This window comes from Crocodylus siamensis, chromosome 2 (assembly GCF_052110815.1).
Source record: "Crocodylus siamensis isolate JL-2025a chromosome 2, ASM5211081v1, whole genome shotgun sequence".
Classification (NCBI taxonomy): Eukaryota; Metazoa; Chordata; order Crocodylia; family Crocodylidae; genus Crocodylus; species Crocodylus siamensis.
The window spans coordinates 169,005,872-169,066,819 of NC_143396.1; the positions used below are offsets into that span (position 1 = coordinate 169,005,872).

General features: G+C 54.0%; 4 protein-coding genes across 7 annotated transcripts in view; 3 read left to right on the top strand and 1 right to left on the bottom strand.

Annotated features, from left to right (window-relative positions):
* The window catches only part of SSH3 (slingshot protein phosphatase 3), a 12,638-nt gene extending 5,122 nt beyond the window's left edge, over nucleotides 1–7,516 (top strand). For both annotated transcript variants that reach the window (XM_090032177.1, XM_090032176.1), the window contains 10 exons: nucleotides 259–330; nucleotides 1,363–1,428; nucleotides 1,777–1,965; nucleotides 2,339–2,432; nucleotides 2,587–2,715; nucleotides 3,157–3,203; nucleotides 3,706–3,852; nucleotides 4,887–5,087; nucleotides 5,365–5,818; nucleotides 6,237–7,516. In XM_090032177.1, coding sequence (XP_089888303.1) covers nucleotides 259–330; nucleotides 1,363–1,428; nucleotides 1,777–1,965; nucleotides 2,339–2,432; nucleotides 2,587–2,715; nucleotides 3,157–3,203; nucleotides 3,706–3,852; nucleotides 4,887–5,087; nucleotides 5,365–5,818; nucleotides 6,237–6,998 — 2,161 coding nt within the window. In that variant the 3' untranslated portion in view covers nucleotides 6,999–7,516. The remainder of the gene's footprint in view (nucleotides 1–258; nucleotides 331–1,362; nucleotides 1,429–1,776; nucleotides 1,966–2,338; nucleotides 2,433–2,586; nucleotides 2,716–3,156; nucleotides 3,204–3,705; nucleotides 3,853–4,886; nucleotides 5,088–5,364; nucleotides 5,819–6,236) is intronic.
* A 7,786-nt stretch (nucleotides 7,517–15,302) lies between these two features.
* Nucleotides 15,303–43,844, top strand: LOC149871222 (MLX-interacting protein-like). Its single transcript, XM_090032178.1, has 18 exons — nucleotides 15,303–15,810; nucleotides 30,129–30,235; nucleotides 31,612–31,694; nucleotides 34,510–34,599; nucleotides 36,118–36,159; nucleotides 36,309–36,492; nucleotides 36,792–36,887; nucleotides 38,060–38,197; nucleotides 39,001–39,038; nucleotides 39,312–39,777; nucleotides 40,310–40,353; nucleotides 40,674–40,761; nucleotides 41,371–41,447; nucleotides 41,703–41,819; nucleotides 41,977–42,104; nucleotides 42,233–42,359; nucleotides 42,687–42,816; nucleotides 43,333–43,844. Exons 1-18 carry the CDS (start codon nucleotides 15,479–15,481, stop codon nucleotides 43,452–43,454), a joined length of 2,409 nt encoding a protein of 802 aa, XP_089888304.1. The 5' UTR covers nucleotides 15,303–15,478; the 3' UTR covers nucleotides 43,455–43,844.
* Nucleotides 43,845–45,515: 1,671 nt separating this feature from the next.
* POLD4 (DNA polymerase delta 4, accessory subunit) lies at nucleotides 45,516–48,185 on the bottom strand. 2 transcript variants are annotated; one of them, XM_090032179.1, is made up of 4 exons: nucleotides 47,753–48,185; nucleotides 47,379–47,576; nucleotides 47,164–47,275; nucleotides 45,516–45,862 (listed from the first exon to the last, which is right to left on the bottom strand). In XM_090032179.1, exons 2-4 carry the CDS (start codon nucleotides 47,572–47,574, stop codon nucleotides 45,838–45,840), a joined length of 333 nt encoding a protein of 110 aa, XP_089888305.1. In that variant the 5' UTR covers nucleotides 47,575–47,576; nucleotides 47,753–48,185; the 3' UTR covers nucleotides 45,516–45,837. The 2 variants fall into 2 exon arrangements, with proteins under 2 accessions (XP_089888305.1, XP_089888306.1); XM_090032180.1 differs by lacking the exon at nucleotides 47,753–48,185 and having other exon boundaries at nucleotides 47,379–47,690.
* Nucleotides 48,186–53,233: 5,048 nt separating this feature from the next.
* On the top strand, nucleotides 53,234–56,893 carry LOC149871224 (glycine N-acyltransferase-like protein 3). 2 transcript variants are annotated; one of them, XM_090032182.1, is made up of 6 exons: nucleotides 53,234–53,372; nucleotides 53,549–53,676; nucleotides 54,772–54,879; nucleotides 55,062–55,188; nucleotides 55,393–55,513; nucleotides 55,880–56,893. In XM_090032182.1, the coding sequence occupies exons 2-6, from the start codon at nucleotides 53,599–53,601 to the stop codon at nucleotides 56,322–56,324; spliced, it is 879 nt and encodes a 292-aa protein (XP_089888308.1). In that variant the 5' UTR covers nucleotides 53,234–53,372; nucleotides 53,549–53,598; the 3' UTR covers nucleotides 56,325–56,893. The 2 variants fall into 2 exon arrangements, with proteins under 2 accessions (XP_089888308.1, XP_089888307.1); XM_090032181.1 differs by lacking the exon at nucleotides 53,549–53,676 and having other exon boundaries at nucleotides 53,260–53,372.
* Nucleotides 56,894–60,948: the final 4,055 nt, after the last annotated feature.

Here is a 60,948-nt window from a genome sequence, read left to right on the forward strand (position 1 = left end):
AATGACACATGGGGGTGGGTGGCAAAAGCTGGGTGGGAGCAAGGCAGCAGGTGTAGGAGGGGTACTGTATGGGTTGCGGAGCAGAAGGGAGGGCATGGAGGGTCTGTGGGCTCTCAGCCCTGGTGACCTGGCTGGGAGTGAGATCAGGAGGTGGGGCAGGGAGCAGAACTCTGGAGGACCCTTGTTTGGGGGCACAGGAACCTCTTCTCCTCCTCTTTCCCCATACCCTATGGTCTGACTCTCTTCTCTCTGTCCCAGCTCCTCCAGCTGCACCCTGGGGATGGTGCTGCCCCTCTGGAGTGACGCCCAGGTCTTTCTTGATGGGGATGGGTAAGGAGACTGTAATTCCCTGCCCTGCCTTCCCTGACCCTGCTCTTGCACATAGCACCCTGCTCATCTAGTGAGACCCTGGCCACAGAGAAGGAGATGCAAGTTCTGGATTTGTTGCTTGCATCCTTTCCCAGATGGTTCTTGCTATAGTGGAAGGGCTCCCTGCAACTCCCTAGGGTCACCAGACAGCCCATCTAACTCCTTTAACTGCAGCCCCTCCAGTCCCCATGGATGGGGGCACTGCATCCCAGCAAAATCCAGTGGCTGAATACTGTATTGCAGGGCTCTCTAACTTCTGACTGGTTTGGGGCTGCAGGCCTTTTGGCCACACTGCACTGGACACATGCCTCCCAGGCCGTATGCCATGCTTCATGGGCACCCCCAGTGGCAATGTATCAGTGTCTGGCCACCATTTCATGATCCACCACCCCATGCTCCACTATGCTGTGCCATGTGGGACTCCTCTACCCCACAGTGCCACACAGGGCCCCGGGTCCCTCCACCGGGCCTGGCTGCATCACTTTGTCCCACCATCAGGGGTGGGGCAGGCAGAAGAATCTGGAGGATGGAGTGAGGAACCCTGAGATGCTGGTGGCAGCAGCAGGAATAATGGGGAGAGTGACACTTGGAGCCCAGGGGTCACCAGTTGGATAGCCCTGCTGTATTGCAAGTGGTCATGTGACCGTGGGTCATTCTTTGTGGGGACCTGAGCCCCAAGTGCAAGTGGAGGGGGAGGGGTTTCTGAAACAGGAGGAACTTGAGAGAATGCCACTTCTCTTTTTCTCCCCCTATAGCATGGCTTATCTACATGGAGTGAGAGAGCCCAGCTTGGCTCTCTGATCCCAAATGCTGCACACTCTGTGTTCAGGAGTATGATAGGGCTCACAGAGAGCCCCGGGGACTAGCACTGCCTGTTCTCTAGAGCCCATCCATGGAGGGTGATTGCCCTTCCTCCCCCTGTCTGGCACCCCAATCCTGGCTAACAGCCCTGTAAAAAAAAATCCCGCTTATCTGATTTCCCTGTGTCTCCAGGGGCTTCAGTGTGACATCCGGGGGGAAGACACGCATCTTCAAACCCATCTCCGTCCAAACCATGTGGTGAGTGACCTCCCGCTGCCCATTGAACACAGCTAGTGGAAGCAGTAGGATGTGGGGGAGGTGGGGTACAGGGCTGAAAGGCAGCAGCAGGCTGGGGGAGGGGTGGAATGTCATTGTAGCTAGGATCCCTGCTAGGACAAAGGATTTGGGACCGTAGAACCCAGTACTAGAGTCCTGTGGTGTGTGGTCAGTGTAATGGGTAGGTTTAAGGCCCATTCCTCCCCAGACACAGCAGAGGGCAGGGTTGGGCCCTATCTGGGGTCTCCTTTACCCATCTCTCAGGCAGGACTGAGGTCCTGGCTCAAGGATTTTAGATGTGATTTAGTCTTTCTATTTGTCCTTCCCCAGGTCAGTGCTACAGGTGCTGCACAAGGCATGCAGTGATGCTATCCAGAACAACCACTTCCCCGGGGGCAGCGCACTAGGCTGGGCCGAGCGGTACCAGGGCACTGTGGCCTCAGAGCAGAGCTGCATCAATGAGTGGCTGGCCATGTCTGACCTGGAGTCCGTGAGGCCGGACTCCTTCTGCTCTGACAAGTCAGTGCCAGACCCTCGGGGCCACGTAAGGGGTGGGACCTCCATACTGTGTACCCCACCCCACAATGGATCCCCACTTGTCCCCTTCCATCTGGGGGGCAGGCAACCCCTCCACCTCAGCATACAATGGGGTTCCTTGATGAGGCGGGGCTCCAGCTGAGGTTAGCCAGTGCCACATGCTGATTGGCAGATACTGAGCTCCTTCCCCATTGCAAGAGCATTGGGATTTAATGCCCCCAACCCCTCCTGGGCAGTGAACTGGGTGGGCTGCTGAGGGGGAAGAGCTTGAAGGTAAGAGAGGAGGGTTACAGACAAGAAGATGAAGCCTGGGGCGAGCAGCACACCGACATCCCTCATGTTTATATGCCCCCAGGCCAACAGAGCGCGTAGTAACAGAGAAGATGATCCGAGCCAAGCTACGTGAGGTGATGGCCACTGCTGATCTGGAGAGTATCACTGCCAAAGAGGTGAGAGCAGGGGGACAGAGAGGCAAGGGGCTCCAATGAAAGATGGGTCTTGAAATTAAGTAGGTAAAAGGAGGAAGAGTGCTCCAGCTCCCTATCATCACCACCATGGGGCTGGAGCAAGCTATCCTAACTCATTGGCTCCTCCCCATGGCAGATCCGCACCGAACTCGAGTGCCGCACTAACTGCAGCCTGACCGAGTACAAGGAGTTCATTGACAATGAGATGTTGCTCATCATGGCCCAGATGGACCGGCCCTCCAAGATCTTCGACCACCTCTACCTGGTGAGCAGGGTTGCCAACCCCAGATTTTTATTTTTTTTACTGACAATCTGCAAACTTTTTACTGACAACCAACATTTTTACTGACATATGTTTTATGTAATATAACTATAAGCTTTCTGCCAGGCCCTGGATGGTAGTAACAAGGGCTGGGCTCAAATTTAGAAGTTTTTAACACCAACTTTCCTGGGAAAGAGAGAAACATGGGAAACCAGAAACCTACCTCACCCCCACACCCTGATATCCTTGATTGCACCCTGCATCCCGCTGCCCCCACCCAAGGCCACCACTCAAACTTTACTCCTGCTGGCCCAAACAAGGAAGCACAAGCAGCGCAGTTGTGCCTATCTGTGTGTGCCCATGACAATGTGGGCATAAGGAACAGCCCTGAACCCAGCTGAGGGGTCTCCATCCCTCTGTATTCACCTTGATGCCTCTCTCTAGGGCTCTGAGTGGAATGCTGCCAACCTGGAGGAGCTGCAACGCAACAGGTGTGTGCAGGCAAGGGTGGGCACAGAGTTGTGGAGTCTGCATGGGGCTTGCACTTGAAACAGGGTATATCTGTTTCCCTCTACTGGCTGGAGTGGGTATTTCAGTTTGGTCCTAGGGGCTGGATCCTTTCGTTCTGCTGATAGCAATCTCTCCCTTCAGAGTCAAACGTCAGAAGCCGCCTTGTCTAGGCAGGGGCACCCATGTAGAGAGTTCAGGGCTGGTCCCCACCTCCTCCCTGAACAGGGCACACAGAAAACACCAGCCACAGCATTGGGTAGATTCTGTCCCCAGCCTGAACGGGGCTGATTGACCTGGGTTCTGTCCTTGCCCCTTACACTTTGAACTACCCTTCCCTTTGTCCAGCTTTAGCAAGGGGAGCAGTTCTGGGGTGCCCTAACAGCAGAGGAAAGCACATCCTTAGGATGCCTGCCACCCTGGGTGCCTGATGTGGGGGTCTTCAGGTGGGGGTGGAGTCTTCCTAATGCCCCGCATATATTTCAGAGTCACTCACATCTTGAATGTGACCCGTGAGATTGACAACTTCTTCCCTGCCCTATTCACCTATATGAATGTACGGCTGTATGATGAGGAGGCCTCCCAGCTCCTGCCCCACTGGAAGGAGACATTTCGCTTCATCTCTGACGTCCGGTGAGCCTCCAGGGCCATGCACACCCTCACCTCCACAGCTCCCAGTTGTGAGTAAGCTGGTCTCCCTTCCTGTGTCTGGCTGCACCGAGAGCTGGAAAATGGCAAGATGCCTTGTCTGCTACACAGGACATTGCAAAAGGGCAAGCACAGGAAAGATGTGTTCTAGGGCACATGTGGGAAGAATCAGACATACCCTGGAGTATGTGTGGGCACCAGCATTGGAGCATTGCTGGGGTGACTGATAACAGCACACTGCAGTCCTGCTGTCTATATGCTAGTGTAGTTACACATAGGACAACTTTAGAGGCTTTTGTTTTATCTGATGGAGTACAAGACAAACCAGAGCAAGTTCTTTCATACCATACACTGGTTTATTGGGATGTTAGCAATTAGGTAAAACTATCACTAGCAGCTACATACAGTAGAAGATACATAGACATGCTCACTACGGGGTGGTGAGGTCTCATATCCCTCAGAGTCTGTCCTCAGAGGTAAGGCAAATTTCAGGCTCCCATATCTGTGCTTTTGTGGGAGCAGTTTTATACAGCTGAGCAGTTTTATACCATTCAGATTAAATTGCGTGTTTTCCCACTCATTTCTCTGGAATAACTATCTCTTGGCCAATCCAACAGGGAGCAGGGAAGTTCTTGAGTCGTGATGTATTGTCCCTTACCTAGGGTTGCCTTACTGGCATGTGATGCAGTGATCCCCAGCCTATGCTTCTTCGCTCACTTGACACAGATCTGCCCTCTCTCACACACTGATCATTATGATGCAGGCTGAATCGCTTCTGGAATCAGTTTGTCTGCGAGGAGGAATGTAGTGACACACACACAGCACAGAGGGATTTGGGATATCTGAATCCCCAACAGTGTAATCTGTAATTACAGCATCTGAAATCTGGCTTGGCACATGCTCCCAGGCTGGTAGAGATGCCAGACCCAGTTCCCACCAGCATGTGTGTGTGATGGAGGGAGGGATTCCAGCAGCCAGACCCTAGCCCCTGCCTCACCAGCCCATGTCCTTCTCCGCAGGAAGCAGAATGCACGGGTGCTGGTGCACTGTAAGATGGGTGTGAGCCGTTCGGCTTCCACAGTGATTGCCTACGCCATGAAGGAGTACCAATGGACGCTGGAGCAGGCCTACCGGCATGTGCAGGAAAGACGTCCCATTGTGCACCCCAACCCTGGCTTCATGAAGCAGCTGGAGTTCTACCAGGGCATCTTGGATGCCAGGTAGCCAAACTGAAGTTGCCCAGCCCTGCAGGGGGCACTGTGACAGGAGGGAGGGGGTGGAGCCAGTGCTGCCCACCCTTGCTCTTCCCCAGCAGGGTGCCCTGTAATATCATGGGAGGGGGTGGAGCCAAGGCTTCCCAGCCCCGCCTCCTGGAAGGGGGCACTGTGACATCATGGGTTAGGGCAGAGTCAGCACTGCCCAGCCCTGCCATCTTCCCTAGTGTGGATGCTATGAGCCCTTAATGCCTGGCACTCACCCAGACCCCTCTCTGCACAGCCGGCACAGCAGCCTCTGGGAGCAGAAGGCTGGGGATGCCCAGTGGGAGGACACAGGGGATTCAAGTGATGCCAGCAGTGACCTCTCAGCCAGCGATGGGAACCCATTCCCTGAATCCCCCACCTCAGAGGAGGAGCCAGCCAAAACACCCACTTACTGCTTTCGACCCCTCCGGGAGCCCCCCGATGAGCCTACCGAGTCCCCACAGGAGGCTGCAGCAGAAGGCCATGCTGGCTTGGGGGCCCAGACCTCCACACATGAGGCAGAGGAGCTTGGTGGCTCGGATGACTCAGGAGCTGAGGAGGTGCGTAAGCACCTGGCTGCGTTGCAGTCACCTCAGTCCCCTGGCAGCCCACGCCGGCAGCGCATCAATCTGTACGCCGTCATGAGGAGCATCAGTGAGATGGAGAGCCATGACACCCCATCCCCGTTGGAGGGCCCTGTCGAGGGGGAGGTATGGTGAAGGGCTGGGAGCATCAGGAGGGAAGGCAGGGTGCAAAGCACTGTTGCGGGGCAGCATGGTAGTAGAAGATGCCATGGGCAAGAGCCAGAGCCCTACCAGGGGGTCACCGTGGAAGTGTGACAAAAGCACCCTGGAATAGAGGGTGGGGGAAAGCACTACTATGGAGTGCTGGGGAGAGGAGCAAGGCACAATCAAGGGGCACCACAGGGGTGTGGAAGGGGGTGCCAAGAAATAAGGGCAAGATCAGGGCACCACCGGAGGGAGTCACAGGGGTGTGGAAGGGGGCACCATGGGGGAGGAAGGGCACAGCCAGGAGCTGCTTGAGGGGAAGTGAGTTAGGGAGGAGATATGAGGCCTGGCTCCCAAGTATGCCCTGACTGCGCTGCTTCTCTCTCTTCTGCTCATACAGGTGTTTGCTGTCTCAGGGATCCAGTCCCCCAGAGGCAGCCCCCCATTGCAGCCTGATGCCTCCCTGCCCCCAGTGCCTCAGAGCCAGGAGGATCCTGGGGCTGGGGCTGGGGCAGGATCCAAGGTCCAGCGTCGCCAACAACGAGCCACAATGGACAAGGTGGGGGGCCGGCGGGGCCAGCACCGTGGCTGCAGGGCCTCCCGGAGCCACGGCCAACTATGCAAGCAGATGTCCTACCGCCCAGCACCTGGCAAGGTGCACACAGCCGTGCGGCACATGGAGGGCCCTGCCCCCACAGCCCTGGACCCACCCCGGCGCCGTGTGCCCCGTGTGCAACACCGTCTCTCAGTGGCCCATCTCATAGACGCTGCCCTGGTAGTGAGCCGCACCAAAGAGTTCGAGAAGCAGCTCGGAGCCCCAGGGGAGGCGCCCATAAGCCCCGCACCTTCCACCTGGGAGTCCCCACCTAGATCCTATGGATTCATCTCTTCACGGCCACGGAGGATGGTACGACAGGCCAGTGTGGATGTGGACCCTGCTGCAAACAGTAGCCCTGCCTCCTGCCTCACCCCTGGAAGGGGCTCTTCCCCTGACCCTGGCCCTGCCCCTGACAGTAGCCCTACCTCTTCTCTCACTTCTGCAGGTGTGCCGGACAGTGCCCCAACCTGTTGCCTTGCCTCTGGCAATATCTCCGTCCCTTGCCCTGCCCCTGACAGTGGCCCAGCCCCTTGCCCCAACTCTGATGGCTTCTCCACCCCATAACCATGTGGCCATGGCTACAGATGGTGCTTGGCCTGGGTATTACCAGGCAGGGGTAACTTTCGGTACCAGAGGGCATCAGCGCCAGTCATCCAAGGGGCAGGGACAAGAGTGGAGCTGGTGTTTGTAGCCCCACCCCCAAAGCCTGGCTCCTTCATGGTCAATTGGGTGTGGCCCTGTGGGGGGACCCTCCTTCCGCCCCTCACAAAGCCCCTCACCAAGCACAGCACTGCCCTGAACCCTGCACCACAGCCCAGCAGGTGTTACCTGAGAGTTGGGGGGCACCACCTTTTCCACTGCCACCCTCCCCTTCACGCAACTCTTCTCTTGAATACAGCTGAGCACTGCTTGGGCAGGCAAGTCGGAGGTGCTCCCTCCCAACTCCCTGTGACCTGCTGAGAAAGGTTGGAGCTGGGAGGGGGTGACAGCCCTTGCCCCGCCTTGCCTTATGCACAGACACCGAGCCATTTCTCTCTGTGCCAACTTCACTCAGCCTGAGAATAAAGAATTTATTCACTTTGCAGTTGGCTCTAGCCTCTCCCTCCCACCTCCCAGCGGGAGGCTTCTCTTCCCCTGATGTCCCAGGATGAGACACCAGGCTGGGAGGCCCCTGCTGAAGCCCTGGGAGCCTGGGATCTGCCTTATTGTGGGAGGCTGGGGCTTGTGGGTAGTCACACTGTCCCATCTGCCCCTGCAGATCAATGGGAGTGGATGCTGAGGGATGTCCATGCCAAATGGTGGAAAAGATGATGGCACCCTGCAGCTGCCCCAGGAGAGAAGCATAAAGTGGGGGTTACTCCTGTACAGGGAAAGGAAGGTGCTATTCCTCTGAAGGCATCTTCATATGGTTGTTAACTTCTGATACAAGAGAGCTTAATGGTACCATAAACCCTAAGGCATAGTGCAAGTACAGCACTAATCCCTAAGTCTCCTCGCTCATCACCTGTGGATCTGAACACAGGAGGGGTGCACTGCACATGTGTGTTTGTGTATATAGGCATCATCATTATGGAGGCTTGTGGCAGAACTAGGAATAGGACCCAGGTGGCCTGAGTTCCAGACCAGTTGTAATTATTTGTTTGGACCAGTGGTGATGTGTAGGGAGTGCACGTGCACCCCCTAAGAGCACCGGTGTACCCTGAGCACCGCTTAGGCAATGGGCAGGGTGGGCAGATGGGAGCATCGGTGCCCCCTCTGCAAGCACCAGCTGATCACTGCAGCCACTCCCAGAAGCAGGATCAGCTGTGGGAGTTCCCCTGTGCAGGGAGATCAGCTGGGGGGAATTTCCCCCCCAGTTGGCAGGACTGGTCATGGGGGGGCGGGCATGTGCCCCCCCCCCCCAACTAAGGCAGCACCAGTTGCTCATGTTTGGACTATAGTAGCATGTCCCCAGTCACAGCTTCTGACCCCCCCCACACCACTCCCCATCTTCTTGTGTCTCACAAAAGTGAGACCCCTGCCCCCAGTGATAGCAACCTGCAATAAGAGAGGTACAGGCAGAAGTAGCCAGCAGCAAGCCCGTGTGATGGGAACCAGTCTCTGCCCACTCTCATCTAGGCCCTTGCTAAACTGCGGCGAGGCATTGCAGAAACAGGGAAGAGCTTGTAGGGGACCATAAGGGGACTGGACACGTATGGGTAGGGGACTTCTCCTTTGTGAGGGGCCACAGTGGGGAAGGTGTCTTCTTGGTGGTCTAATGTTAGTAACAGAGGTTTGAACTGGTAGGAGGTGGCCCCTCAAGGCTAAAGAGAGGCAGAGACAGTCCTTGACAGTGACCCCCAGCAAGGAAAAGGAAAGGAGAGGCTGGAATGGGCACAAAGCAATGCAACTCCTGGCCTGCCCATAGCTGTGCAGATGCAACCAAAAACAGTCATACTGGGGTATAGTGCCCCACCCCCTGCCCACCTGCCTTGCCCATCCATGCCCACCGTGGACCTCAGGGAAGGTGTGCAGTATGTGGTACATGGCAGCAGGTACTGGAGGCTCTGATTTCAATCAAACCCCATTGTGCAAGTACTGTACATTCACCTAGGGAGAGACAGGGCCTGCTCCATGGAGCAAACAGTCAAAAGATGAGAAAGACTGATTCTTACCCCTATTTTGCAGATGCTCCTAAGTCAGCCCATTAACCTGCCCACTGAGCAAAGCTCTTTGCAAGCAACTGTCCCTGCTCCACTCAGGGAAGGAAAGAAAGCACACAGGTGCTAATAATTACCCACAGCCTCTAATGATCTTTTTGGGAGGTAATTAGGTCCTTGGTCCTACAGTGGTGGGTGGCTTTCTGCGCTCTCAGCAGTTCAGTCACCCTTTTACTATTCACTAGTGACTCAAGTGAATGGATGTTGGGGGATCCAGGGTTACCAGGCCCTGCCTGATCCCAGAAAGGAGTGACGAGCAGGGAGTAACAATGATGCCCTGCCATGGGACCCCAGATCAAAAGAGCATGCAATGCACGCAGACCCTTCCAAGAGCCAGGGGCTGGGACAAAAGCCTGCTGTGAAGACCCAGACCTAGGGTTGTCACCATGGGTAGAGCTGGGATTTTGAAAAGGGAGGGTGCAGATGGCATGGTACCTCTTCACATATTACACAAAACACTTTTCTCTAGCTCAAAAGAAACAAGAAGCTTTAATGATAAGGTAGGGGCCCAGGGCTGTATTACTCAGAGTGAATCAAAAACAATATAACTTTATTGGAATGTGTATTAATTTGTGGTATCATATATTAGAAATAAAAACACAATAAACCAGGCCCAAATAATCAAAAGACATTGTTTCCTTAGTCCTGTAGTCATTAGAATGAAATCGACATCTCATAAAGATTCATAAAACACAGCCTACCCTTCTTGAGCACCATGCAATGCTTCACTGAAAGTTATTTCCACCCCTGAGTTAATGTTCACTCCAGTTAAGGTTTCCATACCTAAGTTAATGCTTTGAGCTAGAGTTAAAAACAACCTGCAGGGCTGTGAAACTGGAGTTACAGTATCAGGAGCAGCTAACAGAGGGCAGGACTGCAAAAGAAAGGCTAGTGTGATATGGGGAACATCAAGACTTAAAGAGAGGGTGGTTAACACCTATGAAAGAAGACTCTGGGGGGGTGCAAATGGTGTGGTGAGTTATAATGAGCCATGAAGTCAAGTGATTCTGTTGCTGCTGCCAGAATAAAGATGCTGCTGCCACTCCCAGACAGTTGGTTTTAAACTTTGTATGGACTAGGAATCAGAGGGGTACAACTGCGCCTGCCCTGGATCTGCCCCTGTCTGCCACCATCTCAGTAGAAGGTAACTTGTCAATTAGGAACCCTTTGTTAAGTATCCTTTGTTAGGAACCATTTGTTAGGCACCACACCTACATGCAGGGGAAAGGATGGTCCTTCCTCCACTGAGCTGAATGGGATAAGTCACTCAGGAAAGGACAAAGTTAAAGATGGAGAGACAGAGAGCATGGGGCAGTTAAGTGACTTGACTCAAGCACAAGACATCTGTGGTGGGGCTGGAGCCATCTTGCCTCAGCAAGAGGCTAACATTTTTCGCCAGTGGCCGGGAACCCTAATTCATCCTGGCACCGCTTTGTGGGGCAGGAGGTTCACAGTGCCAGTCTGCTGGTAGCAGCAAGGTTCTGCCAAAGGTCACCCAAGAAGTGTACTACAGAGGCCTCCCCCTGAACTGCATCTGGCACTTGTAGTGTCTACCTTGAGTGACAACAGCTGCAAAACTGAGCTGGGCTTGCCAACTGGCCTTTCCAAGTATTTAAGTTAGAGAAAGACAGCAGGGCTGCAATTCAGTTTAGGGTTTTAGGCTGCTGCTGTTCACCATTGTGTCTGGGTGTAGGGGACAGGCCACCAGACCAGAGATCCAGAGATGGGCACTCTAAGCCTGACTCTGCAACAACCTGCTGTGTGGCCATGGCCAAGTCACCTTCCTTCTCTGCTTCCCCTTCACCATTTGGTTAACTTGTCAGCTCTCTGGACCAGGGACTGTCTTTGTATGTCCATGAAGCACCCAGCATTTATAGGGCCCCAATCTGCCTTCCGGGCCTCTGTTTGCTACCGCAGTACCAGTAGTAACAATGAGGTGTGTGCTAATTAGAGCCCCTATTTCCAGCCATGAAGCCAGCACTACCTTTGCTAGGACTCATTTGCAGTGAAAGCAGGCTGGGCCCTCCTGGTGTTTTGTTGGTGGCTAAGCTGCCAGCTTAGTGTGTTCAATATTTGCACAGCTCCTGTCACCATGGACCCGTGCTGCCTGCCCAGCGCGCCTACTTTATATGGAAATAAACAATTAGGAACAGGAATGTGATTGCCAAGTGTGCACTGACAAAGCAGGGCTTCGTAGGAGGCACTGTCGAAGTGGTGAGCACTTTGGCTTTAATAACCGAATGTTCCTTCCATCCCGTTATTTCATGCTTTTTTTCAGCAGGACTTGCATTGGCAAAAGACAGCAAGAGAGAGAGAAAGGAAAATATCATGTTTTTAAAACAAGAAATCTATCTGGAAATGCCACAAGCAAAGCAGTTTGTTTCAAAAGCTGGCTGAGCAGGTTGCTAAGTGCTGCCAATGCGCTTCTCCTTCACCTAACACCACTTGAAAGCCAGGAAGCTAATCATGAAAGAAGCCCTCAACTCCATGCTGCCCACGCAATACCCTCACTCGCCTCCGGAAACTCAGAGGAATGTGTTTGCCATCTTGGCTGACCCCAGCTAGATGGTATTTCCATTAGGAACCTCAAGCAATAAACCACAGACCTCAAAAGACCTTTGAAAATGAAATACAACAATCCTAGGCTGATACATATTGACCACTTTCAAATGTGGGCCCATTTATGTACAATCTTTTGCCACACATTGATAAAATCCTACCTTTTTTCATAAAATTGCATGAACCACATAGTTCTCAGGAAACTATTGTTGCAAAGGACTGTCAGAATCCCGCTGTTTAATAAGCAAATTCATGGATCTTATTTCCCCTTTGAATGCTAAAGATAAAAACAATTTAGATATGGAAAGCAAGGCCAGATCAACATGGACTCTGGCAGTTTTTGCTCTCCTTTGTAGAGAGGAGCGTGGTCTTCTTGCTTGGATTTCTTGAGTGTATTTTAACAAACTACTTTTTGTCCTTGTAGTGGCAGGACACTGACAGCACCCTTGTGCCCCTGCTTTAGCTGTTGCAAGTTAGGGTGTCCTTGATGTTTGCAGGCATTGGGCCTGGTAGTTGCATGAGAAGGTTGTTTGTACTTTTTCTTTTTCTTTTTTTCTGGTATAGACTGGACAGACACTTGATGTAAATAGGAACGGGGCAAATCCGGGAGGGCAGGGGGGAGGGAGGGTGCAGTGGTGCAGTTGCATCCCCTCCCCCGCCCCCACTTTTATTTCTGGTTTATCCAAAGTTTTAAAACCAACTACCTGGCATAATTTCTATTTAGGTAGCAGCAAGGGAGTCATTTAACTTCCTAGATCATTTTAAGCTACCTGATAACTTCTAAACTCCTGGTTCCACAGGTATTAACGACCGTCTCTCCTTTTTAATGGTCTTGTTGTTCCACTAGTCAAGCTAGCTTTTCTTCTGCAATTCTGCCCTCTGTTAGCTGCTCCTGGTATTTCACAACCCTGAAGATTGTTTTTAACTCTGGCTAAAAAAATTAACTCAGGTGTGAAAAATTTAACTCAGGTAAACATCAGCTCCGGGGTGGAAATAACTTGCACTGTCAAGATGTTCAAGAAGGCTAGACTGTTCTGTGAATCTGACACAAATGTGCATTTAGTTCAGGTGAAAACAGAACTAAAGAAACAAGACCTCGCCTAGTTTGTTGTGCCTTTTTATGCCTAATGTATGCTATAGCACATTACTTCACATTCCAATAAAGCTATATTTATTTTTGCTTCAATTCTGACCTGAATAATATAGAGCTAGGCCCCTAGCATATTACTAAAGCTTCTAGGTTTTTTGTTTTTTTACTTGGGGAATTGTGTATATTGTGTTATGTATGATGAATGATGCACCACACTATCTGCACCCCCCTTTTCAAAACCCTAGATCCACCCATGAACGGGGATGATTGTTTGTTGTTCAGGCATTTGGACTATGTGATCTCTGAAGTCACTTCTAGCCCTATTATTCCATATTTCGGCAGCACATGGAACGAGAGAATCTGACAGAATATAAATAATAAGTAATAATGTATAACAAACATCAGTGTTTTGTGGGTCAGAGTTAAGGTGGCTGGGACAAAACATGCATTTCTTTGTCCTTAGGAAAAAAAGGCTGTTCAGCTCCAGTACAGCATGTCAGATTTAAAAAGTCCTTGATTATTTCCTAGCTATAAAATGTTTGTCCTTTATAAATGAAGGGGTTGTTTGTGTTGTTGTCACTTAGCAACCTTCACTGTTGCGGAGATGAAGTATTTGGTGTATGGAAGTGAGACAGGAGGGAACCACAGGCCTAGTGTACATGGCTGTGATACACCCTAGCGGCCTGAAAGCGTGCTGCAATGGGACAGCTGCCAGTAGTAGCATTCCTCTTTACCTCATGGGGCAGAAGCTGGGACATTTATTGCTAACCCCCACCCCCACTCAATTCTCTGGATGGAATTTTTCACCCAAACCGCCTTTCTGGGGGAAAGCTGGGTCTACGGCCAAACATTTCCCCCATCCTGAAAAGCACTGATTTTCTGTAGGAAACAGTGATTTCTTGTAAAAACAAAATCTCAACAGCCAAACACCAAAATACGTTGGTTGAGAAAAGCCACAGCAGTACCCCCTGGGAGTTGCACCGGATATGCCTCATACCCCCATTCTTGCAGACTGGCTGGGTTCCCCAGCCAGACTACATCTCCCATGCACCACAATCACACGCCTGTTTGCATGTACTATCTTGCCTCCCTGAGAAGTGGATGGGGCCTGGGCACCATGAGAGATGGAGTTGGACAAGGGACCCTAGGGGAAAGTTGGCAGGAGTCACCTGGACCACAGCCACCATGGGGCCCTGTAGGAGCTTTCTCCAGTGTTTCAGATGTAACCTTACTTACGTCATTGCAGCATGCTGTGATAAGCATGTTGTTATGCTCACTTTGTGTATTCCTTTTCTGCATACCCTCAGTAGCATGCATGTTCAGAGGGATGAAGGTGACTTGGGCTTGGTTTTACCATTTGAGAATAAAGTGCACAAATATCAAAGGCAGGTGGATCAGATCTCTGTGTGCACTGGGCCACTCTTCCAAAATGATGAACTTTGTAGGAGGACAAATAATGTAAATGGAAAAGTCACTGAAGCACTCACTGAGAGCTCTACAGAGGTCTGCAGCAGGATGTTCACTGGGACCAGCACAGAGTTTGCCAGTAGTATCACAAAGCATGGGGTGGTGATTGGGTTCTGACTGTGGGGTGGGCATAAAAATAGCACCAGGGGGGCTGCTGGCCTGACACTGCCCCCTTTGCCACTGTGTCCAGGGCAGGCTGGCATACACACCCTTTGGCATTGAAGGACATCAGATCCTCAAAGCGAAAGTGTGTGGGCCAAGATAACATTGGTGTAAAACTTCTACACTGAAGTGTGAGGGGGTGAGTGCCTAGGAGAGGTGAGGAGGAGCAGCCCTCCACGGGCTTGGTCCTGAGCAGCTGCAATCCTGAGCCAAGGGGCAGGAAGTGAGTGAGGACGCGGGTATGTGAGCACCCTCCCCAATCCCCATATAATGCCCTCTGCCTACCCCGACCCTGGGCAGCGTGGCCAGGTCTTAAATATGAAATTCTCCTATTGAAAGCTCACAATTAGTGTATTTTGCTGAAAGACTACCGCACACTGAAAAATATGCAAATAAGTAATCCAATACACATGCAAATAATTCTTATTATTATTTACTTTTTATTGCTCACTGTAACTCACCAATGAGTGAGTGAGAACTGAGTTATCAACATTGAAGGCTATTTCCTTATTCCAAGGGGAGCAGTCATAAGGAAGTGCTAGCAGCAAACCCAGAAATCGGTTAAGACTCTGAGAGTGACTTGGGTTTTGTAAATGCTGCATCAGTTAGCTTCCTCCAGAGTTACTGTATACTCTGAAAACTTCTATTCGCACTAATTCTACACTCACTGTACAAGGCCAGCGGACAACACTGACCTCTGCCTCCAGCACCATTAAAAAAAACTACGCTACCCAGCAGGCCCTACGCGGCCCCTGGTGCCGGCGCATGCGGCCCGCCCGCCGCGGGGCAGCTTGGGAAATGAAGTTCCGTGCGAACACGGCCCGGCTCGGGCGCCGTCTTGCGTCTTTCCAGGGAGCGAGGGGAGGACTACAACCCCCGTCATGCTCATACGCCGTGCGCCTCTTCCTTGTTGCTATGGGAGCCGGGAGCAGGAGCAGGCCTGGCTCTGCCGCTCCTGGGCTGCAGTGCGGGCTGGGCCCGGCTCGGTTGCCCTGGCAACAGGGGGAGCGCGTTGCCATGGGTACGGGGCGGTTGCTAGGGGGGCGCTAGGCCTGCCCCGTGGCGGGATGTCGCGGCCGCAGATCATCCACAGCGGCCACTTCATGGTGTCGGAGCCGCACGCCGACGCCGAAGTCGAGTCGGGCCCGGGCCCGGGCCCTGACGGGGGCGGCCAGCTGGGCCCCGGAGGCGGCCCGCGGGGCCCCGGAAGCGGCCCGCGGGCCGCAGTCTTGCCCGGGCCTGGGGGGCCGCGGGGCCCTGCCCGTGCTGCCACCTACGACTTCCTGACGGTGACTGAGGGCACGTGCCAGACCTACCGCTATGGGCCGCGCAGCACCGGCGCCCTCAGCATCGACGCCTCCCTCACACGGCTCTTCGAGTGCATGACGCTGGCCTACAGGTGATGGCGCGGGCACGAGTGGTGTGGCCCAGCCGGCCGGTGAGGAGCCGGCCTGGCCTGGGCCACCGAAGAAACTACCCACCGCCCCTGGGCAGGGAGGCTGCTGCACCTCTGTGGGACAAATACAAAAAAAAGCAGGGAAGGGAGTGAGGTGGCGGGTGAGTAACAAGGCAGCCGGGGGGGAGATGTCATGCAGAGCATGCAGCCAGCGCCTGCACCTCTGAAGGACTCTGGGGAGCCTGCAGGCGCCAACCCGTGAAGCTGCCCGAGGATGTGAGTGAAGGAGCAAGAGGAAGGCAGCTCCTCTGGGTCCCCTTGGCCAGAGCCTCTGTCCTGGTCTCGTGCTTGGCCAGAGCCAGGCCTGTTTGTCACCTTGAGGGACGTGGGCCTGGGCCCACAAGGTCATCTGGTAGCCTCCCTCAGGTGTGGAGGCTACAGAAAAGGAGACAAGAGATTATTGGGGAGAAAAAATAATGAACACAGGAATGGGGGTGCTGGTCAAAGGCTCGTAGCTAGAGAGCCAAGGGGGGTCACTGTGCAGGGTATGCTGGACAGCACCCGCTGGCCCTCGAAACAAATCCAAGGGGACAGCAGATCCTGCCCAGTGATACTCTGCCTAGAGATGGCAACAAACGGGAAAGAGAAATGGCCTTGTAGTCCCTGGGGACCCTCCCAGCCAGAGCCTCCTTCCTGGTCTGATATATAGCTAGGCCCAGGAGGAGGTTGACCAGTAGGTCCCAGGGCTTGGTGGGGCTACAGGCATATGCATAAATAAAAAGCTGCTGCTCAGGACATATGCATAAATAAAAGCAGAACAGCCAGAGCCTCAGCAGGAGGGTGGAAAGGAGGCTGAGGAGGGGCTGCAGCCTGGCACATTTGGGGTAGGTGTGTGCCAGGGACTTCTCCTCTTCTCTTGGAGGACAGGACAGGGACAGGGACAGGTTGCTGAGGTAAAGCACTCCATATACGCACCCTGGTGATGACCCCAAAGGAGGAGCCACCAGCTGAGGTCTCTGGTGGGTCGTGGGATCTGGGAAAGAGTGGGAGCTGTTGTCCTTAATTGGTGACCTTAGCTCCTATCATAGAATCTTAGAATCATAGAAGTCGGGTCGGAAGGGACCTTGTAGATCTTCAAGTCTGACCCCCTGCCTGGGCAGGAGAAAAACTGGGCTCAAATGACTCCAGCCAGGTACGCATCAAGCCTCTTCTTAAAGACCCCCAGGGTAGGAGCCAACACAACTTCCCTTGGAAGTTGGTTCCAGATCTTAGTCGCCCTGACTGTGAAGTAATTCTTACAGATGTCTAATTTAAACCTACTCTCCAACAACTTGTGGCCATTATTCCTTGTTATGCCAGGGGCGCTCGGGGAAACAAGGTCTCTGCCAAACCCTTCTGGTCCCCCCTAGTGAGTTTATAGACTGTCACCAGGTCCCCCCTCAGCCTTCTCTTGTGAAGGCTGAACAGGTTCAGGTCCCGCAGTCTCTCATTATAGGGTCTGCCCTGTTGTCCCCGGATCATGCGGGTGGCCCTCCTTTGGACCCTCTCAATGTTGTCCTCATCCCTCCTGAAGTGGGGCGCACAGAACTGGACACAGTACTCCAGCTGTGGCCTGACCAGTATTGCACAGAGGGGGAGGATCACCTCCTTGGCCCTGCTAGAGATGCACCTGTGGATGCACGACAAGGTCCGTCCGGTTAGCCCTGCCAACCGTGACCTCGCATTGTCGGCCCATGTTCATCTTGGATTCAGTAATGACTCCAAGAACCCTTTCTGCCTCCGTGCTCTCAAGAAGGGAGTTCCCCATCTTATAAGTGTGCTGCTGGTTACTACTGCCCAAGTGCAGCACCCTGCACTTGTCAGTATTGAAACATATCCTGTTTTTGTTAGCCCACCCCTGCAACTTATCCAGGTCTTGCTGTAGTCTTTCCCGCCCTACTAGCATGCTCACCTAACCCTAAATTTTAAACAGGTTGCTTTTCACCCCGTCGTCCAAATCGCTGATAAAGAGATTGAACAGTGCAGGCCCAAGGACCAAGCCCTGGGGGACTCCGCTGCCCACTTCTCCCCAGGTCGAATATGACCCGTCCACTACCACCCTCTGAGTGCAACCCTTCAGCCAATCTGCAATCCATCTGACTGTGTAGGCATCAATGCCACAGTCGCTTAGTTTTTTAATGAGGATGGGGTGGGAGACAGTGTCAAAGACCTTGCTGAAGTCCAGAAAGACTACATCCACAGCGACACCTGCATCCAATGCTTTTGTGACCTGATCATAAGAGGCAATCAGGTGGGTCTGACATGACCTGCCCCTAATGAAACTGTGCTGGTTGCCCTTGAGCATCATCCCTGGAGCCGGCCCATTGCAGATGTGCTCCTTGATGATCTTCTCAAAGAGTTTCCCTAGGTTGGAGGTAAGACTGATGGGCCTATAGTTGCCCGGGTCCTCCCTCCTCCCTTTTTTAAAGATAGGGACCACGTTGGCTGTCTTCCAATCAGCTTGCACCTGGCCCAAGCACCATGAGCGCTCATAAAGCTGTGCCAAAGGCCCTGCAATAACCCCTGCTAGCTCCCTCAACACCCTGGGGTGGAGAGCATCTGGACCTGCTGATTTGAACTCATCCAGCCCCTCCAGAAGCTCTCTAACCCGGTCCTCCCCAACCTGAGGTTTGGAGGCGTTCCCCTCGAGTCCGTCTTGCATCACGGTAAGGAAATCCTGGTCCCTGCCCAAGAAAATGGAGGTGAAGAATTGGTTAAAGAGGTCTGTGTTCTCCTCTGGCGCAACCACCAGATTGCCCAGAGAATCTTGCAGGGGCCCCACATTTCCTGGTGCTTTCTTCATTCTCCCTATATATTAGAAAAAGGATTTTTTATTATCTTTGATTTTGGACGCTAGTCCTAGCTCTATGTCCGCCTTAGCTTTCCTGACAGCCCCCCTACAGGCCCAACCAGAGGAGGTATACTTCTCTTTGGAGATAGCACCCCCTTCCACCGGGTGTATGCTGCCTTTTTGGCAATCAGGCATTCCCAGACTCCCTTGGTGAGCCAGGGGGGCTTTCGGGCACTCCTGCCCCCTTGCTTCTTGTTGGGATGGTCACCCCTTGAACCCTGAGTATCGTCTCCTTAAGGAATGAGTACTCATCTTGGGCACTGTGTTACCCTGCCCTTGAGAACCCCAGCGCCTCTCCCACTAATCTCCTCAACTCGTTGAAGTTGGCCCTCTTGAAGTCTAGGGCTACTGCCTTGCTGCAGGCCCTTGACACCCTGCGCTGGATTGTGAATTCCAGCAAGCGATGATCACTATCATCCAGGTGGTCAAGAACCTGGAGACCCCTTACCAGGTTGTCGCCTGTGGCCAGGACCAGGTCCAACAGGGCATTTCCTCTGGTGGGACTGCGCCTCCTGAATTAAGTGGAGGTCCTGTATCTCAGCCAGGAACATCCTGGAACGGTCTGACCTGGCTGACTGTTCCTTCCAGCAGATGTCCGGGTAATTTAAATCACCCATGACAACTACATCCCTTGCCTTAAATGCCTCTGCAAGCTGGCCTGAAAATTCCCAGTCCAGCTGCTCCCCTTGGTTGGGGGGTCTGTAGTAGATCCCCACCATTAAATCCCTCTCCCCACAGCCCCCTTGTATCTTGACCCAGAGCACTTCAGCTTGCCCCTCCTCTGACCCCATTCTGCTGGCAGAGGATGTGTATTGCTCCTTGACGTAGAGCGCTACGCCCCTACCTTTCCTTCCTTCTCTATCCTGCCTGTAAAGCCTATAGCCCCTAATGCTAACTGCCCAGTCATGGGATGAATCCCACCACATTTCTGTAAGCCCTATTATCCCTGGGTCGGAACTGGCTATTCTGAGGGCGAGTTCCTCCTGTTTATTCCCCATGCTACAAGCATTGGTATATAAGCATTTAAGGCCTTGCCTAGCTGCGTGTGCTGCCCCCCAATTTGGGAGACTGTCTGGACCCCTGTTTCTTACCTGGGCACTCCTTGCATTTGTCACCCATCTTGCTCGGGTGGTGTCTCCTCATCTTCCTGCGGCTCCCTCCCCCGGTGAGGCTAGTTTAAAGCTTGCCGTACGAGATCAGCCAACCTGGAAGAGAAGACATGCTTGCCTTTAGGAGAGTGGTGAAGCCCATCCCACCCCTGCCTCTGCTGTCTTGTTCCTATTGTCCCAGGAAGTCTGTGGCTGCATGTACAGTGACAGCAGAGGCATATAATTCCCTAGTGGGCTTAGGTCCCTACTTAAGGGAGGCTGAAAGCTCTCTTGGTGGGGCTAAGCCCATTGAACTATGGCATAACATGCAGGCCTGGCAGGCCTCAGCTCCCATCCATTTTCGGGATCCTGCAAACCACTGGGTACCTTAGAGGGTGGCTCCTCCTCCCCTTTATCCTTCAGCACTCCCTCATTGTCCAGTAGTCTCCTCAACCTTGTTATTTACCCAGTGCAGTTTCCTTCCCCAAGATATCCTTAGTCTTGAACCCTGTCCCCCTTTCCTAAAGTGTGGAGAATCACCTTAACCCTCAGGTGGAAGGGAATATTTCACCCCTCCACATCTGAGTAGCGAATTCCTTCCTGGGAGGTTCCTGACTCCCACCATAGCACTGCTACCAGGGAACTTAGCTGGCAGCTCCTCCTCCATGGAATTGTTGCCGTGGACATGTATCTGGTATGTTTTACAGACACCCCTGATACCTGCCCCTTTTTCCAACAGAGGGAGATCCTGGCACATGCCTACCTTGAGTGCAGTGGGTTGCAGCTCTTCTTCCAACTCCTCCAGAACCTCCTGCTGAGGTTTTGGCTGCACTTCTCCCTGCACTATTTTTGTTATGCGCTCCCTGTCCTTGGCCCCACCAAGCCCTGGGACCTCCTGGTCAACCTCTGGCCAAGCTGCCCAACTACCAAACCAGGAAGGAAGTTCTGGCTGGGGAGAATGGGGCAAGTGGAGGTCTGTCTTCCTGTCACTCTTCCGCTCTTGTCTCCGGGTGGAATTTCACTGGTCATGGTTCACAGGTTCCCTCCACTCATTCAGGGGGCAGTGGGCGCTGGCCAGTGTGCTCTGCCTGGTGTCCCCTTCCGGATCTCTTATTTTGAACCTGTGACCTCACTCCATTCCCTTTTTTTCTTTTTTATTTGTTCCAAGAAATTAGTTGTTACTTTCTCAGTGGGCTCCCTTTTAAAGGGAGACTTCCAGTTTTTCTTTGTGGGTCTAGAATCACGATTCATTGAAAGTAGCAAATAGGCCTGTATGCAACAAATAGGCCTGGTGGCCTTAGGCCCACCTAGCCAACATGTAACAAACAAATGGGCCTGCTGGAAAGTGGGGGTGGGCTGAGCATATGAGGCCTGGCACTGGATCCTCAGGACATAGATCTTGTTGGGTGGGGGATGGGACAAGGGGTGTGAATCCTGTCCATGGGGCATGCACAGTGTGTGGTGGGAGGAGGAGACCAAGAGCAAGAACTCAGTGGTCCTAGCGCTGTGGGGTCTGGCTTGCAGGTGGCCCCTTTCAAAATGCCCCCCAGAGAAAACGTGAGGCACAGATAGAGGAAGCAAATTGTAAGTGTTACACTTCCTCACTGCTCTGACCTTTGCTCTCCTCATGTAAGTGCTGTAATTTTGTGCTCTGGGCCTATGTGGTTTATATATCCCAGATACATTAGTTCTCCATTTCTGGAGACTAGTATAATTGGTAGCAGATGGCACAGTATTGAAGAATGGCAGCCTTTGCTCTGTGATTAGCAGCCATTGGTGAAGCGTGTCCTCTTTGGAGGCCTGGGTAGGAAATTGCAGAACTGCAGTACAACTCAAGTCAGCGTTCACAGGCACAGCTGAGAGAAGGGTGGACATAGTTGCGTCTGGGATCCTGGCTCCAGGCATCATCACCTTACAATTAATTTCCAGTCTCTCCAAGGTTTTTCTTTCTTTAAAATCAAATTTACTAGATTTATGAACCCTGGTTTTGTATATCTTTTATGGATTTTTAACTGCTGTGTCCATTATAATATGGTTCTTATCCATCAGTTACTACTATGGATTCTTGTTCTTAATAGCAATTTTGTCTGGACATTTCCTTTGTTTTATAAATCTGTTTCATGGCCTCTAGACAAGTCTTCTGCCTACTAATGCACTCCCAGTTACACATGGCTCCAAGGTCAAAGAAGGTCAAATATTCTCTGTTTGTGCCTAGGTGACCCATCAGGTTAGCATAGTTAAGGCATTCCAGTTTCTATAGCCAATGATATGCAAGAGCGATCCTTGTGGTAGGATCCTGTCTGGCCACCTTTGATTCCTCAGGCTGAAGGACCATGTCTCCATCTACTGCTGAGTTGATGGTGGGTAACCCCTAGCATGAGTCCTGACCAGACTCTTGATCTGTGATGATACATTAACCTCTCTGCCACCCCTCATTGCATATCACCCTGCATGAATGTGCAAGACTCTGCAGTACAGGAATCAGCAAGGTGTGAAGCTGGCCTAGGGAAGGCATCCCTTTCCTGGGTAGCAGCTGGAGCTGGTCTGGGGAAAGAGTGGTGGGGGGTTCTTAGGGCCCCAGATTACAGCTGCAAGAGCGTATCTTTATATATCCAGGACTCCCCCATAAAGGTCAACCAGCAGCTTCCTAGGACCACTTGTCCCAGGTCCACCACTCGAAGACCTGGAGAAGAACAGCAGAGCAGTCAGAATATGCAACACTATAGCATGCAATTTTTCTAAGGTTAATTGGAGTCTAAGCACCCTATTTGTGTGCATCAGTTTCTCCCTCAAGACTCAGCAGAGTACACCATACCTATTTGTAGGTGTCTGACTTTGCGTGGTTGACCATGGAGTTCAAAAACTTGGTATTTCTTACCTCTTCTCTACACAGGCTGTGTTATGACTAAGACTGCTATCATCTCCTGCTTCCTGAACAGTGTATAGCTCAAAGCAAATGCAGTGAAAGTTCATTAGGAACAATTAGATCATTCTAATAAACTTCTTGTTTCCAAAGGCATGGCTTTCTTAACTGCTGCTTTAATCAACTTGAATTGTGGTGAGAGCAGCCACAAAAAAACCACCCAGTAGACTTAAGGCTAAAATTCCATCTCTTCTGGATCTCACACCAGGGAAGCGAACATGATACAAATATCAGCTAGCAGAATAAAATGCATTTCAGCCTGAAGTAAAGAGCTGCTAGTTGATGGAGGGGGAAAAAAACCCAGAATGTTATGGTTAATAATACCCATGATCAGTTATAGTATGGCTAGGATTTTGCTATGGCCATCATGGAAGTCACCTAACCTATGAATGTGAAGAACCTCTGTGACTTTTCATGAGGCATTCTACCATTTGGTCAACAAGTAGACTACCTAAGGTCATGGGAGATGTAGGTTATCTAGAAATACTGACCAAGAGGAAAGAAGGGAGGCACAATCTCTTCATATTGTAGATCCCACAAGCCAGTACTCCTAGTAGGATAATACAATCAGAAGTTCACTGTGCAGGTGTTTCTTTGAATATTGCTCCCTCTCCGTATGCCTGCCTGTGACTTCTACTAAACATTATTGTGACAGCATCATAGCCTTAATTATGTAGTTGTCATAGTTCTAGGAGTTAGCTTTATTCCCGTTCCCATTTGGTCTCTCTGTGTGTACCTGGTTGAGAGATTCTGCCCCTCTCAGTTTTCCTGTTTTTCAGGCCACTGTCAGGCAGCATGAAGGGTACACTTCAAAGCCTCTTGATCTGGACCATCATTTATACCAATAGATGTTCTGCTCCCAGTGTGTTGGCAGTCATGGCTGAGGGTGGCTTTGGATTAGCTGGCTGTGCTCTCAGACAGATGTTTGTGCTACCGCTGTGATGTCAGGCAGATACTGAGACAGGAGAAGGAAATTGGCTAGATCCCACTGCAGGGTATTTTTCTAGAGAGGGTTCCCCCAAGGGACTCCATTTCCAGACTCAGCTAACCAGCACAGTAGTTACACAGAGACAGGCTGCTCAACTGGGATGACCAAGAGGAGCCACAGAACTTCAGGATATGGACTGGAGGGCTGCTTTCCATGAGATCTGCATGGAGCTCACCCAGCTGCGACAGCCAAACATCAACTCCAGCATAGGGTTTAGTCATTGTCAGCCCCATTGCCCCTGGTTAGTAGCTGACTGTTTTGGTGTTCAAAGATCAGGAATCAGGGCTATTGTCACAGAGCCATGTGCTACCCTTAATAGGATGTGTCTTCTCAGTTATAAAAATTGGCGCTGCATAGGAGTTAGTTGATGATCTTGGCTGGTTAGGGTACCCAGATTGTTTAGGAGCCAGTGGTGGGACCCTGTGACTCCACCTGGTTTCAGCATTCAGCAGGAGAAAGTGGATTTCCAAAACCTCAGCCCTGTTTTGGCAATGAAACAAAAAAATTTGGTCTACTGAAACCACAGCAGGTATTAACATTATGGTGTTCCCTCTGATTGTTTGCAGAAACCCAGATTTTACCCTCTGCTCCTTGTTCTGCATGATATTTGTGAGAATGAGAGAGCGAGCCTGCCCAGCGGGTAGAGGTGGAGAGAGTTTGGGAACATTATTAGCAGCAGAGAGGGGACCTCTTCAGAGTGCCCCAGCTCCTTGAGCTGGGCCGGCAAGCTTTGTTTAGCTGGTTTACAAGCAGAACATAGTCAAGAGAAACGAACATCATAGGACTGTTGAGATGAGTGTCGTGACTATGCTGTCTGTAATGATCTTACTCAGGAGAGCTGGACTTCAGTGAAATGTTTCAAGTGCCATTGTCAGTGATACGAAAAGCTTTGTGAAAATGGCACAGGACAAACGAGTGCCAAAGATAAAACAAGTGGAAACAAGGCAGATTGCATGTATATTTGTGCAGGTTGGCTCACACTTGTGTAGGGGAGAAGGATCATGTGATCTTGTTTCAGAGGATGGAATTGTGCAAGAAGAGTGTTCTTGCTGGTGGGACTTCCACTATACTGTGTTCTCTCCAAGGCTGCAGGTCATGGCTAAGCTGGGGAGTTGGACCTTAGCATATCAGAGAAAACTCCTCCTGCCCGCATCCCACATCCTTTCTCTGGCCAAGTGCTCTGTGTATTCTCCCAATGGCCTCTCATTCTTGCCCCACAGCACAGATCCTTTCCCCCCCCACCACGCCCCCCACTCTTCTGCCTCTCTCTATTCTCTGTTGAAATCTAGTCACAAGGTCAGCACAAGATTTTCCAGGTGTTCAGTGAGCAATTATCCCTCTCTCCTTGAGGTCACCATTGGGTCTAGTGCTTGGAGCACAGAGAATCAATACAAGGTCAAGGCCCCAAGCAGCTTTGGAGCCAAAGTACAGGACCTGTGGTAATCTCTCTCCATTACTGCTCCAGTAAAATCACCTGCCCTTCAGCACATGGCTTTTTATTTTTACCCTGCTGAAACAAATGTTTTAAGAGCAGTTGCTAGGAAGTTGAGGAGAGATTGAGTGAGGAAGGACTCTCTGAGATGCATGTTAAATCAGGGGAGTTGGGAGTTGAAGGCTGACGTGGTTTAAACATGATGAGAACGCAGGAGGCCAGGAGACTGCAGGAAAGGCCAAAGGTGTGCACAGAGGGCAAGGAGCAGGCCTTAAGAAGATGGGAGGAGGAGGTGCAGAAGGACTTTTGCTGGTTGCCAGTTGGGGCTAAAAGAGGATTTTTCCCCCCCTCCTCATGAATGTCATTAGCTCCTGGGTGGGGAGGGAGGGTAGAGGTTGCTTTCCTCTGAAGCATCAGGGCATTGGCTGCAGTTCTGGCTGATGGGTGTTTGACTGGGGTGTGGTATATTGAAACTTCTGATGGTACTTTAGACAACTGAGAGGTTTTGAGGTTAGGAAGGAATTTTTTGCCTGCCCAAACTGACATGGACTGCGGGGTTGTTGTGAGAAGGAGGGGTTGTGTATCTTCTAGCAGGGGGCATGGTCCTTTTCCAAGGAAGTTCTGAGCATCTATTAACCAACTACTTCTCCTTTGTCATAGTGACAGAACATTGGCACATTACAGGGTGATGTTGGTGTTTTGGGTGCTGTGCCTTGTACTTACATGGGAGGGTTTACAGTGGTGATTTTAGAGATTCCTGGGGTAAGTGGTGTACTTGCAGGGGATTGGAGTCAATGGTTAGGAGTTCCCTTCTAGTTCTGTTTTCCCAAGTAATAGGAGATCCTGCTTTGGTATTCTCCTGGAGCAGCTTGGTTTTGGTGCAGCCTTGAGCTGTCCCCTGCATTCAAAGCCATACCCACTCATAGATCTTTGCATTCCGCTCAGTGCTTTGGAAAGAGGGGACTGGATACGTTTGTCTCTCCAGAAGGCAAGGAAGTTCAGGACTTGTTGAGAGAATGACGTGGAAGGACGTGTCATGGCTGCAATAGTGGACTCAGGAGATGTGGACTTACCCTGAGCTGGGAACACAAAGGGGTATGTGTAGGCATGTACCAGCATTTTACATATAGTCCGGTTGACACCCAGGCAAGATGACCTTGGAGTTGTGGAGAGTACATAAGAAACCAGGCAGGCGAATCCAGAGGAAGCTGTGTAGTGTGGGATAGCAGTAGGAGGTTGCCTGCAGGGAGGATACCACCATACTGGGGTTACTCATTGCAAGGCAGAGTTTTGTCACTTCCAGAGTGGGGTGAGATGCCAGATAAATCAGAAGAGAAGCAAGAACTTTGGTTTGTGTAAACAAGACAGTTGATGTTAAAAATGTTCATGATTGTGAGCTCTCAAGTGCTTCTGTAGCATCCCTGCAGTGGAAACTGAACCCAGACCCCTGAAACTTGAAGTATAAATTTTGCTTCCCATGTAGACCAACTCTGTGCATTTCTTCAGCCCCTGAACCCACTAGGGAGGGGGACATATAAGCTCTGCCTTCTTTCTTCCACCTGAGACTCATTCAAGTGTGCATAGACTTTGACCCCATTTTGTGGGAGGGGATCAGTCCAAGGACTTCAGAGCTACAAGTTTCCACATGCTCCTTAACAGATCTTAAGTAGGAGCTGAGAGGGGACCATCCTGAGCCATCTCTTCCTCCCTGTTTAGCTGATCACAGATGTTACTTGAAAATAAATGCCTTGCCCAGATTATTCAGAACAAAAATACCACCCCTGATGGCAGGCTCATGTATGAATATGAAGGAGCCCTTGCTTTTTCACCACATCTGTCAAGTTTACAACAGTCCCCATCACTTCAAAGCCAGGATGTTCATCCAAAAGGCCTTGGCTCTGCCTCAATCAACCAGGATTTACCCATCCTGAACACCAGCATTTGGATTTCTTTAAGGTGTCTCTCCATTCCAGTTAATTTGCTGAGCTTTTCAGCACCATAGAGAACCTTTGAGCTGGATTTGGATTGCTAAATTTCAAATCCCAACATGAATTACATGGGAGATTTCTCAGATTTGAGCCTCAGACCTTCCTCCTGCCTCTTCCCCCAACTGTCTAGAATGTGCTATTTTGGAGCTAAAATAAAATCCAAAAGCAGCTAGTTTTTCACCTTGACTGAAGGAATTCAGGTATCTGAAAAAAAAAGGCGGGGATGTTGAGGGTAAACTGCATGACCCTGGTGATATTTGGGCTGCAAAGAGGTGTCACATTTTTCCTGGGATAAACCATTTTATCTGGAAACAAAGTGAAATTCTTCAGATATCCACATCTGTTGTCTCAGGATAAATTTAAAAAAGATTTACAGGATAAGATGTGCTAACAGTTTATCTGGGGACATCACAAAGTGCATCTGAACACTTATCCCAGGATTCAATCACTGAATCAATGGCAGAAAAGCAGCAATGCATTCAGCCACTCACTAAACCCAAAAGGCAATGTGTGTACATGCCAATCCTAGGGAGGACACAGGCACAACTTGCCTGGGGCAAATGCAGCGTCCATTTCTAGCCCCAGAAGCCTAACCCAGAGGCAGAAGATGCAGGGACAGCAGCTGAAGGTTCATGGATGGTGGGAGGGCATGTCAGCTTCTCCTTTGCTGTTAACATGTTTGTTGAGTGGCCAGAAAAACTACCAGTTTTCACTGGCAAATCAAAATGTGACACATCCCTCAGCAGCAGCAAAATTCTGGCTGCTGCTCTTGCAGCATGTGCTGCTGCTGCTTCTCTGCCTTTTGTGTTACTGGAGCTAGAGTTGGAGAAAGGAAGATGTAGTGCGCATGCTGTGGGGAGAGGGGAACAGGATGGGGAAGTGCCCCCTAGATTCATTCCAGTGCCTCCCACCCTAGACAGCATCTGGGGCCTCTGCCTTGCTCACCCACCCATTGTTACACTACTGGTGCCAGCACAGCACTGGGAAGGGGGACTAGTTGACATTGGTTATGTTTCAGTCTCTGACACTTGCCTATGTGGTGACTAGGCATATATCTCTCCTCTCCTCTGCGCAGCTCTGTGCTTCAGTTTCCCCATTTGTAAAAGGTGGGGACTGGTTCCATTCCATGTAAAACTTTTTGATAATCTACTGATGAAAAGTACTTGTTAAGAACAAATGTATTAACAAGCAGTGCCTAAGAATAGCAGAACTAGAGAGACAGTGTCTCAGATCTACTTCCATTTTCTGCCGGACTTGTAGACACAGGACATCTCTCTGCTGCTTCTAACCAGCCCCACTTCCCCTATTATTTCAGTGGATTTTTCACCCAGTACCATGTAGATAAAAGTAGTCAGAGAGGGAAGGAAAGGCATTGTAATGACCACGCATTAGTGTGGTGTACAGGGAAGAGACTCCAAACTCTTTTCTCATGCGATTAGATTTCAAGTAGCCTTTGACTTCTTTCCCAGCCAACCCTCCCCTCTCCCTGAAGTCCCAGATCTGAAAGCAGCTGTCCAAATTGCCTCTGGATGAGTGAAATCCACTTTCACTTGCTGCATAGTGAACTGGCCAAATTGGAAGCTGAAGTATCTTCTACCCAAGGAGTGAGATCTTCCTCCCAAGGGCTAGGAACAAATCTCCATGCCCTCTGATTACTTGGGGCTAATCAAAGCCTGGCTAACACCGTGACCATGCTCATCACCATCTTCCTTTTATGCATGGCAGCTGGGCCCTGCAAGGCACCAGCTGTTTCTGGGCTGCAGATACTTGCCCCTTTCCTAACTTGCTGCATTCCTGGAGATCTGGGTACTTGGATGTACGTGGGTGACCTCTGCCCAGCTGCATTAAGCATCCCCAACAGAGGAGACCCATAACACATTTGTAGTGGGCAGTTGATAGGAAAGAAATTGAGGCTTCTGCTCCATAGGAGCACAGGGAAGGAAGGGGCCTTTTGGGTTATTGAGCTCAGACCCTGCTGACACAGGCACCATCTCACATGATCCCTTTTTTAAACTCATCAAACTCCCATTTTGAAAGCACGGCTGCTCCCAGTGGGGGCAGCTCCAGCCTCTGACTTCTGTAATGGTTAGGCTCATTTGCTCTTGTTGCCACTATTATCCTTTGCCTTAAATAGCTTTTCTCCTTCCTGGTATTGACTCCCATAATGCGTTTATAAAGAAATCAGATCTCTCAGCCTCCATTTCAGTAGAAAAACTAGCAAAACTCTCCTGGCCTTCTCTTAAAGGAAGGGTCAGCAACATTGGCCTGTGGGCTGGATCTGGCCTGCAGAGCCATTGGATCCAGCCCACAGAGCTTCTGACCTGGCCTCTGCTTGTCTTCCACCTGCATGATGGCTGAATAGCTAGAGAAAGCCCTATCAGCAGCAGTGGCTGGATTGAAAGCACTGGACTGCCTTGGTCCCAAGTCGGGATGATTGGTCCTGTTGCTGCAAAACTGGATGTAGGACAGATTTAACTATGTGCCACCTGTACCCAGGACCCTAACGTATGAAGAGGCAGCTCTTGGTCCAGCAGGATGTTGGCTGGCACAGGGCACACCTGGCTTCTCAGGGTGTTTACTGAGAAGCAGGTGAACTTAAATCTTCCCAGCTTGCTCATCATAGCAGAGACCCCAATGTCCAGGTAGTAGTTCAACCCTACCTACCTACAACCATTCCTGTTGTAGGGGATTGACTATTAGGGACATGGTGTAATGGGCCAAATACAATCCCTACATTACTCACGGCAAGCCCCAGTGAGCATGGACAGAGCCGCATAGGCAGGTCTGAGGTCTGGTCAGATATGGATGTGAGAGGATCTTTGAGGAGGGCACAAGGTGTGGAATGATGCAGGAGACTGCTGTGCTCCATACAGGATCCCAGGGGAAGGGATGGGTGTCCAGCATCCATGCCCATTCTCTTGTTGTCATTGGCTCCCTGTCCTGCCCACCTCCTTCCCCCTCTCCATGGGCCACGTGGCCTTAGTGGGTTTTGTTGTGTTTGGTGTTTGACAGTGGGAAGATCGTGTCCCCCAAATGGAAAACGTTCAAGGGCTTGAAGCTGCTGCAGCGTGACAAGATCCGCCTCAACAATGCCATCTGGCGGGCCTGGTATCTGCAGTGTGAGTAGGGGTGGGCAGGGGGGCTTCCTGTACAGAGTCTTGGGAGTCTTTCCAGAGCAGGTGGTGGTAGGATGAGACCCCACCAATGGACCTCCATCTCCATGGCAGCGTAATGGGTGGGAGGACTTCTGGCACCTAAAAGGAAGAACTGCCCTGCAAGATAGAGCAGGGCTGTCCAACCTTTTTGAATGTGGGGCTGGATCATAAACTTTTTATCACCCAGTAGGCCAGCAAGCCATATTTAAAGACCTCACAGGAAGCGGTATCACATCCCCCCCGCCCCCCGAAACGAAGGTAAAGTGTTTACTTTCTTTTCCTATTGCAGCACCTTGGGCTTCAAAAAACAGCTTGGAGGGCCAAATGGCGGCCCACGGACCATATGTTGGACAAGCCTGAGATAGACCTTGTATCCCATATATCTTTGTGATTGATAGACTTTCACCCATCAACTCTTCTACCAGCTCCTGCCCTGCTGCCAGGTCCCAGTTAGAAGGGCCAGGTTCAAATTTGAGGCTTTAACATCAAGCATAGTTAAAAAGTTTGGTTGTCAGTAAAAAATTTGCAGTAAAAAAAATGTCTTGGGTTGATAAAGCTGCTTGACTGCAGCAGTGGTTTTACACCATTCTGCCCCCCACAGCCTGATGCCTCTAACTGTACCCTGTACCATGCTTTCCCTCCGACTCGCTCTCCACCCCCAGTCCTGCTCCCCCTCTCCTAGCATGGACCCCCAAAGAAGCTTACCTGCAACCCAGCAGTAATACAGGATGGGAAGCAGCAGCAGCAGCTGCACGTGAATAGAAGGGGAGGGGTCTATAAAGTCCTGATAGACCTGATAGGCTTCCTGTGGGGTGCTACGCTTCTGCTCAGACATGAGGTGGTACTGCCGTGCTTTGTCCATTCTTCAGTCAAGCTCCAGCTGTCCAGCTTCTTTCAGAGAAGGATCTTCAATCAAGCAGCTGGAGCTGGACTGTTTTTATGAACAGCTCAAATTTATGTATGGACAGACATTTTTAGCCTGAATTTTTACAGACTGTCCACAAATATATGGAGATTTGGCAACCTTGCACCTCACCACCCCCCATCCTGCTGCCTCCCCCAACCCAGTAGGTGCAGGCCCTCCCTGTGTCTCACTCTACCCCCTGAAGCAGCTGGTTCCTCCAAACTGGGGCCAGATGTGAGCCAGTACCCCTTAGTGGGAACAGGTCATGAGTCCCATTCCTACCCCTGGAATCCTGTACTGGGACTGGCTTGAAGACAGTTCCCCAAAGGGGAAAGGCTCCATGTGCTCTGCTTGACCCCAGTGCCCAACAGGGGCGCTCCTGGAGGGACGCAGAAAAGACACGAGTGACAGCCTCACTTGTTTCTCACCTCTGCAGATGTGGAGAAGAGGAAGAACCCAGTGTGCAACTTTGTGACACCACTGGAGTACAGCGATGGGGACGACCACCGCAAGCCAGAGGTGAGTGCATGGGCAAGGGGTGCTGCACAGGGCCCTCACCGCAATCTTCAAGGGGCTTTCATGGGTCAGACACCGCTAGCAGAGGCTGTTTCTTGGTGCTGCCCTGTCCCTTCTCTTCCCTGACAGCCCTCCCCTCCTTGGGGGACCCTCATCCTGACTCTGTGCAGTCATCTCTCTTTTTCCCAGCCTCACAGGGGCCTTTTAAGGGCTGGAATGAACTTTCACTTCAAAGCTGTGGGGTTAGACAGGTTATTGGGTTTCCTGCTAACAGGTGTTGGGGTCCCCACCTCACACACACACAAAATAGGTCTTATCAGAGGGAAATGTTTTTAATAGAATAAAAAGAAATGCACCAAAACCCCAGGCCTGTTGTATGAACCAGTGTCCCAGTGCCTCACTGGACCAGTAGTTACTCTTCTTCCCACCCTTCCTGGACTAACTCTCTTTAGAGGCTCATTTTAACACCCCTAGAGACAGGCTGCAGGGATCCAGGCTGCAGAGATCCAGGCAGAGGACTCTGAGGGATATGGGTGAGGGAAGTTAGCACAGAGGAACCTCAGTGGGAAAGGAAGCAAAGCCAAGAGGGAAACCTCCATGGGCATGGGGGGTTGGACTGAGACCTCCTGGGGAGTGACAAGGACATAGGCTGTTGTTGTGGGGGCCTTGATCCTCTTTTGGGGAGACTCACCAATCCCTCAGAGGTTGCACCCATCGTAGGGTTTGCAGCGCTGGAAGATGGTGTCAGCCAGGTCAGAGATGAGGATGTCCAGCTCATGCAGGGGGTCAAGCTTTATGGGGCAGCCATCCTTAGCTTCATTGCCCAGTTCCTTCTGGAGGGTATCAACCATGCTTTGCTCAGAGATTCAGCTGGACTAAATCTCCCATGATGCAACACAGGCCAGGACTTACATGGTGCACACAAGATTTGCTCAGCAGCCTCTTAGAGAAGGAAGTCTCTCATGCAACATGGTGTTGGTGAAGCCAGAGGCTTAGGCCTAGTTAGGGAAGAGTTAATGCTTGCAAGGTCCTAGAAGGTTGAAAATAGTTGGATTGCTGTGGCAAGCAGTGCCTGGCCCTGCAGGGTGCAGGGCTTAGGGAGGTATTCCAGCTTGGAATGGAGCCAACAGACATACATTACATGGAGCTTGCATAAGGGTGAAATGGCTGAGAACCAGTTCCCCTGGGCCTAAGTGATGTGATACTAAGCAAGATAACTCGGGAACGCTGTGGAGAAGGTAGATTAATGGTGTATGGGAATGTTGAATGTGGGAGCACTTGAAAGCTATATGTCATGACAGCATTTTGATTGGCTCATACACGCATTATCAGAAAACAGATCAGTGAGCTCCCCTACAATTGGATTGTTCCAGGAGTAATATCTGTATAGGAGGGGCAATGCCAGGGAGATGCAGGGCAGCCCATCCTAATACCAAAAACTCAGGGCCATTTGGCCTTTAGAGAGACAAGACCATGGCTTGTCTTATGAGCAGGACTTCATTTGCAAGCCTACACACGGAATCAAAGTTCAGTACAATCTCCTGGCTGATTAGCGATTACCCTTCCTGAAGAGTGCTCTGGGTCCAGTGATGGTGGTGGCCTGAATCCACACCAACCTGCCTGTGCCTGCCTTGCTTATAAGTTACTTTAGGTACACACACTTAACCTCTGCATGCTACTTTTATTTACATTGCTTTGCTATATACAGTTAACATGTGAGCAGTAGCTGCGGATCCCGTTGTACCATCCTTATTTTGATTGGCTGCTTACTCTTTCTAATTGATAGCTGCTTCTTAAGCACACATTGAGCATTTCTGTCTGCCTGCTGTTAGCCTAAATTTCACATGGGCAGGTACAGCCACTTCAGTGACGAGTCATAACACTTCTATTCAATAACAGGAGGCTTTTATTGCTACACAATAGCAGTAAATGATAACTAAAGAAAGCAAGCACTTAAGCAGGTTTCACCAACCACCAGCTCTAGCGGTCTTGCAGACTCCACAGGCATCTGGCCAGAAGCATTGCCATCTTCTGTGGGTTTGGGAACTTCAGAGCAGGAGCCCCCAGTTGCTTAAGAAGTCTCCTTTTATACTACTGTTCTTCTGCTCACACCATGCCAGCACTCGGTTTCTGTTTTCCCATTGGTTTCTTCCCTCTGATCTTGCTGACTTTAGACCACTAAGGCCTTTGTTTCCATGCTGTTCACATTATTGTTCATGGACACTAGTTTCTAGTGTCCTTGTTTCAGCTGGTTTTGCTTAGTTTTGCAAATATGCAGACTCTACTATCTTGTTTTTTACATGGCCAAGGTTCCCATACACTACTACCGTCTGCCAAATACGGTCATCATTATTTTTATCCAGTTTCTACTTGTAGCCTAGCCTCCTGGGCATTTTCAGCTGCTATTGATTTTTGCTGCCATCATCTGCGATTGTGATTCTCCTGCGTCTGTCTCCCACATAACTGCCACACATATGCTCTTACAATGATAGAAATCCTATCTTACATAGGCAAGCTTAAGCACATGCTGGTATTCAGCTGCATGCTTAATGCCCTGCTGTTGCTTCTACACACACTAATCTTGCTGAAAACACTTCTGTGTCACAGTTTAGAGTTACTCTCTGTCTGCCACTGGCACCTGCTGCTGTGGGTATTCAGTCACTGCCTGCGTACCAGGTCTGCAGCCTGCAGTCCATTGGGAAGGCCCCCAAGGCATGTTGTGATAGCCTTTCCATCCATGTAGTTTGCCTGGCATGTTAGACTTCTCAGTGCCTGGATTTGCTGAGCAGCTCTTGCTTGCCATATCCTTGCCTCACAGGTTGTGATCATGGAGGGGAAATACTGGAAGCGGCACATCGAAGCTGTCGTTCGGGAGTATCACAAGTGGAGGGCCTACTTCCGCACGCAGGTAAGACCTTCCCTGACTCCTTTCCCACCCCACAGCATTACTCTGGTTCCCTCCAACTGTCCTGAGGGATGCTTTTTTCCCACCCAAAGCACTGGGGGCTACCACCTGTGTGTCCACAGCTCAGGTAGCAGCACAATAAGCTTCCTGATTTGCTACATCACCCTGATCCACTTCTGGGGTTGGTTAGGGCAGTGGGGACCTGAGATCTGTAGTCTGTCCAACTGTCAGACACGGTCTAGACTGGGGGGCAATTATTTGGTCTGGTGGGCAACTTAAGGAGTTTTGGTGGGCTATTGTGGGCCAGGGGGTGGAAGGGCAATTGATCCTATCCAGAACTGTCTGTCCTGCACCAATCACCATGCTGGACAGAGCAGGTAGGCAGGGTCTCCAAGGAGAACGGCCTGAGATCCCAGTCAGCAGGGTTTGCTCTGCCGAATACATGGGATGGGGCTGCAGGCAAGTGGGGAGTAGCGTCTGGGAGTGGGATTGTGGGGTGGTGACAGCTCTGGCCTGAGGCAGAGCTGTGATCCTCTCCCTGCATGTCTCTGTGAAGGGTGCAGGTTCTGCATGCAGGCACGAGTGAGGAGTGGATCACAGCTCTGCCCCTGGTCCTGGCCCCGCACTGCCACCGCCCTGCAATTCCTGTTCTGCCCACCTGTGCCACTCCCTGCCTGCCCGCAGCCCCATCCCATTTGCCCAGCCAAGTGCATCCTGCACAAACAGGTCCTAAGCCAGTCTCCATGGACACCCCATCTGCCCACTCTGTCCAGTGCCCCCAGAAGTGGGTGTGGGGAAAGGGGCCAGGCCAGTGGTGTTGCGTCAGGTGATGGCATCAGAGACACTGGCAGCAGCAACCAGGCAGAGTGAGCTGCCGCCACAGGGGCTGCTGGGAAGCCCCACCCCACCGCATGCCTGAGGCAGTGGGACCAGCTGCATGTGCCATGATTTGAGCTGCCTCTTGAACCTGGGTCAGATAGGGCTGAGGGATCCGCCACAGGCCAGATTAGAATCCCTTGGCAGCCTAAATCTTGCCCACTCCTGTTCTAGAGCAGCCCCCACAAAGGGGTGCAAAGTGCTTTGAAATCCCTGTGCCAGGGGAGGGGAAGGGGTTGCTGAGCAGCAGGCCTTTGGTGGCAAGACTCAACCTCTGCTGGTGTGTGGATCCAGAGTGACTCAGTGCCTGGCCTGGGGCTTTCCTTGAAACTCATCCATCTGTCTATCCATTGCTGGATGACTCATTTCTGCCAGCATCCTACCCGCCCACCCACCACCTCTGCAGCCCTCACGAGTTGCTAAAATGCCAAAGCTGGGGGTGGGATTCCCCCGTACCTATTGCCTAATTGTCCCTGTGTTCCTTCCCGTGACCCATGTGCCCTCAGTGATGCTTCAGTGTGATTGCAACCTGCTGGGGATGGGGAATGAATGGGCAGCCAGCTCATGACAGAGCAGCCAGCACACCCAGCTCCTGGCAAAGGACCCTTTTCATGTCCTAAAGTTTCTCTTTGTTTTATTTTTCAGGTCCAGAATAAGAAAGATAAGCCTGTGTCTTTACCCACTCAGGTACAGGTCTCATGCCCTACCTATAGCCAGCAGTGCCCCTGCCCCACTCCTACTGTGCCCCCTGCTGGGGGGGTTGGGACTGGCATAGCCCTGACCTCCCCAATGAGAGCTATTGCTCTTAATTGGCTCTGAGCTAATCCCCCTGTCAGTATGTACCCTTCCCTGAGCAGGGGACAGTTGATGCCTTCCAGAAGGAGCTGGGCATTGAGGCTGAGGATGACTTCCCCATGGAGCTGGACCCCTTGCATGATCTGGACATCCACATCTCTAACCTAGCTGATACCATCTTCTACACTCGCAACCCCTATGGTGGGCCCAACCCTCGTGGGCTGGGTGAGTCTTTCCACAGCCTCAGCACTGGCCTATCGGCATCCTTGGGGTTCCCCAGGGGTCTCAGCCCCATCCCCTCTGTCTGCGGGGGTTCCCCTCTTGGACTTGTATCTCCAGTCCCTGGTGGGGCTCCCTGGTGCTGAATCCCCCCCATATCCCTCAGGGAGCCCTCTGCCTGGATCCCTGCCCCCTTTCTGTGTGTTAGAGGGACGCCAGTGCCCCAACCAGTCCCTGGTGGGGTGGGTGTGAATGGCTAGAGGTGTGTCTGACCATCCCCCACTCCTTCGGCTTCTTCCCCGCAGCTCACCAAGGGAATGCAGACATGATTCAGCCCACGCTGACCCAGCTGCACCCCAACCTTGGGGAGGATTTCATGGACACCTTGGATCACATTCATGGTGAGTCATGCTGGCTGTCACGCTAGGGTAGTACTGGGATGAGACGGGCATTCTTGGCACACATACAGAAGGGCTGCATGCCAGAAACAGGGTGTACAGAGCCCTCAATGTGTCAGACCCCAGTGCCTGGCAGGGGTCAACTGTATGCCAGCTGGCTTGGCACCTGTCCCTCTACTATGCTGAGCTGCATCAGGACCAGCCAGCCCTGCCAACCTTGATCTCCCATGGACAGGCCACATCAAACTCTGCTACCCCATGGCTCTGATCCATCCAGCCTGTTGTCCCCTCCCTGCTGTGTCAGGTGAGGTCAAAGGGCCCAGCTCTTCTAGTCCTTGTTCTCTTGCAGACTGTAGCATCATGGGTACCTCCTCCCCAGAGACGTGTGTGCACCTGGCTCATGTTCTGTGGTGGGGGTCACAGCTGTCTGGCATATAACCAGCCCATGGTTAGCTCCACTTGTTACAGAGATGGATCCTCGAAGCTGGCCCCATATCAGACGCCCACCCTGCTGCCTGCCCCATATGTAGCTCTCCAGCCCCCTTACCCACTGGTGTTTGCATTGGAGCAGAGCTGCAAAAAGAACAGCTCAGCCTATCCCATGCACTGCATCTCGCCTGCATCTTGCCCCTAGGGTAGGCTGGGAGTTATGCCCTGCTTAGGAGGGGTAAATGCCACTCACTGCATGGAAAAGGGAATGAAAAGATCAGTGGTAGCTGTCCCCCAAGACAGCTGTCCTAGGATTGGGCCTTCCCATTTAAGAGGTTCTGGTGGGTGCCTGCCTGGCTCAGGGGAACAAAGAATGGGTTATAGGGCTATTCCCTTTGAAGAGCCGCTGGCTCTAATCCAGCTGCGGGGCAAGGGGTTTGACTGGTACAGTGTAGCAAGGTCTAGGACACAGGCCTTTTCTCTTGGGGTGCTGGCTCAGGTCGGGGGAATCTGGTGGCTCTGAGGGGCAGGGTATGGGGTTTAGGTCTTCATTCAGACATTGTGTGGTGGGCTTATTCAAGGGAAAAGGCAGGGAGATTGTGAAAGCCCCTAAGGCCAGAGCTGCCTTTGCAACATGGACACCCTGTGCAAGTGCTACCTTGCCAGGCTGCTGGTAGGCACTGGAAACACACCACAAAGCTGCTGTTTCTGAATGCTTGTCTTTCTCTTCCCCTGCTGGGACCCAGGCAGCTTGGCCAGCTCTCCCTCGGGGGCCACCTGTCCTAGCCTGCGGCTCAGCAGTGTTTCCTCTGTCGCCTCTACCTCCTCCTCCGACTCCCTGAAACTCTTCCTGTCTGTCGCTCCTGTCTCTGCTGCCAGGAAAGGTATAGAGTTGGCATCTGTGTGACCAACACCACGCCAGGGGCAGTGCCCAAGAAGCACCCATCCCTGCCATTGATCACACCAACATCCCAGCTGCCTTATGATGGGGCGCCTGTCCCAGCACGCACTGCTCCATTGCTGGCAGAGATGTTTTGGTGTACATCCGAGCAATGTATGCTGGGATATGTAACCTCTCCAAGTCATTTCCCAGATGCGGCTAGCTGCAGGTGGTATCTGGGTCACTATTTCATCATCATTAGGGGCTTGTCCCTGTGTTCAAGGATCTCCCCCAGTACTCCCCCTGCAACTCTGACTCAGCCAGCTTACCCTTTGACAGCCCCATAGACCCCAGCGGGCCTGTGTGCCCCAGGGTGCATCAGCTGCAGTTTTCTAATCCTGGCCCTCAGCCCCTTAAATTCTCCTCCAGCCCTGGTCTCTCCCTCCTAGCCCTGCTGAAGCCTCCCAGTCCTCTCCAGCCCCCTGCTCTTCCAACCTGGGCTCCCACTCAGCTTGGCTGAAGTTCTTACCTGTGGCCCCCTGCTGGCCCAGGCCAGCCCTAGGGTCCCTCTCCCCACCCCCCCTCAGCTCTGCCATGCCCCTCCATCCTGGTCTACAGCCCCTGGGTTGGCCTAGCCCTAGGCTGCTTCCACCTGATTCTCTGTGAAGTTGTGATTGGTGATATGATTTCTCTGCTCACGTTTACCTGGGCTTTTTGCATTCACTCTCTCTCTCTTTCATTCTTCCCCCTTCCCCCTCTCCTTCCTTTTTTCCAACACCATTAACTCTTTTTTCTTCCCTTTCACAGATTTCTTGGCTGCCTGTCGCCCCCAAGCTGCCCTCCAGGTAAGTAACAGACACCTGACTGCTCAGGCCCCTCCCTGCAGAGATCAGTCGCTACCTCCCTGTGTACTGTGCCTCTCCCCGCCTGCTAGAGAGGCTGGCTGGGCAGTGCAGGCTCTGCCCTCTCCCTTGATGTCACAGCATGTACTGTGGGGAGGACAGGGCTGGGCAATGCAGGCTCCACCCCCTTCCTGACATCTCAGTGATGTCTATCATGTGCATCCCTAGCTGGTGGAGGCCCTGGAGCTGACTTTCGCTTCTCTCTTCCTCTCCCAGGCCTCCACGCCACTGCCAGATGTTTCCCCCCTGGTATCCATCTCGAGCACCTGTGACACAGACGTGACCCCTAGCACCACCAGTCCCAAGGAGATGCACCTGGCTGAGGACTCTGTCACCTTTCCCCTGGAGCTGGAGCCTCCTCTTCCCATCAATGGGCAGCAGATCTTCCTGCCTCTCTTCCCCACCTCCCCAGTGCGGGTCAGCCCACCTCCACCTGCTCCCCCTGCCCTGCACCTACAGACCCACCCTACCCTTGTCTTCTCTGTCATCACCCACGCGACTGCTGAGAAAGCTGCTTCCAACCCTGGTGGGGAAGCCCTGGGGGGCACCTTTGCTGTGCCCATGTCTGGCCCTGTGCCGAAGGAAGGGCGACGTCGGCAGCTGCAGCGCATTGCCCCTGCACCTACCTCCTGCTGCCCTCCAGCACCCTCCAGCTCCTTTCTCACCCAACTGCTCAGAAAAGGTAAGCATTCTCTATCCTGCCCAGGCTGCCTGGAATTGGGGAGGGGGGTGGCAGGGATGGGGGGAAGCAGGGCCTGGGCGCTGAATGTCAGGGCAAAGGAAGCAGGAGGAAGTAAGGGGCATCGCTGTACCAGGAGAGGCAGGAAGGAAAAGGTATGTAGCGGGGAGGGTTCTTGGGGTACAGAAAGATGGGCCGGCCTGTGTGTTGCTGGCTGGGGAGGATAATAGGAGGCAGGCATGGATTGGGGGGATATGGGCTTGTTTGGGGGTTGATGGGCTCACTGGCTGTGGAGTGGTGCACAGGGGCTGCTGCTGTTGGGGGTGGGGTGGGCATGGCAGGTCTAGGGTGCAGTGAGAGGAACAGTAGGGGGCCGGGGGATACACAGGGCAGCTCCCACCCCTCAGTCTTGCCCAGGCCCAGCACCCAAGGCTGGTCAGTTGCTGTACCCATTGGTTTCTGCAGCGGAGAGCTGTGGCCCATGTCTTCTGGGCAGGGTTACACTGGTGTCTAACTGGTTATGCCTCTTGCCCAGGCCCCACATCCCAGCCGCTGGTTCCAGCCAGGAATTCTCCCCAGGTAAGAACCCTTGTATATGTCCCCCTGCCCCACCTGTGGTGGGGCAGGCAGAGAGGCTGGGGGAGGGGAGGACTGGGCTCCTCCCTCACCCTGATGTCATAGTGCCCCTGCTAGGGAGGGCAGGGCTGGGCAGTGCAAGCTCCACCGCCTCCCTAGTGTCACGGCAGGCCCCTGGAAGGGAGGTATATAAGCCCAATCACCATGGAATTTCCCAGGCTGCCTGCTTGGTTGGGGTGCCCTCTTCTGCCCTCCCTGTGCTTCTAATTGGGGGCAGATTTCTATCCTCTCCTGCTGACTCCCTCCATGTCTCTCCCCTCCAGATCTCCGGCATCCCGGAGGGCCCTGCAGGCATTCTGCTGACGGAGAAATCCTCCCACCCTCACTCCAGCACTGCCCCCTCTGGCACTGGTATGATGGATGGGTGCCAATCTGCAGGCCCCTCCTTGTTTGGGATCATGATAGGGTAGGGTAGTGGTGGGGAGAGCTGTTGACATGAGGGTGGCATGAGGGAAGGGATTTGGGCTTGGGGTACCAGAAGGGGAGGGGGCTCCTGGGGAGGTGAGGGGGATGCTGGCTTTAGCCGGGGACTGGCGTGTCTCCTGAACAGCTGGAGGGAAGGGAATGAGGGGCATCTGGAGACAGGTAGCTTGGGGAGAGGGTCCTAGCCTATAAGCAGGAAGCTACCCTCCCCAGAGTGCCAACTGTTGCTCAGACCACAGCCCTTGCTTATGTAGGGCCCAGCCTGCCCTTATTGTGCCCCAACAGGGCTGGGTCTAGGGGAGCTGGATGCAGTTCCTGGCCCCTCTGCCCCTTCCAAACGGACACTGTCAGCACTGGGGAAGTGGGGCCAGCTGTGCCTGGCAGGGCTCACCTGAGGTGTTTCCCTCACTGGCCTGCTCGCCTGGAGAGGCTGGGCTAAGAGGCTCACCTGCTGTGCCCCTCCACTCTGGAGCCTGGCCATTGGGAGTGACACAAAAGTCTTTTTGCTCCCAACACTTTCCCTTTGCAAATTGCCAGATCCAAAGGCTGAGGATGGAGCCGAGCGCAGAAGGTCCTGCTCCCCCCGCCAGACCTGCAGTCTCCCCGGCACCAAGGTATGTAGGCCCTCACCTCTGCCCCACTGAGGCAGGTGCTTTCCTCTTCCAGTCAGTGTTGACCCAACTGCAGGACTAGGGGCGCTGTTGTGCAAGGAGGGTCAAGGTGGGGCTCTGGAGTGACACTGAGGGGTGTGCTGGGCTGCAGGGGGCTCTGTTGAGACTCACATTAGCTCCTGGTTCTCCCTGCACTTGGGGGAAGCCCTGGTGCCCAAGGAAGGGGCTGAGACCTTGCATTCTGACTGGTCTTCACAGGGCGGCCAAAGACCCACCCTGACATCGTCCGACCACACCCGGCGCATGAACATCAGCTCCAGTTTTGATGCCCTTGCCAGCCTGGTGCTGCAAGGCTCTGCCCAGCCCAGCTTCAAGGTACCTGCCCTGCCCTAGCATGTGCTCTCATGTGATGTCCAACTGACCCTATCCATCTGCTTCTACACCCTGTCCTTGCTTCACCCTGGCCTGTCCTCTCTGTCCTGTCTGCCTGTCCCCATGGTCTGTGCAGGTCTCACACTCTGTGCTCCCCCAGCTCAGCAAGGCCATGCTGTTGCAGAGGAGTGCGGCCTACGTGGGGCGGCTGCAGCAGGAGCGTCAGCAGGTCCAGGAGACAGCCCAGCGCCTGCGGGGCGAGATTGAGGAGCTGAGCGCTGCCATTGGGTGAGTACAGGCAGGGGGCAGGGCCTATGTGGCAAGCTGGAGGAGCTGAGTGCTGCCATTGGGTGAGTGCAGATTGGGGGTGGGGAAGCACCTCTGTGGGCTTTGCCCTCCTCATGGCTCTGCCCTAGAGAGTACCAGCGGCAGCTGCCCCCCAGTGGGGCCCCAGTGGTGGCACCCCCAAGCTCAGACCGCGCTGTGGAGCTCTACAATGACTATGTGCGCCGGCGTACCCTGCAGGATTGGCGCTTCTGGCTCGTATCCACCACCCGGTTTGAGCCCAGGGCAGAGGCACAGGCCTTGAGCTCTGGGCCAAGATGGGTAGACTGGGTAGGAGTGAATGCTCTGCAGGTGGAAGAGCCAGTGGTGATGCCTTTCAAGGCCAAACTGATGGGTTTGGGGGAGGAGACAAAGATAGGCACTGGGGCGGGATGGAGGGGGCAATGGGGCAGAGACTGCCCCTCAGTGGGGGCAGGAGCTCCATGCGGCAGTGGGAGTACAGGGGGCAGAGCCAGCTGCTAGGACGTCCCCCTAGGGCCTTGGGGGCAGGCAGAAGGTGTATCTCCTTAACCCGCATGACTGCAGTTCAGCGTGATCATCAGGCCACTGTTTGAGAGTTACAGCAAGGCGGTGAGCACCAGCAGCACAGAGGAGTTCTGCCAGTCAGTGCTGGGCTGGCTGGAGCAGCACTGTGCCCTGCCCATGCTGCGTCCTGGTATGTACTGCCCCTTTTTACAGTGTCTGGTTCTCTAACAAGGGGCCTTTCTGCCTCTGCAACCCCACTTGCTCTGCAGGGTGCTTTCTCCCCAGCCTTTCACCAGCAGCTCCAAGACACCCTCCCTCCACACCTGAACATGGGTGTCCTCAGCTCCCCCATTCATGGGGCAAACCAGAGCAGGGGGAGGATACGGTTCAATATGACATGATGGATCTGTGGCAGAGCTGGGATAGACGCAGGGAGGCCTAGCCCCTCTGCTCTAACCACTACACTGTTCTTCCTGAACAGGGATAGGATCCAGGGGGCTGCTGCTCTGACCACTAGGTCTGAAGAGCTAAGTTTGAAGTTCTAAATGGCCCCAGGACTGCCAGCTACCCCGATCAGTAGGCTGGGCCATCAGAGGGGCTGTCTCCCTTCCGCACCCGCTGTATCAGCCCCTCCTCAGGGCCCTGGCCAGGTGGGAAGGATCTGGGCTGACCCTGAGCTGACCTCCTCTCCCATTTTCTCTCCCAGCCATCTCCAGCTCCCTCCTGCAGCTCAGCAAGATGACATCCATCCTGACGCAGCCCTCCCGGCTCCCTGAACAGGCCCTGCAAGCTGTCAGCTGCCCCAGCCATGGCAAGGGCCATGCCTAACCTGGGCCCCTTCTTCCTGTCAGGACCCCTGTCCACAGAGAAGAGTCCATGCCTCAGCCGTGTCCCAGGGACACTGCCCACAGCCTCCTCTCCCCAATACAGACATCAGATACATTGGGCAAAATGGAAGCCAGGGAAGAGGCCTGAAGTGGCAAATGGATGGATCTGCAGCTAAAGGAATCTAGGACACAGGCTCAGGGCTCAGATCCCCTGTAGCCCCTACAGAAGGGGGATCTCAGGGATCCAGGCAGAGTCATCAATAGCTCCTTTCCCCCAACACAGGGATCTGGGGAAACTACAGTCCCCTTTACATGGTCCATGGCAGGGAGGTGGGGGAAACACCCAGGCAACAGTGACTGGGACCTTCATTAAAGCCCCCCTGAGCCTGGATGCCAGCAGGTACTCTGTCTTCTTGTTGGGTGGAGGAGCAGACTGGGGAAGCTAGACATGCACTCGCTGCCTTGCTTACCTGCTGTAGGGCATTACACCACTTTCCCCACAGGCTGAGGCTCAGGGCCGTGCCCAGCAGTTGGACTCTTATTTTTGCCAAGTTTTTCCTCAGCCATGGGTGACCCTGCTCCCTCCTGCAGCCTCTGAGCCCTTGGCCAAGAGTGGCAGTTACCTCTGAATGAGGGAGCACACTCTGCCCCACCTCACCGCAGCCTTGGAAAGGGGACCCCGGCTGGGGGGCACTCCCTGCCTGGGATGCTGCAGTCTGACAGGGGCAGCCCATCCTGTTGCAAGGAAGTTGTTGTTTGCTGCATTTCCCTTAATGTACCCTGGGCCCTCCCCACCTTTCCCTGACACTATCGCTCTGGGGATGTTGGCTGCCTGCTTCCTGCCAGAACCTCCCCCCATCCCCCACTGCCAGATTCCAGGAGTGAGGCAGTCTCTGGGTGGCTATGGCAGGGGGAGCCCCCCAGGGCCATAGCATCTTCAGGATTCAGAGGCATCTGAAGGATGGTGGGACACATGGGCGTTCAGGGCAAAGATCCTGGCATGGTCCCCCAGGGAAGGTGCTTCTCCCACAAACCCCTAAAAGCAAGCCTGACACTAAGGGCCAGAAAGAAAGTAGTTGCAACCAGGGGACGTGGACTGCTGCTGTGCACAGGCAGCTCAGCCAGCACCCCTAGGCAAGGGGTGGAAAGTGTGATGGGTACTTGCTTCATACCCCACTAGCTCCAGTCAGGATCTGCCTTCTGCATGAGACCAGCCCTGGTAGTGGTGGCACCAATTGGGCAGTGCTGCAGCTGTGGATTGGCAAGGGCAGCTCTGCTCCAGTGGGTCTAGGACGTACTGGAACAGGAGTCTAGAGCTGCTCAGCAGGTGCAGTACCGGAGCAGGGGCATTGCCACCTCCTGAGTGTTTGGAACTTGGTTCTTTTAAATGAGTATTTCTCAATCCGTAGGTTGCAAGCATATACGAAAGGGTTGTGAACAGGATCAGACTTTAAAAGTGGAATCTTAAAAAGAGAAAAACAGTGGAAACTCTGGCTTTTCCCTTGCAGGCTGGTAGAGTTCCAAGGGGCTGCTTGGGGCCCCCCCATACACTGGGGGGCTGGGGGCAGCAGGTGAGGAGCGAGGGGCACGGAGTCAGGACTGGCCAGTGATGTTTACAAATGGGTCCTGGTGCAGAAAAAAAAGTTAAGAACCACTGCTCTAGTCTAGACCTTGGGCCCTACTTGCCTGGCTGTGGCTCCAGCCTTCCTGCAGTGGCCGTACAGGGCACCAGGGGGCACCTGCATCCCACTGTGGTAGGGGCTGCCACAACAGCCCACTTCCCCTGCCCCCACCAGGCTGTGGTTCTGGGCCCCAGCCACCAGTTGGGCAGCACAAGGTGCTTACCAACATGATAACCTCCAGGTTTCAGGGCTCCAGGGGAGGCGAGCCCTCACCTCCACAGCCTGCCCTCCACCCTGACCATATCAGCACTTGCACTTGGCTAGCTCTAACTGTGCAACTTCTGCCCAAGGGGGCTGATGCATATCCTCCCAGCCAGCTGGCACCGTCCCAGGAGACCCGTTCCCTGTACCACGCAGTTAGAAGGCAGCAGGCCAGTGGCTCTCACACAAGCGTTTAATTCAAAACACACATGCCAAGGGCTGTTGGGCAAATGGACAGCACCAAGCACAGCAGAGTGTCAGACTGCTGGGAGCAAGGTTGCACTAGGCATCCCTGCAGTGTCCCTGGACACACCATGCCCTTGGCAAAGCCCCCTCCTGCTCCTCCCCCAAAGCACTGGGGATGAGAATCCTCTGCCTAATGCTGGAGTGAAGCTGCTTTCCACTCAGGATCCAAAGCACTCGCTGTGGGGGTTGGGCACCAGCGCAGGGTCCCCCTTCCACTTCATATCAGGAGCTGTTCGGGCCCCTCGCACTTCCCCCTCAGAGTGGGTACTCGTGCCAGAGACTGTAGGGGAAGCAGACAGAGGTTACTCCTGGGGAGACTCGGCTCCTTGCCCTGGCACACCCCTGGGCCTGACTGGGGCCAAGGCTGGAATGCGCCTGGCTCCCCGCAGCGCCGCATGGCGGGTCTTCAGGAGACACGATTTTATGGTCAACTTGAATGAATGATGTGGCTGGAGGCAGATGAGTCGCACGGCTATCAGCTTTCAGGGCCAGTGAGTCCTCATTGTGGGGCATGGGGAGGGCACACATTTCTCCCTGCTTTATAAGTCCTGCTTCCCTGTGACACCCCACCAGCCAGAGCAGGGCGTGGCCCCAGGGCGGAGGAGGAGGCCCTGTCCCCTGGCAGGCAGTGCTGGCTGGCTGCAATGCTTTCCTAGGACGCTAGGAGTGCTGTATGGCAGGGAACCGTACACTTCCCCTCCAAGTCACTGCCCGTCCCAACTGAACTGCTACCTGGTAGGTCAGCAGGTCCTAGTCAGCCCCCGCTGGGGATACATGAACAGGGCTGGGCTGAGCTGAAACTGATTCAACAGCCTGATTCTAGGGCAGGAGACGGGCACCTCCATTGCCTATCCAGTAGCCTCATGGTCCTACCCCAAGCACTCAGCCCTTCCCTGACTTAAGCACGCACAGGCTGAAATAGCTGAAGCCTGGCTGCTGATTGTGGGTAGGGAAGGGGGTCAAGACGGGGGCTGGGCTCCCTCCATCACCCAAGAGGCAACTCAAGCACCCCTCCCCTACCCCACCCAGCTGTGGGGCCAGACCTGCCATCTCAGGGGTGAAGTCTTCCGGGCATGGGCCAGGGAAGCATTGCTGGCCCCGAAGGCACATCCATGTCCGCTGGCCTGGCCCAGGGCACCCCGCCCACATGGCTCTGCCAGGACTCTACCCCTGGAGTGTTGCTGTGGCTGCAGCACGGGGCCAGTGTCAGCGGGCCTGTGGCAGGCAGAAATAGTCTGTTCCAGGCGGGATGCTGTGACTTGGCCTGCTTCGCTATGGGGCTTTCTGCAAGGAGGGTGAGCCGGCCTCCCAGCCCTGTCAGCTCTGCCCTCTCACCTCCAGCACTTCAGCCAGCCTGTCCCTACCAGAGGGGGCTCAATCCTGCATCTCCTGACAAGGGACCAGGCTGCTCCAGGGGGAAGCTCAAACAGCTGGCTGCACCCTGCCTGTGCCACCCAAGTGCCCCCCCTGCCCAGCTAGGGAGCCCCAAGCACAGGCCCCGCCAGCCCCCTCCCACCGTGGGCAGGGACCCAGTGCCCAGTTCCCAGGCTCGGGAAGCTCCTGGGAGCCGCCACGACCCACCTGTAGGTGATGCGGGGGTCCCCGCCGTGCTGCAGCAGCGCCTCTCGCACGGCGTCCGGGGGGCTCAGGCCCAGCGCCGCCGCCCGCTCCCAGCGCTGCAGGCGCGTGATCCCTACGGGCACAGGGCGGGGGTCAGGCGCGGGCTCGGAGCCCAGGAGCCCCTCGGGGCACGGCCCGGCCCGGCCGCGCCCCTCCGGAGGGCGGGGGGGTCTCACCGGTGCAGGGTCCGTACTCGGGGCTGAGGTCGAAGTTCTTGAGCAGGTCGAGCGGGTCCGGGGCCGGGGCCGGGGCCGGGGCCGGGCCGGCCCGGGGCTCCTCGGCGGGTCCTGCCCCCGGGGACTTGGCGGCGCAGTCCCGCCGCGGCCTCTTCACGGCCGGGAAGGCATCGGGGATGAGCCGCTTCCTGCGCATGGCTGCGGGGGAGCGGGCAGGACGGACTCAGGGTCCAGCGCCCCCAGGTCGCGGAGACCCCAGGCGTCCTGCCCGCGGCCGCGGCCGCGGCCGCGGCCCCACCCCCTGCCCCTGCCCCTGCCCCAGGCCGCGGATTGGACCCCGGCGTCCGAGCCCCCGCCCCGCCCGCGTCCCTCACCTGGTCCCGGCCCCTCCGCGCGCTGCCCCACCACAGTGACGTCACTGCGCGGGAAGGCGCCAAGGGGGCGTCACGAACACCTTTCCCCGGAGACCTGCGCGGCGGGGTCAAGCGCGCATGCGTTGCTGGGGCCCATTGCGTTCCGACCTCCTTGTGGCGTCACAGGCAGGGGCGGGACGTGGGCGTGGTGATGGGCCTGGGTAATGCATGGGGGTGGGGTCTGCAGCCCCCTGCTCGGGCAGCGCTGCTGGGGCTCTGGCTTGGGCATGGGGCGGCAGCACGGGCTCGGGACATTAGATTTCATAGACATTAGGGCTGGAAGGAACCTCAGGAGATCACCGAGTCCAGCCCCCTGCCCCAGGGGCAGGAAGTCAGGTGGGGTCATAGGATCCCAGCAAGATAAGCATCCAATTTACTCTTGAAGGTGTTCAATGTAGGTGCTTGAACCACCTCTGCTGGCAGACTGTTCCAGACCTTGGGGGCTCGGGCAGTAAAGAAATTCTTCCTTCTGTCCAGCCTGAAACGGTCTTGCAGGAGTTTGTGACCGTTCGACCTCGTCATCCCTTGGGGCGCTCTGGTGAACAAACGTTCCCCCAGATCCTGGTGGTCACCCCTGATAAACTTATAGGTGGCCATCAGATCACCCCTGAGCCTGCGCTTTTCCCGGCTAAAGAGTCCCATGGCTCTCAGCCTGTCATCGTAAGATCTGTTTTCCTGACCTCTGATCATGCGCGTGGCTCTCCTCTGGACTCTCTCAAGCTTCTCCACATCCTTTTTGAATTGTGGAGCCCAAAACTGGACGCAGTACTCCAGCTGCGGCCTCACCAAGGCCGAGTACAAGGGGAGAATGACGTCCCGGGATTTGCTCGAGAAGCATCTATGGATGCACGCCAGCATTTTGGTCGCTTTACTAGCCGCAGCATCGCATTGCAGGCTCATGTTCATCTTGTGGTCAATGATGACCCCCAAGTCTTTTTCTTCCGTAGTGCTAACCAACGTAGCACTGCCGAGCCTATAAGGGTGCTGCAGGTTTTTCCTCCCAAGGTGGAGAACCTTGCATTTTTCGGTGTTAAACACCATGAGGTTCTCGTCTGCCCATTTGCTGAGCCTGTCCAGGTCAGCCTGCATCACTCGCCTATCTTCTGGCGTGGATGCTTTGCCCCAAAGTTTGGTGTCATCAGCGAACTTGGCCAGTCCACTCCTGACTCCAATGTCCACATCGTTAATGAAGATGTTGAACAGTATGGGTCCCAGGACAGAGCCTTGAGGGACTCCACTGGTCACAGGGCACCACGATGAGTGACTGCCATCAATCACAACCCTCTGGGTCCGACCACGGAGCCAGTTTCCCAGCCAGCGGATCGTGGTGGAGCCAAAGCCACAACCGGCCAGTTTGGCCAAGAGGTGATCATGGGATACCAGATCAAAAGTTTTTTTGAAGTCAAGATATATGACATCAATCTCTTCTCCCTCGTCCAGGTGATAGGTCACCTGGTCATAGAAGGAAATGAGATTGGTCAAGCAAGACCTACCCGCAACAAACCCGTGCTGGCTATCCCTTAGGATGTTAGCCTGGGCCAGTCCCTCAAGGATGGCCTCCTTAATAAACTTTTCTAAGATCTTCCCCAGGATAGAAGTCAGGCTAATGGGCCTGTAGTTAGCCGGATCCACTCTCCTCCCTTTTTTGAAGATCGGCACCACATTGGCCTTCTTCCAGTCTTCTGGCACTACACCAGAGCGCCAGGAGTTTTCAAAGATCCGTGCCAGGGACTGGGCTATGACGCTCGCCAGCTCCTTGAGTACCCCGGGGTGCAGGTTGTCAGGGCCAGCTGACTTGAAGGTATCCAGCTTCTCAAGGTGTTCCTTCACGAGGTCAGCATTGATGGAGGGTAGGGGATCCCCCTCACCCAGATTTCCCTGTCCCATAGCAGGCATGGGCATCCCATGTGACTGACGGAAAGTACCTATTTAATAGGTTGGCTTTTTCCTGGGCGTCAGTTGCCCCATCTGGTTTAGCAGGGGTCCAACATTGCCCTTGCTTTTCCTCCGGCTCCCCACATATCTGAAAAAGGACTTTTTGTTGTCCTTGATGCCTGAAGCTAGTTGGAGTTTAGTTGCAGTCTTGGCTTTCCTGGTTTGCTCCCTGCAGGACCGGACCAGCGCGGAGTAATCCTCCTTGGAGGTGAATCCCATCCTCCATCCTTTGTAGGCTTTCCTTTTTAGCCACTATAGGTCTGCTAGGTCCCTGGAGAGCCAGGAGGGCTGCTGTGCCTTCTTGCTGCCTTTCCTCCGTGTTGGAGTAGATTTAGCTTGTGCATTGAGGATCGCTTCCTTGAGAAGCAGCCACTCTTCTTGAACGCCCATCTCCCTGGGGTCATGGTCCCTGAGGGCCTGACTGACTAGCCTCTTGAGCTTGTCAAAGTCGGCTTTTCTGAAGTCAAGGACTTCTGTGTTGCTGACTGACTTGCCAGCTTTACGGCGGATGGTGAAGGTGATCAGCTTGTGGTCGCTGTCACCCAACTTCCCATCGATCACTAGGTCGCCGATTAGGTCGTCCCCTGTAGCCAGTACCAGGTCAAGCAGCGCTTTGCCTCTCGTTGGCCCATAGACTTCTTGAGTCAGGTAGAGGTCATCCACGCAGGAGAGAAAGCTTTGCGCCCGCTCAGATTTAGCTGAGTGATCTTCCCACGAGATGTCCGGGTAATTGAAGTCACCCATGACAACCAAGGTCCTGGAGCAAGCGGCCTCAGTCAGTTCCTGGGCGAACTCCTGGTCAAGCTCGGGACTTTGAGTGGGAGGTCTGTAGTAGACTCCCACCGTTGTGTCCCCTGTGCCGTATTCCCCACGAATTTTTACCCAGAGGGTCTCTAGCTGTCCATGCCGGTCGCCAACATCAGCTTGCAGGGACATGTAGCTTTCCTTCACATAGAGAGCTACACCCCCGCCCCTTTTGTCAACACAATCCCTCCTGTACAGGGTATAGCCCTCTATCCCCGTGGTCCAGTCATGGGTGGAGTCCCACCAGGTCTCCGTTATCCCAATGACATCATATTTCTTTGCACTGAGCAGGAGGACGAGCTCGTCCTGCTTGTTGCCCAGGCTCCTGGCATTAGTGTACAGGCAGGCAAGTGTGCCCTTGGGGGCTCTTGCCTTGCCCACAGATTGTACCAGGGCTGGGGCAGGGGTGGGCTCCCTTAAGTGCTCCTTTAAGTGCCTTGGTCCGCTGGCTTTGCAAGGGCCGTTCAGCGGGCCAGCAGGGACAGTAGTCCCCCCATCCCCCAGCGGGCTTAGTTTAAAGCCCGGTGGAGCAGGTCAGCCAGCCTGGCTGAGAAGAGCCTCCTCCCCAGGGGAGAGAGGTGGAGGCCATCTCTTCTCAGCAGCTTGCTGCCTCTCTCTCCAAAGAGCGGGCTGTGGTCATGGAAGCCAAAGCCTTCCCGATAACACCAGCGCCGCAGTCTTTGGTTCACCGCGTGGATCCTCCTCTCCCTCCTCAGCCCATAGCCTGAGACTGGGAGGATCGACGAAAACACCACCTGAGCTCCCAGACCCCTAAGCCCCGGTCCCAACTCCCTGTAGCGCCTCATGACCTGGCTGGGGGTGCTCCGAGCCGTGTCATTGGTGCCCACATGAATCAGGAGCATGGGGTAGTGGTCTGTAGGCCGGAGGAGCTGCGGGATCCTCTCCGCAATGTCTCGGATGTGGGCCCCCGGGAAGCAGCAGACTTCCCGGGCTAAGGGGTCGGGGCGGCAGATTGCCCCCTCAGTGCCCCGCAGGATGGAGTCTGCGCGGGTGCTGAGCGGCCCCACCCGGGGCACAGCGGGGAGGAGGAGGAGGACGGGGGTGGCAGCCTGGGGGTGTGGAGCCGGGCACGCAGCTGGGCCAGGGATGTCCCGTCTCCTGACCAGCGCCTTGGGCACAAGCAGACACAGGGTGACGCGGGCCGAGGGTGGACTGGAGCGTGGCCGGGGTCACCTGCCCTGAGCAGCCCTGGAGGAGGTGAAGGGCGAGCCCGGGGGCCAGTTTGCAGTGGAGTCCGGGCAGGGCCGACTTACACTTTGACTCTTGGGGGCTGGCAAGAAAAATTGGGCTGCCCATCACGATGCCCTAATAAAATCAGAACCCGTACAGAGACGTGCTGGCCACCCGAACCCGTTACAATATACACAAGCAACTCCTGATCCCTCAGACCAAGCAGCCCTTTCCTTTCAGCCCCACTCTGCTTGCAGGGTCACGTACTCAGTTCACCTGTCGTCCGTGTCGCTGTCGCTCCAGCTCCCGCGTGGGGTCTCCGCAGCCTGGGGGCGCCGCACCCTGAGCCCGTCCTGCCCGCTGGCCTGCAGCCATGCAGAGGAAGCGGCTCATCCCCGATGCCTTCCTGGCGGTGAGGAGGACCTGCCACTGCTGTTGCTGTCCTCAGCTCCACTTCTCTCTTCCTCTTCCTTGCTGTTACCACCCCCTTACAAGTATAGATCTTTATTTTTTTGGAAAAATATGTCTATATATATATATATATATATATATATATATATATGAGGTTATATATATCTACACTCTGAGTATCACTCTACAAAGAAAAACCTTAAACTTGTTACAAAAACCGCACTGGTGCGGCCCGCACCCATACAAAGGCCCACCTGAACCTGTTACAATATCCGCTCTGCATACAACACATACAACCAAACTAACTCTGGTCTCTCAAACCAGGCAGCCCTTTCCTTTCATTCCCACCGTGCTTGCAGGGTCACGTACTCAGTTCACCTGTCGTCCATGTCGCTGTTGCTCCAGCTCTCGCTGAAGAATTCACTGCTGCTGTCACTGTCCTCAGCTCCACTTGTCTCTTCCTCTTCCTCATCGTTGCTGCCCCGTTTCCTGTTCAGGGGGAGTTGGACGGTCCTGTGCCACATGTCTCTGTCTCATTCTCCATGGCCAATTTCTGGTAGTAGGTCTGGAGTTGGCTCAGCGCCGCTTACACACAGCCTACTGCCTCTTCGTCTGTGTGCTTGTACAACAGGAGGTTCCTGGTCTTCCACAGGGCGCTCCTAAGACAGGACACAAACATCAAAACGGGGTGTGACAGGTTCCTCTGGTGTTTGGCAGGGTGCCTGTACAGTGCCACTTCTCTGGTTAGTCTGTTGACACCGGTCACCGCTTTGCAGAGCTGCTTCACCACCTTGATTGTTCCGCAACCTTTCTGTGGACCACTTAAATGGAGCTTGCAGACCAGTGGTGGTCTGCAGACCACAGTTTGAGAACCTCTGAGCGACAGTATCCTGGAGCCATCCCCAGCCAGCACTCCTGCCCTGCTCCCCACAGACAGACCCGCTGCTGGGGAGGATGGTACAGATGTACCCTGCTTCCCAGCCTCCTGGGTCCCAGCCGCTACTACTGCACCAGGCCCAGGAAATGTTCTTGTCCCGTCCTGCCCTGCCTTTCAGGCCAGCCAAGCACCAACTCTGTTAATGGTTCATTTGCTGGGATCAGAGGCTGCAGCAGCCCCTGAGACAGAGATCCAAAGGGCAAGACCAGCCGCTACCAGGCAGAGCCCACCCTGCTCTACGGACACCCCATCACTGCTGTGCTCCCCAGTGCAACCCCTGCTGCAGGGACAGTGAACGTACAGGTGAGTGGACAGCCCCCTGCCCTGCCCAGAGCAGCCCCAGCTGGCTGGGGAACACAGCCGACAGGCAGGTCTGCTAATTGCAGGGTCTCTCTGCGGGGTGGCCTTCTCTGTCTCTCTGGGGAAGGTGGGGGACTGGGTTGGCTCCAAGGGAGTTGATGGCATCTCCCCTTCCCCAGGTGCCTGCAGTATCCCCTCTGGAGGTTGCCAGGGCTCGATCCGGCCAGCGATGCTGCTCCTGAGCTGCTCCTCCAAGCTGCAGCTGCTGGAGGGAGCGCTGCGACAGGCCCTGCCCGAGACGCTGCCGGTGATATGAGATTGCTCTTGAGACCTGAGTGACACCCCCCACATTCATCCAAAGACTGGGCAGAGGAGATGGATGGTCTTGTCTGCCCTGGGTGATGGTGCAAATGCTGAGTGGAGGGCTGAGCCTTCCTTCTGGGTTATGGGGGTTTCTGCTACCCCCCCCCCCCCACACATGGATATGGGGTCACTGGGGGTCCAGCCCCCTCCCCCCAGCTCCAGCTGCTCTTCTGGGGTTGCCCAATTGTTGCTTGTGCAAAGTTCAAACCTAGCACAAATTCCTGCTGCTCACCTGGCATATCTGTGAGCAGTCCAACAGCCAATCACAGCCTGGTTGGCTCTCTTGCCAGCCAACCGTAACATCAGTAACCTCCATGCCAGCCAGTTAGCGTGGGCAGCTTCTACTCCCATCAATCCAAAGTGGCCACCGAACAGGGAGCAAATCTCTAGATTCAGCAAAAGTAGCTCAGGAGACAGAGGGCTGGGGAGAGGAGGCAGTATGAGGGGTGTCCCCATGACTCAGGGTCCCAGAGGCGCCATTGGGTGTTGTGGCTATGTTTGGCCTTGGGTCTCAGCGTGCACTCAGACTGGTACCTGAAGCATGGGACCTCCTCACCTTCTGTTCAGCCTCCTCCCCCCCCACAGCTCCCGGACCAGCCCACAGGGCACACACTGGTCCCAGCCCCGTTCTGCCCCTCGGCGTTCTCCCTCTCCCCTCCCAGACCTACTACTTTAGCCCATGCACCATTCCCAGCCCTCCTCTCACTATCCTGCCCCCTCACATTTCCAGGCCTGGGGTTCCCCCTTCTCTGGCTTTGGCCCCATTGAAAGCACAGGGAGGTGGCAGCCATCCTGGTTGAGGTTAGTGGCAATGCCCACCCTTCTGGAAATGCCAGGGGAGACTGGAGAAGGACCAAAGGCTCCAGAGAGGCAGGGAGTAATGAGGAGCTGAACCCACCCCCAAGCCAAAGAGCAGGGGGTTCCTGATAGCCATGTGGGAGCCAGCATCACCCTGGTCTCCCTTCCTCATATGGGTCTGAGTCCCTGACGCCTGTGGCTCCCCCTGCCTGGCTCTGACACTCTGCCCTGTCTCCACCAGGTTCTTGGTGCCGTGATGAACATCAGCCGTGGGAATCCAGCTGGCCACGAGGTGCTGGTGGATTCGTGGCCCAACTTCAAAGCTGTCCTCACCCGGCCACGCAAGGAGGTGGGACTCCCCCTTGGCAGGTGCCAGCTCCTCCGTGGAGGATTGTGGGGCTGGCTGGAGCCAGGGCCTTTCCCTCATGGGAGATGCTTGCTCCAGTGTGGCCCAAAAGATAGCTGACTTGGGGTGTGGGAAGATTGCTTCTCCTCCCTGGAGTTTCCCTCTCAGCAAGCGTCTCCTGGCAGGTGGCAACAGACAACTCTGATTTCTATGCTAACATGCACGCAGCCTTCTACCGGGACCTGGATGCCTACCGGGCACTGCTGAGCAGCCCTGGGGCCATCAACTGGGCCCAGACCTTCCGCATACATGGTAAGTCAGGGACCATTCCCCCTGAACCCCACAGCAAGAGCTGAGGTGTGGGGAGACCCTAGGCACTGCACAGGAGCTCTGGGTCTCATTGGGCTTAGTTCACCCCCTCCCCCTCACTTCCATCAGTCCAAGCCCCGCCACATACATGGGCACTATTCAGGGTCCCCCACGCCTGCTCACAGTGCATTGCTTCCCCCCCTGCAGGGCTCCAGGACAGCGTGTATGAAGCCTCCAGGGAGATTGCCGGGGCCAAGGGCTTCCAGGTGTACCCATCCACTTACTTGGTGTATCTCCTGCCGAGCTCCAGCGCTATACCTGATGTCAGGTCAGCATCTGCCTCAGAGCCCCATGAGGGCAGCACAGCAATCTCATTGCTCTGTATCCAGGCCAGAATTCACAAGCTAGGCCTAAATGGGGTCCCCAAGTCATCCCTGTCCTGCTCCCCATCCCCCATACCAGTGAACCCACCCCTCCCTTCTCGTAGCTCTAGTGTCCCCCTTTCTGCTGCCCAAGGCTGGACCTTGAGACTGGGTCAGAATTACTATCCCCAAGAGACAAAAGGCTTGTGCCCCATTCTCACTTCTTGAGGTAGCTGGTGCCCTGGCTTGGGGCTTATTGAGAGCTACTGTTCCCCTTTCCCTGCACCTCTGAGCTGGCCCTCCCATCTGACTCTAGCACCCTCTCTCTGCAGCTCTAAGCTGGACCCTGCCATGAGGCTCTCAAACCTGGATGTCTCCCATGTTGATCTGCTGAACAAGACATGGTATTATGGAGGGAACGAGTGGAGCCGGCGATATATAGACATGCTAATCCGTAGCTTCCCCAGCATCTGCTTCCTGGATGCCGCGGGCCACCCCATCAGCTGGAACATCACTGATCCTTTTGGTGCCATGAGCATTGGCTACACCCTGCCCGAGCACCGTGGCCGTGGCTACTCAAGTGCTTTGTGCTTTATCTTGGCCCAAAAGATTCAGGCACAGGGTTACCCTATCTATGGTAATGTGGCACTGGACAACCACCCCATGCAGAGACTGCAGCAGTGGCTTGGCTTCCAGCGCCAGACTAACCTGTGCCACATCATCCTCCACAGCCCGGTGCCAGGCAACCTTCCTGCCTGGGTTCTTCCAGACTTTTAGCTGGATGCAGTTTCTGGATCCACTGCTGAGCCTAGTCCCAGTCTGTACCCCTAGCCATTCCCCATGGACTGGTGCTGAGGGCTGCCAGCATGGCTGGGTAAGGCCACGGCTCACCTAATTTCGTCTCCAGGCCCCTCCCTCTGGCTGGAAGCCTGAAATGTCAGGTAGGGCAATCCCTCTTCCTGTACTCCTGAGTCCCAAAACCAGGCTGAAGGGCTCTGTCCTGTCCCCTGCACCCAATAGCCAGGCCTCTCAAGGGTAGCCTCCTTTCTGCACTCCATACCTGTAGCACCACACTGCCAACCCCCTCAGCGGTGGCCTTAGGGTTGTTGGGGCCCTGTGCAAGAGTCATATGGAGCCCCTTACATCCATTTCCTTGCAAAAACTTCACCCCCCCCCCAAAAAAAAAAAAAAAAAAATTGGGTCTCCTAAAGTCTGGGGCCCTGGGTGGTTGCCCAGTTTGCCCTCCCCTAAGGCCGCTGCTGGTCCCCTGCACTACCCCGGGCACCCAGACAGCCCCCCCGCCCCAGCTATTCCCTCCTCCCATTTAATAAAGCTGCATACACTCACCTGTGTCCTGTAGTCTGACCTGTGTCCCCCTCACCTGCCATCTCCCCCAGCCAGCCCCCGGGTACGCTGCTGCATTCCCCCACCTCCCTCCTCATCTTCTTCTTGGTATTTCATAGGGACCTCAAGAGATCATCAAGTCCAGCCCCCCGCCCCAGGGGCAGGAAGTCAGCTGGTGTCAAAGGATCCCAGCAAGATAGGCATCCAAATACTTCTTAAAGGAGTCCAGAGTAGGTGCTTGCACCGCCTCTGGAGGGAGCCTATTCCAGGCCTTGGGGGCTCAGACAGTAAAGAAGTTTTTCCTTATGTCCAGCCTGAAAAGGTCTTGGAGGAGTTTGTGACCATTGGTCCTTGTCATCCCTTGTGGCGCTCTGGTGAATAGATATTCCCCCAGATCTTCATGCACACCCCGATGTACTTATAGGCCACCACCAGGTCACCCCTGAGCCTGCACTTTTCCAGGCTGAAGAGTCCCATGGCTCTCAGCCTCTCTTCATAAAGCCTGCTCTCCTGCCCTCTGATCATGCGCGTGGCTCTCCCCTGGACTCTCTCAAGCTTCTCCACATCCTTTTTAAATTGTGGAGCCCAAAACTGGACGCAGTACTCCAGCTGCGGCCTCACCAAGGCCGAGTACAGCAGGAGGATGATATCCTGGGATTTACTCGAGAAGCAACTGTGGATGCAAGCCAGAGTTTGGTTTGCTTTACCAGCTGTGACATCACATTGGTGGCTCATGTTCATCTTGTGGTCAATTATGAATCCCAAGTCCCTTTCAGCCTTGGTACTAGCAAGTGTAGCACTGCCGAGCCTGTAAGCATGCTGCAGGTTTTTTTCCCCAAGGTGGAGTACCTTGCATGTGTTGGTATTGAAAGTCATTAGGTTTGTATACATCCACTTTTCAGCCTATCCAAGTCAGCCTGGATCACCAGCCTATCCTCCAGTGTGGACGCTCTACCCCAAAGTTTGATGTCATAGGCAAACTTAGCCAGTCCGCTTCTGACACCTGTAACCGCGTTGTTGATAAAGATGTTGAAGAGAACAGGTCCAAGGACAGAGCCTTGGGGGACACCACTGGTCATGGAGCACCATGATGATTTGCTTCTGTCAACCACCACTCTCTGAGTCCAGCCTCAGAGCCAGTTCCTCAACCATCAGACTGTGATGTAGCTGAGACCACAGTTGGCCAATTTTTCCAAGAAGAAATCCTGGGACACCAGATCAAAGGCTTTTTTGAAATCCAGATATATGACATCAATGTCTTCTCCCTTGTCCAGGTGATATGTCACCTGGTCGTAGAAGGAAATGAGGTTGGTCAGGCAAGACCTACCTGCAACAAACCCGTGCCAGCTGTCCCTCAGGATGTTGCCATCAGCCAGCTTGTCAAGAATGGACCCTTTGATGATTTTTTCCAGAATCTTACCAGGGATTGAGGTCAAGTTGATTGGCCTGTAGTTCCCTGGATCTACTTTACTCCCTTTCTTGAAGATGGGCACCACATTGGCTTCCTTCCAATCTTCAGGTACTTCACCTGAGCGCCACGAGTTTTCAAAAATCTTGGCCAGTGGTTGGGCCTGCCACCTCCTTAAGTACTCTGGGGTGCAATCCATTAGGACCTGCTGACTTGAAGGTGTCCAGCCTCTCAAGGTTTTCTTTTACAAGGTCTACACCGATGCTGGGTATAATTTCACCCTCACCCTGGCCATATCGCATCTTGCTAGGCATGGCAGACCCTTGGGGTTGATGAAAAAACAATGTAAAGTACCCATTAAGCAGGTTAGCTTTTTCCTGGGAGCTGGTTATCAGTTGTCCTGCTTGGTTTAGCAAGGGTCCAATGTTACTCTTGCTTTTTGTCTGACTCCTCACATATCTAAAAAAGGGCTTTTTATTATCCTTGATATGTGTAGCCAGGTGGAGTTTGGTTGCAGCCTTGGCTTTCATGGTTCACTCCCTACAGGTACGGGCCAGTGCAGAATACTCCTCCTTTGTGGTGATTCCTATCTTCCATCCTTTATAAACCTCTTTTTGGCTTAGGAGGTCCATGAGTTCCCTGCTGAGCCAAGGGGGTTGCTGTCCCCTTTTGCTACCTTTCCTCTGAAATGGGGTGGACATACCTTGTGCCTCCAGGATCGCTCCCTTAAGAAGTGACCACTCCTCTTGGTCTCCTCTCCCTGCTGAGTCTTGGTCCCTTAGTGCCTCAAGAACAAGCCTCCTGAGCTTATCAAAGTCAGCTTTCCTAAAGTTGAGGACTTCTGCATTGCTGATTGACTTGCCAGCTTTGCAATGGATAGTAAAAGTGATCAGCTCGTGGTCACTGTCTCCCAGCTTTCCTTTGATCTTTAGGTTGCTGACTAGGTCATCCCCTTTGGCCAGTACCAGGTTCAGCAGCGCTTTACCTCTTGTGGGCCCATAGATTTCTTGAGTCAGGTAGAGCTCACCCACGCACGTGAGGAAGCTTTGCGACAGTTCAGATTTGGCCAAGTGCTCTTCCCACAAGATGTCTGGGTAGTTGAAGTCTCCCATGGCAACCATGCACTGGGAGCGTGTAGCCTCAGACAGTTCCCTGTCAACTTCCTAGTCAATCTTTTGTTCCTGGTTAGGTGGTCTATAGTAGACTCCTACCATTGTGTCCCCTGTGCCATGTTCCCCACATATTTTAACCCAGAGCATAGTGTTTCTTGTTTAGTAGGAGGATCAGTTTCTTCTGTTTGTTCCCCAAGCTCCTGGCATTGGTGTACAGACACATAAACATCCCATTGGGAGCCCTAGGCTTCCTCGCATTCCCCGGAGGACACCGTTCCAGGGCTGGGGTAGGAGTGGAATCCCTTGGGTTCCCTAACCTGTTGGTTTTGTAGGTATTGCCTAGTGGGCTTGCTCTTATGGTTGTCCACCCATCCCCCAGCAGGCTTAGTATAAAGCCTGGTCAAGCAGATCAGCCAGTCCGGCTGAGAAGAGCTTCCTCCCCAGTGCAGTGAGGTGGAGGCCGTCTTTTCCCAGCAGACCACCACCTCTCTCACCAAAGAGCAGACTGTGATTGTGGAAGCCAAAGCCTTCCCGATGACACTAGTGCCACAGTCTTCGGTTGACTACCTTGATCCATCTCCCCCTCCTCAGCCCATGACCCATAACCGAGAGGATAGAAGAAAAAACCACCTGTGCCCCCAACCCACTAAGCCCCGCTCCCAAAGCCCTGTAGCCATTTGTGACCCAGCTGGGATTGCTCTGAGCTGCGTCGTTAGTGCCCACATGGATAAGGAGCATAGGGAAGTGGTCAGAGGGCCGGATAAGCTTGAGGATCCTCTCTGCCATGTCCTGGATGTGGGCCCCTAGGAGGCAGCAGACCTCCCGGGCTAGGGGGTCAGGGTGGCAGATTACCCCCTCAGTCCCCCTCAGGAAGGAGTCTCTCACAATGACTGCTTGTCGTCTTCCACCCGCGTGTCTTGAGCCGGAGCCAGGTACTGTATATGGCTTCTGCTGTTGCCGGGCCCTTTTTAAATCATTTGAGCCATGGGAGCTCTGGGACAGAGTGGGGCTGTGAAACTGGTCCCCAATTAACACCGTGCTGGAAGGCCTGGAGCTTGCTGATTGCCAAAGAGGCATCCTGGAGGGGCATGGGACAGGCTGGGCCCTGGGTCTGGCAGCCACGGTGCTTCGACAACTCAAAGTGCTGGCTTTTCTATTGTTGCCAGATGTGCCTCAGCACGGGCTGTCTGGGGAAGAGCCTGTTTCAGCATCTCAGGGGTTAATTACACCCCAGCTTACACATGTTGCAGCCCAGCTCCTGGTATTCTCCAGCTGTGCACAACTAGCTCCTTGGTGCCACCCCAACCTCTATTTTAGGGACTCTGTGCAGCTTCCCATCCTGTCCCTCCCACCTCCCTGCCAGGGGCCTTTTGAGCTCCATATTCCCTTCTCCCATACCAGGCTCTGTGTGCCCTTTCCTCCCTGCAAGGGACCTCATTTTTTCCCCCACCCGCACCCAATTTCCACATATAACTCTTCTGCCAGGGATTGAACAGCAGTAACAAGGGCTGGGATCAAAGGGGTTTAACACGCAAAC

Excerpts from the sequence above, each read along its gene's own strand:
- LOC149871224 (XM_090032182.1), top strand. The coding sequence starts at position 53,599 with ATGCTGCTCCTGAGCTGCTCCTCCAAGCTGCAGCTGCTGGAGGGAGCG. Across the intron at positions 53,677-54,771 it reads CCCTGCCCGAGACGCTGCCG|GTTCTTGGTGCCGTGATGAA; the intron begins GTGATATGAGAT and ends TGTCTCCACCAG. Across the intron at positions 55,514-55,879 it reads AGCGCTATACCTGATGTCAG|CTCTAAGCTGGACCCTGCCA; the intron begins GTCAGCATCTGC and ends CTCTCTCTGCAG.
- POLD4 (XM_090032179.1), bottom strand. The coding sequence starts at position 47,574 with ATGCGCAGGAAGCGGCTCATCCCCGATGCCTTCCCGGCCGTGAAGAGG. Across the intron at positions 47,276-47,378 it reads CGAGTACGGACCCTGCACCG|GGATCACGCGCCTGCAGCGC; the intron begins GTGAGACCCCCC and ends CTGTGCCCGTAG. Across the intron at positions 45,863-47,163 it reads GACCCCCGCATCACCTACAG|TCTCTGGCACGAGTACCCAC; the intron begins GTGGGTCGTGGC and ends CTTCCCCTACAG.
- LOC149871222 (XM_090032178.1), top strand. The coding sequence starts at position 15,479 with ATGTCGCGGCCGCAGATCATCCACAGCGGCCACTTCATGGTGTCGGAG. Across the intron at positions 30,236-31,611 it reads GCGGGCCTGGTATCTGCAGT|ATGTGGAGAAGAGGAAGAAC; the intron begins GTGAGTAGGGGT and ends TCACCTCTGCAG. Across the intron at positions 36,493-36,791 it reads GCCCAACCCTCGTGGGCTGG|CTCACCAAGGGAATGCAGAC; the intron begins GTGAGTCTTTCC and ends TCTTCCCCGCAG.